A 62191-nucleotide genomic window follows, 5' to 3' on the forward strand; every position below is an offset into this window, starting at 1 on the left:
CCTTGGTCATCACCCAGGGCCTGTGTGTGAGCAACTGACTCCCTGCTGAAGGACCAAGGACTCAGAGCAGGAGCTCACATGCAGGCAACTCCTTGATCATGCCTGAACTCAACCAGAGGAATCCCAGCTCCTGTTGGTCCATGGGGAGCAGAATCCCATTTCCATTGCTGGGTTTCCATGTAGGGATGAGGTGCTTGCACTGCCTCAGCTGTATCAGTGCCCTGCCCAGGGTTAGTCCATCCCTCCCTGTCCTGGTCTGTGTGCCCTTTTTGTTTTAGCAATCACACTCTGGTAGGACTAAGTATGTCTGGAGTTGGCCACTGTCCACTGGACGTTTGGTGGTTAATTTAGAGTACAGTACAAAGATTTCAAAGTACAGTCACGGTGCTGTTGTCTTTCAGGAGCTGTTGGCCATGGAGACCCAGGGACATCTCAGGGGAGATCAGTGGGTTGGATAGAAATGGCATCATCTGCTGCTGAGCTGTGCTGGGCTCCTGGGACAGAGGGAGCTCCTACAAGTCGTCAGTGCTGCAGTGAAAGAGCTGTGCCCAGGAGCAGCTCCTGTGCAGCACACAGCAGGACTGGGAGCATGATCTGCAGGTGACAGAGAGAAGGAGCAGGAGAGCTTGCAGCCTGCATAGCATCTGAACAGGCTGAGAGTCCACTGGAGGAGCATTTCTCACAGCCCTTGACAAGGTAAGTCTCTCATTACAGGCAGTGCAGTGGCTTTTATTGCAAGGATCACTAAATTTGGGACATTCCATTGCAGATGAGGCAGCTGACACTGTTTCTTTATCAGTGAAAAGGACCCACTCTAGTTGAGGGCTTCCATGCTGCAGCATCAGAGCACAGCCCTGAGGGCTGCGTGTCCCAGGACGGCTGCAGGCTGTGCAGCCGGGGCTGCAGCCGGGTGCCCAGGGCTGTCCTGCAGAGCAGGTCCCTGCTGTGCCCCAGGGGCTGTGTGCCGGGGCAGGGACTCTGCCGCCTGCCAGGCTCAGCACTCAGCACTCAGCACTCAGCCTGCACGGGGAGCTGCCCAGGGCGCTGCAGGGAGACGTGTGGGGGGAAGCAGGGCAGGGCAGGGCAGGGGCCTTCTGCTGCCACAGCTGCTCCCTGTTGCAGGGGCTTAGAACTCCAGGGCACTTCTGAGGGCACTTTGCAAGAGGGAGAATAAAGAAGTTGTTATGCTTCAGGGTGGGCTTTCCTGAGCCTGTGCTTTCTGTTTTCTCTTCACTTGGCTTTGTGGGAATGGAGTTTGTGATTTCAGAGAAGAGACTGAGACTCCAATACTATCACACTGAGAGTTACCAGGCCTCGCAGCAAATTTCTTTATTGCCCCTGCATCCATACAAATCACCATTGCCCTGTGTCCAGTGTCACCAGGATGTGTGTGACCTGACCCTTGGCACCTGCAAACACTGAGATTCCCGTGGGCCAAGAGGGGTTGGCAGGGCAGAGCTGTGCACACAGCGTCTGTAATGTACCTGTGAGCCCCAGGTAGGGTACGTGGGGACAGAGAAGCAGCTGCAGGCAGGGACAGCTGCAGGCAGCAGAGACATGGACAGGGAGGGAGAGAAGAGTGCTGACTGCAAGGGCTGGGAGAGGAAAATGGGCACCTCACTGCCATCCCTGCAGTGCACATACCTTCCCTACAGCAACCCCCTGGCCTGTTTTCACAATCAGCCTGTGCATCCATTCCTAGTGCATGAGAACTTGATTAAGAGTTGCATTAAAGGCTCAACTCTCTGATAAATGCTGACTTTAGGGCGATGAATGAGCTGACTCTCTTTCTAGGACACCCCACGTTCTGGGCTTTTGGCTCTGCTCCTGTGGTTCCTCCTGGGCTGAAGTCAGCCCTGCAAAATATTGCAGCTCTGCCTGCCACGGCAGCTCTGTGTTCTCCAGCAGCACCATGGAGAAGATGCCTCAGTGCTAAGGCCATGGAAATGCTGCTGGACGGCAGTGTCCCAGGAGAGAAAGGGAGAGCTGAGATCTTCCTCTGGTACAGTAAGGAAGATGAGAGACTTGGAGTTCTGCACAACTAACCTTTGCTCTTACTGGCAACCAGAGTCTTGTCAGGTTAACTCCTAGAGTGTGACCATCCTCCAGTGGTGCAAACACAGAGCAGATCAGGTGGACCAATCATTTGGAAGTGCAGGGTATGCTCTTTGCCTCTCTGACATCAAAAGTGACACTGACACCTGAAGTGTCTCACAGTGATCAAGGATTTCTACCTTAAAAACACTTTTCATGAATGCTGGGGCAACTGAAGAAAATATATTGACAGAGCTCTGCTGTCCAGTTTTGAGAAATTTGTGGAAAGCTCCTTGATACCTCAGGTTTTTAATCTGAGATTACTCTATTTTTCAATTGTTTTCTTGCTGTAGAACAGAGCTGACTCATCCACAGCCTGCAGCAGAGTTCCTTGTACTCTGTGGCACCATCAGCCAGCAGCAGCCAGAGTTGAGAGGTCTTGCAGAAAGGACGGAGGCAGTGTAGGAGGTTTCAGAAGTCACTGAGTACGGTTTGCTTGGAGAAATCTGGAGTAACATTTTCCCTTTTTTCCCTCCTCAAACAGGTGACTATGCCTTGAGGCAGCAGATGCCCAACAGCAGCTCCATCAGCGAGTTCCTCCTGCTGGCGTTGGCAGACACGCGGCAGCTGCAGCTCCTGCACTTCTGGCTCTTGCTGGGCATCTACCTGGCTGCCCTCCTGGGCAACGGCCTCATCAGCACAGCCGTAGCCTGCCACCACCGCCTGCACACCCCCATGTACTTCTTCCTCCTCAACCTCGCCCTCCTCGACCTGGGCTGCATCTCCACCACTCTCCCCAAAGCCATGGCCAATGCCCTCTGGGACACCAGGCACATCTCCTACTCAGGATGTGCTGTGCAGGTCTTTTTCTTTCTGTTCTTCATCTCATCAGCGTATTGCATTCTCACCATCATGTCCTATGACCGCTACGTTGCCATCTGCAAACCCCTGCACTACGGGACCTTGATGGACAGCAGAGCTTGTGCCACCATGGCAGCAGCTGCCTGGGGCACTGGGCTTCTCTATTCCCTGCTGCACACTGCCAATACATTTTCCCTGCCTCTCTGCCAAGGCAATGCCATCAATCAGTTCTTCTGTGAAATTGCCCAGATCCTCAAGCTCTCCTGCCCTGGTTCTTACCTCAGAGAAGTTGGGCTTATCATATTTAGTGCCTTAATCTTTCTGGCTTGTTTTGTTTTCGTTGTGCTGTCCTATGTGCAGATCTTCAGGGCTGTGCTGAAGATGCCCTCTGAGCAGGGACGGCACAAAGCCTTCTCCACGTGCCTCCCTCACCTGGCCGTGGTCTCCCTGTTTCTCAGCACTGCCACGTTTTCCCATCTGAGGCCCCCATCACTTTCCTCCCCATCCCTGGACCTGGTGGTGTCATTTCTGTACTCGGTGGTGCCTCCAATGCTGAACCCCCTCATCTACAGCATGAGGAACCGGGAGCTCAAGGCTGTCCTCAGGAAGTTATTTATACATATGTTTTTTCAGCATTGATTATATCTTCATCATCTTCACATAAGTACCACAAACTCAAGAAAAGCCGGGAATGGCATCATGCAATATTTCCATTCTTTTTCCTTGATTATTTTTTAATTCTTATGATAGTTTTTACTTCACATAAATAATATTATTAACCTATATTTCCCATGTACTTTTTTTTCCCCCTACTTCTGAAATCTTTACTATTCTTCAAGCACTTGGCTGTTTGAGTAGATTTAAAAATAAATAAATAAATAAATAAAAATTAGATTATCATCTGTATCTCAGAGAGCAGCCCTGCACACAGGAGGGCTGCAGGAACCAAGGGCCCAATGCCACACGTTGCAGCAGCCCTGGTGTCTGTGGGGCTGCCCCTCACCGCCCGCTGGGCGCTCCCTCTCTGCTGCCTTGGAGTTGTGCTGCTGCTTCCCTGGAGCCACGGCCATGGGCAGCAGCAGGACGTGCACTTTTCAGTGCTGCTCTCCTTGCACCACCTTTGCACGCTGTTCTCCTTTCTCCTTGCACTTGTGTCAGCCCTCAAGTCCTGCATTACGTAGCAGACCAACAAAAAAAGGACGCTTTGCCTGCGGTGTGCCTGGAGTTGTTTTAACAGCTTGGAAGAGCATTGCCATGTCAACAGACTGAAGGCTGGACACTTGGGGAGGAGGGAATCCTGTGAAAAATGAGACAGCCTTGCTCTGCCCAAAATGTTCTCATCATTCTGTAGGAAGCTGTGACTGCAAACTTGTTTTTGATGGACTTGTTTATTGCCACCTCACTCACAACCCTGGATGGCACACCTGTAAACCTAGGAGCCACAGAAGGACGCCAGAGAGATCCTTGAGGTCCTGTTTGGAGACTTTCCTGCTTCAAAACTATGAGACAAGCACGCTTACAAGTCAAGGACCCTCCACTTCTCTCTGCTGGATCAAAGCTGGAACCAGGACCTGTGATGTCTTTCTCTGTCCCTCTTTCCTCCCTACCCCCCTACTCTGTCTCTCTCTATTCTTTCTTTTCCTCTCACAAAGTTGTCAAGTAACACAAGGCTTACTTTGATTTCTTATAACATCACAAAGTGTAGCTGCACATGGAAATAAGTGTAGAAGTACCAGTACCTTACAGATAACTGTAGTGCACAGATTCACATTAAACTGATGCCTGTGTCTGGACACTGAGTGCCAGTTTCACTGTTATCCAACCAGGGGTTGCAAATCAGCTGAGGTTCCCCATCCGCGCTCGTTGTGTAATCAGTGCAACCCACTTACTCCAAGTGGCATCAGTTGCATGATGGGTGGAGGGAACCTTTCGTTTAAACATCCAGTTCAGCACTGGCAGTCGAGGTGCCAGAGGAGCTGTGTTTCAGTACCGACCACTTCAGAAGCAGCCCGAATCCCCTCATATGCAGCTAAGATCTCCTTCTCAGTTGCAGTGTAGCACTCTTTGGACCCTCTTTATACTCGCCTCCAAAATCCCAGGCATCATCCTCGGGTCTCTCCTGAGGATCTTTACCACAAACTCCAAGTGGGACCTTTCTCTCCAGCAGCAGTGTACAGGATGTTCTTTACATCCTGTCCCAGCCATACTGGCCCTAGGGCCATGGCACGGGCTATGTCCTCTGCAATCTGTTCAAAAGCCTGCTGCTTCTGAAATGTGAAGTCATTTTTCATCCGCATCACCTGATGAAGGAAGTGCACAATAAGGCTATAGTTTGGAACATGCAGTCTCCAAAAGCCCACTACACCCAGAAAAGACTGTGTCTCTCTCTTGCTAGTGGGTGGAGACATAGCAGTGATGTTGTTGGTCACATCTGCTGGAATGTGATGACGCCCATCTTGCCACTTTATACCTAGGAACTGAATCTCCTGGGCAGGTCCATTCACTTTGCCTCGCTTAATAGCAAAACCAGCTTGCAGAAGAATTTGGATTATTCGCTCTCCTTTTGTGAAGATGACTTCTGCTGCACCTCCCCACACAACAGTATCACAAATGTAATGCAGGGATCCTTGAAATGCCCACCTCACTCTTTACTCCAAGTTCTCTCACACATTACTCTGAGTTTATTCACATTTTGTGTGTGTGTGTGTTTTACTCACACTTTCCTCAGCGTTTACTGAAACATTTCTTCAAGTTTACTCACACTTCACTCTGGGTTTACTCAAACTTTTCTCCGATTTTTACTGACACCCTGCTCCGGGTGTACTCACGCTCTACTCCTGGTCTACCCACACTTTGCTCCTGGTCTTTCTCACACTTCAAGTTTATTCACACTTTAGTCCAGCTTTATTCACACTTCTCTACGTGCTTTACCCATACTTCACTCTGGTTTTTACACACACATTTCTTTAGATTTGCTCTCAATTCACATCCAGTTTTCTCTTCCGTCCTCCCCATGGGCAAAGAACCCAGAGTTCTGTGGTGGCACCAACCTTTCTGCCACTTATTCAAAGCCTGCCATTTCCTAGACTGCTCTGCATCCCTCACCACCCCAGAAGAAGGAGAGAGAAAAATACCACTTGTGAAGCCACTCCTTCAGCCATTCGCCCCAACCCCTGAAATCCTTCTGCATAGGTCGCAGGCTTCCCTGAACAATTTCTTCACTGCTTACCTGAACTATCAAGAATGGGTAGTAATCAGAGGAGCGAACCAGACCTGGGACTTTTCTGGTGATGCTGGTGGTGCAGGGAGGCCCCAGGGAGGCCACGCACTCTGGGAGAGGTGGAAGGGCCGAGAGCTAGTAGATGGGTTTAACAAATGGATCACAACAGCAACGATCTGAGGAGGAATGGTAATTTACTAAATCCTACTGCACCAAAGTGTGCCCAAAGTGTGAGTCCCCACGATAGTACAAGGGAAGCACATGCCCTTCTCTGCTGCAAACTGAGGGGGGCCTGAGGGAGAGCCACTGTGGTGTGGTCCAGATCTCCACCTATCTTCCTCTTCACACCATGTGCTCCAGGGAATTCTGCCCCTCCCCTCCCATCAGAATGCTCAAAATGCCCATAAAAGGCAGCAAGTGGAACCAGAACACTAACTCTTTAACTCCCACTGCTTCACATGATGTTTTGGTGTGGAATACCGACATAAAAAAAAGCATGAAATCACAACAGCCAGGACCTCACCACCCTCTCTCTGAAAAGATCCTCCCAGTCTCTAATCTAAATCTCAACTCTTGTAATTTAAAACATTTGTACCTTGTGATATCTGCCCATGTTAAAAGTTGATTTCCATCGTGTTTCTGAGCTCTCGGTGAGTACTGGAAAGCTGCAATGTGTTCTCCTCCAGGCTGTTTCTTCTCCCATCTCCCTCAGCCTGTCTTTCCAGGAGAGGTCCTCCAGCCCTCTGATCACCCTCGCGGCTTTCCTCTGGACCTTCTCTAAAAGCTTTACATCATGCTCCAGATGGGGCCTTCTGAGGGCTGAGTAGAGAAGGACAGTGCCCTCCCTTGCTCTGATGACCACCTCTCTGTTGATGCAGCCCAGGGTGCAGTTGGCCTCTCAGGCTGCAAGCACACACTGCTGGCTCCTGTTCAGGTTTTCATCTACCATCTTGAAGTCCTTCCCCTCAGGGCTGCTCTCTAGGAATTCAACCCTCATGCCTGGGATTGTCCCGACACAAGTGCAAAAACTGGCATTTGATCTTGTTGAACCTCATGCTGTTTCTTTGGGCCCACTTTTCAAGCCTGGCCAGGTCCCTCTGGATGGCACCCCTTCATTCTGTCATGCCAACTGCACCACACAGCTTGGTGACATCAGCACACTTGCTGAGGGTGCTCTCTGTCTCATCATCCATGCCTCTGATAGACGTTGAACAGCTCTGGTCCCAAGGCTGACCCCTGTGGACATAACTTGTGATCAGCCTCCACCTGGTGGAGCCGATTTCCCAGAGAGCCATTTACCACAGTCCTTTGGCTGCGACCTTCCAACCAATTTCTTCTCCAGTGAACACTCTGCCCTTCAAATCCATCTCACACATCTCTCCACAGAGATAAGGAAGTGATGTGGGACCATGCCAAAGGACTTCCAAAAGTCCAGGGAGATTTCTGTACCACTCTGTGTAACTGATGTACTGACAAAGCATCCACATTATCATTCTGACCATAAAGAACCAGGACATGTATTGAACTGTGGGGAAAATACTGATTTCTCTTTTAGATCCTTGTAATATTGAGCTAAAGAAAGCATTGTAGATCCTAGGACTAAGGCTGTGTTATAGTAAACACATCTTTTTACAGCACACACGAAGAAATTGTTTATTAGATTGATTCTTTGCTTACAAGTGGCACCTGGTAGATAAGTGTGTTTCTGTAACTTAGCAACCTTCCCTTCAGTACCCAGAGAGCTGTTATTGGAATGGTCTGGAGTTCAGCAAAGGAATCATTACCAGAGCTGCAGTGACACAACAGACTGGGTCTGACAACAAGAACAGAAATAACAACTTGTACACAGGGGTAATTTGGGAAGTTATTATTAAATATTAGGGGAAAAAAGTCAGGACATGAGACAATAAAGATTAAATAGAAACATGGCATATCACTTGGATTAGAGTAAATAGGTAAGGAAGAAGAGGATGTGAAATCCTAACTAACAGTGAGCAGACATGTGTTGGAAATAATTTATATTATATAGAATAACAGAAACATGTGTTGTGGGTTAGGTGCAGTTTCAAACAATATATTAACGTGAAAGGGACGCAGAATTCAATAGCTGATCCCAAGTGTGCAGAAAAAAACAAACAAACAACAACAACAAAAAACCCTGCAGTGATATGTAGCCATTGACACACACAGTTTGTTGTCTTTGGGTTTTAAGCAAAGAAAGAATAAAACGCTTTGTGCCTCAACCCAGGAATTGCTGAGATGTGCACCCTGGCTCACCTTTTAGCTCTTTCCCCCCAATTTGGCAAACTTCCATTGCTTGTTTTGCCACAATCAACAACTTTCTATCTTGGTCTGGTGTAAGTGCAAACAGTTATGTCAAACCCAAGAACAAATCCTTGCACCTGGTGGAGGCAAAAAAGTGATTTCAGAGCTTCTGTGAAACAGGATCATTGATAAAAACAGGGCTGTTCACACACCAGTCAAAGCTAAACACAGAAGTTTTACCACGAGCACACACTGATTCCTTCTGCTAAAGTAATATATTGTTCAACCGGCTAATACACTGATCCCATTTGCTAATCAAGCCTATATCAGCTCCACGGTGCCCACTGGCATCTCATTTGCCTGCAGACGCAGAGGTGGAACATGGAGGCTGTGAGAAAGTCAGCACTGAGCCAGAGTTCCTATGGGTTCCAGGAGAAAGAGAGCACGGTGATGCCTCAGTACAAGTAGAAGGAAGCCAAACATATGTGTAGGACCATGATAACCACTAATGATAATTACACACACACACACATATATATGAACAGCAAAGAAAAATGAAGTGATAAACATAAATAAATATTATGATCAGTAAGAAACATACGTATGTTATTGTACAGAGTGAGTCACTTGCTGAGACATGTGAAGTTTAAGCCTGCTGAAATGTGACCAGGGCATCATTTTCCTCACCGCATCCTTGAGCTCCTGGTTCCTCATGCTGTAAATGAGGGGGTTCACTGCTGGAGGCACCACCGAGTACAGAAATGACACCACCAGGTCCAGGGATGGGGAGGAGATGGAGGGGGGCTTCAGGTAGGCAACCATGCCTGTGCTGACAAAGAGGGAGACCACGGCCAGGTGAGGGAGGCACGTGGAGAAGGCTTTGTGCCGTCCCTGCTCAGAGGGCATCCTCAGCACGGCCCTGAAGATCTGCACATAGGAGAAAAGAATGAAAGCAAAGCACCCAGATGATAAAGAGGCGCTGATCACAAGAAGCCAAATCTCTTTGAGGTAGGAGTGTGAGCAGGAGAGCTTGAGGATGTGGGGGATTTCACAGAAGAACTGGTCCACTGCATTGCCTTGGCAGAGAGGCAGTGAAAATGTGCTGGCAGTGTGCAGCAGAGCATGGAGAGCCCCAGCGCCACAGGCAGCTGCTGCCATGGTGGCACAAGCTCTGCTGTCCATCAAGGTCCCGTAGTGCAGGGGCTTGCAGATGGCAACGTAGCGGTCATAGGACATGATGGTGAGAATTAAATACTCTGCCAATATCAGAAAGACAAACAGGAAGGTCTGGGCAACACATCCAGCGTAGGAGATGTGCCTGGTGTCCCAGAGGGCATTGGCCATGGCTTTGGGGAGAGTGGTGGAGATGCAGCCCAGGTCGAGGAGGGCGAGGTTGAGGAGGAAGAAGTACATGGGGGTGTGCAGGCGGTGGTGGCAGGCTACGGCTGTGCTGATGAGGCCGTTGCCCAGGAGGGCAGCCAGGTAGATGCCCAGCAAGAGCCAGAAGTGCAGGAGCTGCAGCTGCCGCGTGTCTGCCAACGCCAGCAGGAGGAACTCGCTGATGGAGCTGCTGTTGGGCATCTGCAGTTCCTGGGCATGGAGTTCTGTGCAGAGTGCAGAAGATAATGTCAAGATCATTCTCAGAGGCACTCCTTGTGCTATAATTTTTTCTTTTTTTTTTCTTTCTCTCTGCACAATGTTCATTTAGCTCCATAACTTCAATTTAATTTCATGAAGTTTAGCATTCCATAAGCAGAAGACGAGTATGCAGCTTATATATTTTTCTCATTTTTTAATCTTATCCCATCTCCCTGGATATTTTCATCTCTTTCCCTGTCTTTAACCCAACTGCTTTTAAAGCACCCAGTCCCATCCTATGTGCCATTACATTTCTGTTAGAGAAAGCTGCCCGACTGCAGGTTAATTTCATTATTCATGTCTGGAGAATACGACAGTATTGTAATTTTGTTCTATCCTTCAAGAGAGGAGAGGCTGAATGCACATTGTGTGACTGTTCACAGAATGAGTGAGAATAGTGTGAATCAGGAGTCTCAGAGATGTGTTCTAAGTGAACAGCCCCATCTAGATTTCTGCCTCCAGTCCTTTCCCTTCCCCTGCCTTGTCTCTCCTCTTGCACAGCGTCCTTAGAAACATTCTGGCATGCAGTGAATCTGTGAGTCCCCTGCCCCAGGCAGAAGCTGTGGCAGCTGAAGGCCCCTGCCCTGAGGGGGGAAGCCCTCATATGGAACAAGTCATTTTCATAATAAAGAAACACAGACTCTCTGCATCCCGATCTGCAATGGGAAGTCCCTGATTTAGTGATCCCTCCAGTAAAAGCAGCAGCACTGCCTGCAGCCAGAGACTTACCGTGTCTATGTCTGTGAGCAGTGTTCCTTCAGTGAGCTCACAGCCTGCTCACACTCCACATAGACTGTAACTCTCCTTCCTCTCTCTTCTATCCTCATGTCACCTGCAGATCATGCCCCCAGCCCTGCTGTGCTGTGCAGAAGAGCTGCTCCTGGGCACAGCTGTCTCTCTGCAGCACTGCCCCCTTGTAGGAGCTTCCTGTGTCCCAGGAGCCTGGCCCAACTCAGCAACAGAGGATGTGATTTTTTTTTCCCCAGGTAATCTCCCTTGAGATGTCCCTGCAACTCCATGGCCAGCAGCTCCTGAAAAACAACCGTGTCATGACTTAGTTTGAAATCTGCTTAGTTAACCACCAAACGTCCAGTGGACAGTGACTAATTCCAGACATATGATTAGAGAGTGTTTGCTGAAACAAAACGGACACACTGAGAAGGTCAGGAAGGGTGGACTTCCCCTGGGCAGGGCACTGATCCAGCTGAGGTAGTGCAGGCATTTCATCGCTAGTTGGAAACTCTGGGGCTGAAATCAGATTCTGCTCCCCACGGACCAACAGGAGTTTCAGGGATTCCTCTGGTTCAGTTCAGATGTGCACAAGGAGTTGCCTGCATGTGAGCTCCTGCTCCGAGTCCTTGGTCCTTCAGCGGGGAGTCAGTTGCCCACACACAGGCCCTGGGTGATGACCAAGGTGCCTGGGGTGCTCCTGGATGTGTGCTAGTGCTTGGGAAGTGCGTGGGAAATCCCTGACTTAGACACCTCCTTTCCTTCCTGAGCATCAGCTGAGGGCCAGAGAGGGGATGGAGATATTCTTGGCCATCCTAAATGATATCAGACCCTTGCATTGATGGCAATTTATGGCACTTGTGTGTCTTTTTTCACTTTTCTCCACGGAGCATGCAGAGGTATGCAGCTGACTAAATGGATGAGCTCTCCAAAGAAGAGGCAGATCTTTCTCTGTTCTACATCTGCTGAATATTCTGGAGCTCAAGGCACGACAGAGCTGACACACATCTGTATTGTTCAACAGAAAACACTTCAGTTTTCTATGGGCTCTCAAGCAAACGGTGTCAGAAGCAGCCACGTCATGTCATGTCATGCCAGTTCTCCAGGCTGTCCAGCACACTCACATGCAGCTGCAAATGCAGCACAGGGCCTTCAGGAAAGACATATCCAGGAGTGTCTGTGCTGCTTAGTCAACTTGACGCCCCACAGTGGATCCAATGCCTTTGTGCCATCTTCATAAAGACCATGGATGCACTGAATCCAATGACCCATCCTGAATAGGTTGTTTTCTTCTGTGCTTTTTCACTAATGAGAACACCAGCACATGCTGGGCTAGAAAGCTTTGAAGAGTTGAAGACCCGAGGTCTTGTTTGGATCTCAGGGATGTGGTGAAATGGCTTCCAAAAGAGACAAGGAAGGGCAACTGCCCTTTCAGAGAGTGCACTGAGCTCATCTTGGGGGAGGCAGAGCAGCCAGGTCAGAGTGAATGGCAATGGCAATGGCAAACAGAGGAGACCAACGGTGTCTGTTCCTGGCTTCCTGATCAGGAAGAGCAAGTGGAAGGTGCCCTTTACGTGCAGATGGGAGCCTCGTGTTGTCAGGCCCTTGTCCCATTTGGGGGCTTCTTCCACTGCAGTGTCTGCTGCAGGGACAGCAGAGCAGGGCATGCACCATCCAGAAGAACCCTGGAGAGCACAGCTGGCAGCTTCTTGACCAAGCCATAGAGGAACCAAAGAGCAGAGGTGCTCTGCTGCATCTCATACTGCCAAGGAAGGGTTGATGGGGAATGTGAATGTGAAAGAGAAGCTGCTCTGCAGTGGCCATGGGATGGTGGAGCTGAGGAATCTGAAAGGAGAGCTCACACCTTTGGGCTTCAGGAGAGCACACCTTGGCTTCTTCAAGTGTCTGTGGTGTACAGAACAGCAGGGAAAGGCAGCGAGGGAATAGGGTCAAAAAATGTGGCAACTATCTAAGCAACTTGGCTTCCAAGCAGAATATTTCCATTCCGAGGAAGAGGAAGGCAAGTTAAGATGTCAGAAATCCTGCATTATTGTGAATTGATTGTGTTGCTCTAACCCAAACACAGAAAGGAAGCGTACAGGAAATGGAAACAAGAAGTGAGCACCTGGCAGCAATGCAGAGACTTTGTCCAGTGTTCCTGAGATGAGTATAGGAAAGTCAGAGTTCAACTGCAATTGAATGTGCCCAGGCATATCACAGACAAGAAGGGCTTGTAGAAATATGTGGTCTACAAAAGAAAGGCTAACGAGAATGTGGGCCCACAGTAGAATGGTGTAGGGAACATGGTGAGACAGGACATGGAAAAGTCTCTGATACTCATTTCCTTCCTGACCTCACGGTTTATTAGTTTGTCTGGTCTTCTTGGAATCCTAGGAGGCAGAGACAGGTGGGAATTGTTGGTGCATGGCAGATGTGTCCTTGGTGAAAAAAGAGGTGATGAGGGAATACCTAAGCAAGCAGGATTCTGAGTTGGACGAGACTGACAGGAACCACAGAATCCTTGAATGGCTTGGATCGGAAGGACCTAAAAGACCATCCAGTTTCAGCTCCCTTGCTGTGGGCAGCGCTGTCATCCAGTACATGAGGATGCTTGGGGCCCTTGACATCTTGAACTTTGCCAGGGATGGGGCATCCACCACTTCTCTGGGCTACCTGTTCCACAGCTGTTCCATGCCTCACAATCATGATCTTAGAAATGTTAAGAATTCCTTCCAAATGTTTAATGTTAGTATCTCCTGTAATCAATAACTATTCTTCCTTGTTTCAGAATTTGGAAATCTGGTAAGAAATCAAGTTTCCAGTTTTTTAATATGAAGAAGATAATGGGTGGAAGATGGAGGGAAGGCATTATCCAGAGCATTGCCTCTACAGTTCGGATCCCCAACACAAGGCTGATGAGAGCAAGACAAAGTGAGTTTGGGAAGGTTCACTCAAGGTGACTGGGGATGGAGCACTTCACATGTGAGGAGAGACTGATGGAGCTGGGCTTGTCCAGCAAGGAAAACGGAAGCCTGATGGGGATCTGTCCACACAGTGACAGAGCAGAGCTCATTAGGGGACATCCTGGGTCAATATCAGTTGCAAAGTGTTGCTTTAAATTCTTGTTTAAACTGAACAATAACTAACTAAATAAATAGACTTCATTAATGCCTGTTGTTCTCTTCCTCTTTTAGATGTCTCCAGATACCTGTCCAGTTTGCTGCACAAGTTCTGAACAGCTGAAGAAGATGACAGGAAGGCACAAGGCACAGGAGGGCTCTTCAGGTTGTAATGGGCCCCAGGGGGCATTTGCTGCTGAGTCCATCACGTCCAGTGCAGAAAGAAGATTGCACAAAGTGCTCAAGAAGACAAAGTCAGAAGGAACAGTGAAGTTTCTTGGAGTAGTAATGGGCCCCACTGAGGGCCATGGATAAGCCAGCTTCCCCAGGGACTTGTTAGAGCAGATAATTGGAAGCCATGATTGCAGGCAGACCAAGGCACTGGGATGGTGGCTGTGATGCTGAGCAAAGCCTCCTTTGTCTTCTGAAGCAGAAAGGCCAAGGCCTGAACCCCAGAGCCTTGGCAGGGAGATCGTGTCCCTCCCTCCTGCTGGCTCAGGGCCCTTCCTGGGGCAGTGGGATGGAGGTTTGTCTGATGTCAAATGAAAGACCAGGGCACAGCAGCTGCCAGACTCTGCATGGGGTGCAAGGATGCCGTGAGGCCCAAGTCCCATGTGGGCAGTGTGTCTCATGCCAGGATGTGGGATGTGAGAGGGGCCCAGTCTGAACAAGCAGTCAATCACAACAGAACTTTGAACTCCCAGGCCCAAGGTGGAGGCACCATTTCCTCACTGGTAGCATTTTGTTCTGGGGATGCCTTGTTTGATGCTCACCCACATGCAGAGCTCCTGTCTGACTGCAACACCACTGTGCTCATATCAGCTGTGACGACACAGTGGAGCTGAAATCACTGAGCTTGTCTCCCCTTTCCAGCACAGTGACTCTGACATCACTGTAATAATGATCACTGCCATAACTCAGTAATTCTGACAGCACTGCTCTCCACACTTTTGAGAGAACATCGTGACTGTGTTACTGAACTCCTACCCACAGTGACACCACAGTCATTCCAACCCACCGTGCTTGTATCCAGCTTGTCATGGAATCCTAGCACAACCCACAATGGGAAGGACCCATAGTGATCATCAGGTCCAACGTTTGGCTCCACACACCCGTCCTAAAAGCAGAGCATATGACTGAGTGTGTTGTCTTGTTACGGAGTTATCTGGATCAATGTGTGTCCGTGACAGAGGGCTGAAGGCTTGGCAGTCCCACTGGCCAAAAAATAAAATAAAATAAAATAAAATAAAATAAAATATAAAAAAAATTATAATAATAAATAAAGAAATAAAATAATAATAAAAATAATAAAAAACAGCATCAATGATTGAAGAAGGAAACTTATTTTTACTAAACATGATACTGTAATGTAAGATAACACAATGTTATAAAATAAAATTGGAATTTAGGGTAATAACTGAAATATAATGAGAGAGCAAGTGTCTGAAACCAAAAGCCTTACTTTGAACTGAAGGCGCACGGCTGGGGCGCGCAGCCACACACTGCCAGGCAGCGAGCAAGTGAGAGATCCCAGGTCTTCCTCCCACGGCTTATCTTCCCCTCTGAACTCAGAGTCCCCTGGGATATGCGGTTCTTCTTCTCTTCTGAGAACCAGGTATCCAGAAAGTTGTCCATCCACAGAACTGGAGTATTAACTCTTTAATTCCCGGTGCTTTACATGATGTTATGATGTGGAATACTGATAACAAGAATCATAAAACCATGACACCAGATGGGGCATTGGCAGCTTTGCTCAACACACACAATCTGTTAGGACAAACAATGCTTCCGAAATCAGCTTGGCTACTGGTGATTCATTCATCTGACTTCAAAGTACGTTTTGCAGAGATGACCCTGTTGTCTATCAGGAGCTGCCAGCCCTGCAGCCCCCAAGTCATCTCCAGGGAGAGCAGTGAGGAAGAGAAAATGACATCCTCTGCTGGGCTGGGCTGGGCTGGGCTCCTGGGACTCAGGGAGCTCCTACAAGTGGGCAGCACTGCAGAGAGACAGCTGTGCCCAGGAGCAGCTCTTCTGCACAGCACAGCCTGCAGGTGACAGGAGGAGAGGAGAGAAAGGGCAGAGAGCTTATAGGATGTGTATGGTTTGAGCAGGTGTTGAGCTCACTGCAGGAGCACTGCTCACAGCCTTTGACAAGGTAAGTCTCACTGCAGGCTTTGACTCTGCCGCCTGCCAGGCTCAGCACTCAGCACTCAGCACTCAGCACTCAGCACTCAGCACTCAGCACTCAGCCTGCCCGGGGAGCTGCCCAGGGCGCTGCGGGGAGACGTGTGGGGGGAAGGAGTCCCACGGCAGGGCAGGGCAGAGGTCTTCTGCTGCTACAGCTGCTGCCTGGGGCAGGGGGATAACAGCTACACTCACCACTGGGTGTTTTTTTTTCCAAGGGTGCTTTGCAGGAGGAGAGACGAGGCAGGGATTTTCCAACACCTGTTCTTAGGGAAGGAGAATGAGTTGGAGGCAGAATTCTGAAAGGAGATGTGAAATATGAACACATCTCTGAGAATCCTGAATTGTACCATTCACAATTTGCCCTTATATGAACATTCTCCTAAAGTGCTTTCAGCTGAAATTGCTATCGTTTTCTGCTGCCATGAATAATGCTCTTATCCTGAAAACAGACAGCTTTCTCTAACAGAAATTTAAGTGCAGAAAAGAGGTAGGGATGGGCACTGTGAGTGCAGACAGCATAAAGATATGAGGGATGGAAACTGATTGTAAGAGGAAATTATCTAGGAAGCTGAGATATGATTAGGAAATGAGAGGAAAGTAAGAGCTCTTTCAGCTTCTACTTCTTAAGGTACACTAAAGCTCATGCAAGTAAATTGAAGTTATGGAGTTAAATGAACATTTTTCAAAGAGAAAGAAACTGTTCTATAGTATAGCAGGAGGAGAGTGTCTGCAAGTTATCTTGACTTCTGTCATTATCTTCTGCACTCTGCACAGGACTCCCTGCCCAGGAACTGCAGATGCCCAACAGCAGCTCCATCAGCGAGTTCCTCCTGCTGGCGTTGGCAGACACGCGGCAGCTGCAGCTCCTGCACTTCTGGCTCTTGCTGGGCATCTACCTGGCTGCCCTCCTGGGCAACGGCCTCATCAGCACAGCCGTAGCCTGCCACCACCGCCTGCACACCCCCATGTACTTCTTCCTCCTCAACCTCGCCCTCCTCGACCTGGGCTGCATCTCCACCACTCTCCCCAAAGCCATGGCCAATGCCCTCTGGGACACCAGGCACATCTCCTATGCAGGATGTGTTGCCCAGACCTTCCTGTTTGTCTTTCTGATATCGACAGAGTATTTCATTCTCACCATCATGTCCTATGACCGCTACGTTGCCATCTGCAAGCCCCTGCACTACGGGACCTTGATGGACAGCAGAGCTTGTGCCACCATGGCAGCAGCTGCCTGGGGCACTGGGGTTCTCCATGCTCTGCTGCACACTGCCAGCACATTTTCACTGCCTCTCTGCCAAGGCAATGCTGTGGACCAATTCTTCTGTGAAATTCCCCAGATACTCAAGCTCTCCTGCTCAGATGCCTACCTCAGGGAAGTTATGCTTATTGTGGTTGGTATCCTTGTGTATTTTGGGTGCTTTGTATTCATTGTTGTGTCCTATGTGCAGATCTTCAGGGCTGTGCTGAGGATGCCCTCTGAGCAGGGACGGCACAAAGCCTTCTCCACGTGCCTCCCTCACCTGGCCGTGGTCTCCCTGTTTCTCAGCACTGCCATGGTTGCCTATTTGAAGCCACCCTCCATTTCCTTCCCATCCCTGGACCTGGTGGTGTCATTTCTGTACTCGGTGCTGCCTCCAGCAATGAACCCCCTCATCTACAGCATGAGGAACCAGGAGCTCAAAGATGCTCTTCGGAAACTGATGACCAAATGTGTTTCGAAAGCAGTGAACTGCCCACCTTTTCCTATCTAAGAGTTGTAATACAGATTTTAACGGAATCAAACTGTCTTACATGGTTTATGTATTAGTTTTCTAAGTGTAATTTATTGAATGTTTTATTCTGTGTTTTAGTTATTGTAATGTTTTTCACTTAAATGTCATTATCCACATCAAGTACTACTCTGTTTGTACCTGTGCAGTGTTGCCCAGTCACAGTGTACATAACGAACCGGGATCTCTGTGAAGCTTATCCAAACAACGGGAATGCAATGACTTTTTCTGTCTTACTTCCTGTGGGACATTTCTGGAGCTGCTGGGGTCAGCTGTTCTCAGCACCCCATAATCCAGCACGAAGCATACAGCTGTTAATCAAACTGTGCGGTGACTGCAGCCTGCAATAGCTGACGGGCCATCCCTTGGCGCCTGGCTGGGGTCTGTGCTTTCAGGCTCACATCTGTCAGTGCCTCTGACAGGCCAGCAGCAGCACCTGGTTTGCACGCTGCTTGTCAGATCCCCTCTTCCTCAGTCCCTGTGAGACCTTGTCTATGAAAATGTCTTGGATATGGGTTTTCATCTCAGAGGCTTAAACTTTTCCCTGAAGTCTCCCTTCAGTCTTCTTTCCATTTGCCACACAGAGGTGGGCACTGCCTCCACGATGCCCTAGGGTAGCTGAAGCACACATGAGAGCCCAGGAAAGGTTGCCCAGGACTCTCAGGAGACATTCTGGAGCATGAATTTGTAGGTAGGAAGTGCAACTGTGGGGTAGCACAGAGCTGCTGGGCAGGTGGTGCAGGTCCTCCTGCAGAGCTCTGTGTCCTTCTCCTTCCTGAGTCAGGTGCCACTTCCATCTCAGGAATGGAACAGACAACAGAGATGAGACAGAAGCTTTTCCATGAAAAGGCTCAGTGTTGCACTGAGACAGAATTCAGTGGTGTGGTTGCAGTGTTGTTGCTGACAAGAACATTACCAAGGAATGGACTGCACAGATTCCCACACTTACTCTCCCACTCATGCTAAAACCAAGCTGTCATGGTTTTGGTTTTTGCTTATTTGATTTTCAATATTCCACATCAAAACATCATGTACTGGAATTGAAGTGTTAACCCTCTAATTCTACGTACCTATCCCTATACATTACGGAAGTCACGGGATCTGACCCTTCCGGGGGGGGCGGTCTCTTACTGCCTGGCAGTGGGTGCTGGAGGTGCTTTCCTAGCCGTTCCAAGCTTTTTCAGGTTTGACTCGGTCTCGGGAACTCTCTCTCATATCTTATTTGATTTATTAGTCTCAATTTCAATTAGATTGTATTATATTGTATTATTTTGCATTCCGATATCATAGTTAGTAAAATAAGTTTACCTCCATAGATTGTTGCGACTGTTTTTTTTCCTTTTCCCCCTTCCTTCCCATTTTGTGGGCCCAGGTGGGGGGTGGGGAGGGCAGGGGCCTACTGCCCCCTGTCACGGGCATAAACTGACCTAGTTAATTCCGTGACAAACTGGAAGGAGGATCTGGGAGAAAACGGAGGCAGGGTATTGAGGCTGCATGGCAGCATGAGGAGCTCCAACCTTCAGGACTTTGGAGCAGATGATGAGAGATTGGGGAAGCCCACAGGGGTGTAGGTCACTGTGTGCATGGCATGGAGCTGGGGACCCCTCCCAGCACTTCAGGGTGGCCACTGCCGGGCAGGAACAGGTCCAAGCAGTCCCTGCTGAGCATGAGAACAAGGACACAGACACAGAGTGTAGCTTTGCTGAGGGATTTATTGATCATCAGAGGGTGTCATTAATCATCAGGGTCTTCATTGGTTGTCAGAGGGCAGCGCAGGTCATCAGAGGATGTCAGAGGGCATCAGAGGTGAGGAGAATCCTTGTCCCTGCAGGGTTTGTCTCCAAGGACTTAGGGCAAGAGAAGAAGGGCTGGCAGCAGCCAACAGGCCCAGGGCAAGATGTGGGTCCCCTTGGGACAGCAGCCACAGCTCCTGTCCCACCTGCATGGTGACCCTTGGCTATCCATAGGGCAGCCTGAGCTTGACCCTTCCAAATCCCCTCCTCTGCACTGCCCCATAGAGTGCAAGGGAAGGTATGGAGGTGACAGTGCCCAGGTCCCCCTGGAGCAGGCCAGGGACAGTCCCCTCCATACCATCCATCCCCAGCCCCGGATCCCTGGTCCTCAGGGCTACGGGACACCCAAGGTCCCCAAGTGCCCTGTGGGGTTGCAGGTGTCCCCGTGCTGCTCACCTAGACACGCAGATCCAGGACTGCGCGTTTCTCACGTGGGGGATTCTCCTCTGCTCTGCTGAGCACGACCTGGGGAGAAAGGAGGTGTAGGGACACACCGAGGGACAATGGGAAATGCTGGACCACACTGGGAACACCAAGGAAAATGGGACACATTGAGAGGCCCGGACGGCACAGGGACCCATTGTGGGCACTAGAATACCATGGCCAAGGCAAGGTCCTGTAGCCTGCTCAGCCCCAACTGCCCTCCATTGCCTCCTTCCCCTGCCCATTGTTCACCCACCGCGGGAGGGAGCCAAACAGAGGCCTTGGGGCCCAGGGGTGTCTCCAAGTCCCAGGAAAACAGAGAAGACAGCAACACATCGCACCCCTGTTCTTATCCCAGGGTCACCCCTCAACTTACAGGACCAGGAATTTCAACGACGACAGGTGGTGGTTCCTGGGGAAGAAGAGCCAAGGGGCAGCCATGAGGGAACTGTGAGATTGGGTGTCCCCACCCAAGCCCCCTGTTTGGCCCTAGGGCTGCCCCCACGCTTGTGGCTGCCAAGTTCTGTCTGCACTTCTGCCCATGGAGAAACCCAGGGTTGGGGTAGGACATAGGGACAGGACAGGAGCTTGGGGGGCCCAAAGCAAGGGGAATAGGGATGACAAAGAGATGAGACTTGGGAGTACCAAATGAAGAGGAATGAGGATCTCAAAGAGAGGTGAATGGGGGAAAATGAAAGAGAGGGGACTGGGGACCTAAACAGATGAGAATTGGGATGCCAAAGGAAGGAGATTTGTTGGTGCCAAAAGGATGGGATATGGGGACCCAAAGAGAGGGCATTTGGAGCCCCCAAGAGAAGGCATTTGGGGACCCAAAGAAAAGGGGACTAGAATGCAAATGGAAGGAATTTGGATGTTCCAAGTTGAGGGGTGGCCTCTGCCAGGCAGGGGCAGACTCCACCTGTCCCTGCGGAGCTCCCTGCAGGGCAACCCTTGGACACAATCTGTGTGGCTGCCCGGGCACTCACCACAACAACTTCCGGTGCTTGCACAAGTGGCTGTGGGGAGAGGAGTAGGAGAGGGAGTGAGAGAGACCTTGGCATCAGGGACCCCCATGGCCAATCCCCTCCAGCCCTAGCCCACATCTCCCATGGATGCTTCACCTGAGCTTCCACTGTGCAGCACAGGGCAGCGAGGAGCATCACGAGGCTGAGCGCAGCTGCCTTCATCTTCCTCTGTGCTCTGGGAGCTGGGTGAGGCTGCAGGAAGCAAGGGCTGCATTTATCCTCCCACTGTCCCTCCCACAACCCCCAAGTGCCCCTGGGTTTGGCAGGCTCCGTTGGCACAGACTGACCTGGCATGCAGCCATCCCCTGCCCCAGCCCCGGGGCACAGGAGGCAACCAGGGATCAGAGGAAGAACATTGAGTGCTGGGATCCCCATGGCATTGAGCCCAAAGCTCCCAGATACCAGCACCTAGCACACCCCAGCCTTTCTGTCCCCAGGACCACCATCCCCATATCAAGGCTTTATCCAAGGATTCATCCCTGACTTCTCTTGAGTCCTGTGATGCAAGTTGTTGGGCTGATAGTTTGGGGAACTGGGGATATAGCTTTTGGGGGAGGTGAGAGGGCAACTGGGATGTGGGCAGTGAGGAAATTAGGGAGATATTTGGAAAGCAAGGAGACATACGGATATGGGGACACGAAGATATGGGAGCATCATGGAGATATGGGGGCATCATGGGAACATAAGAATATCATGACAATATGGGGAAATCATGAAGATATGGGGACATGCAGCCAAATGGGAACTGGTTGGTGACAGGGACCTGGAAGTCTGTGGGGACAGGTGGGTGACGGGGACAAATAAGCACAGGGAGGCTGGCAGTGTCCACTCAGTGTCTTTGGGGTCATGCAGGAGGTCAGGAGTGAATAACAGGCCTGGGCTATGGCAGACACGTTTCCTCCTTACCAAACCTAAAGACCATGACTTTTAGAATCATGGAATCTGAGAATCACCGAATACCTGAACCACAGAAGTCACAGAATCATAGAATCAATGACTCATGGAGGCACAGAACCACAGAATCACAGTACCATAGAATTACAGAATCATGGAATCATTTAGGAGGGCCGAGACCCCTAAGGTCACATCAGGAGATGTGTCATGTATTTTCTGCTCTCTTAAATAGCCAGCCTCAGAAGTCCCCACGTTTCATCCAGAAATCTGTGCCGCATGTCTGACATGGCAGTAGTGCTGCCTCTGTCCATGAGGACAGATTGTCATGAGGACACCCAGGCAGGGAATCCAAGGCTGGGGGTGAAAATTGGCATTAAGTTCTGAAGTCACTGGGCTGTGTGCCTCAGCTTCAGCAGAACAAAGGTGTCCTATGGGCTTTGTGTCATCATGATACAGCCTCCTGTCACGGCTGTAAGTGAAGCTTGTTTTATCCAGATGAAAGGAAGGAAATAATAGAGCACTGATAAATGGCTTAGAACTGCAAACAGCTCAAGGATTTGTCAAGGAAAGATGATAAGCCAATGTGAAGTGCTCCATCCGACAGAACAGCCAGCTGGTCACAGCTTCACGGGGCATTTCCCATAAATAAGAGAGCTGTTGTGGGTCCTCTCTGAAAACAGCAGTTCAGTGTTTGCTTTGGAAATTGCCCAGAGAGCAGCCAGCTGGAAGAGCTTCCTTTGGGCTGATTCTGCTCTGCACAATCTTTGTCAGAGCTTAGCAGTGCTGCCTTATTCACTATATTTAAATACAGCGTGGCGTTATTCCTGCTCTGGAGTTCTTTTGGAAAGAACCAATGAACTGCCCGTGCTGCCATCACTGAGGAATATTGACTGAGGTGAGGAACGGGCTGTTTTTGTGATAGACACAAAGCAGGTGGATGACACTTGATAGCAATTCCACGTGAAAGGTTCTCCTCAGGAAAACCCCTTGGCTGGTTTGAGGACATCTACAAAGAAATACTCAGGCTTTTGTAACAGCACAACACTGAACAAGTAAAATGTATGAGGTCTGAGTTCTCAGGCTGTGATCTCCCCCTGCAGTGATCTCCCCATCATGGCATCATGGCATCATTGAGGTTAGAAATGACCTCTCCGGTCATCCAACTGTTAACTCAGCACCATCAAGTCCACCGCTAAACCCATAGCTGTGACCTGTCACCAGATCTGTGCTGTGTCACCCTGCTGGGCCCTGAGCCTGTGCTGCTGGGGAGCAGGTGAGGGACTTCCATGGCATGGCACGTCCTGGGTTGGGCTCGATGACCTTATCTTCTCCAACCTCGATGATTCTGAGAGTCTAGGACATTCACATTCTAGCATGCTAGGATTCTAGGTTTCTACATTCATAGGATTCTGTGTTTCTAGGATTCGACGCTTCTGGAATTCTAGAGTTGTAGGAGTGTAGGAATTTGAGCACGTAGGATTCTTGTCTGTAGGATTCTAAATTTCTACTTTTCTTAGGTTTGCAGGATGGTAGGATTATAGCTTTCTTAGATTTCTAGATTTCTATGAAGTAGGATTCCAGGTTTCCAGGATTAAAGAATTATAAAATTCTATGTTTCCAGGATTTAGGTTTTTTGAATGCTAAGTAGGTTTCTAAGATTCCATGATGCGAGGATTCTAGATAGGATTACAGGATTCTAGGTTCAAGGCTTTCAGGTCTCTAGAACTGTAATTTTCTAAGGTTTCTCCAGTATTCCAGGATTCTGGTTTTCTAGGGTTGCAGGATGGGCTCTCACGACGACACACTGATGGAAGGGGGTTAAATTTTACCCGCTGCCTAAGGCTCACTAAAGCCTTTTGCAAACCACAACAGGAAAAATAAGCTCTAACCTAATTTTACCCATTGTTTAAGGCACACCACAGCAAGATCGAGTCTCCATAGATAACCATAGTTAGTCAGCATGGGTTCATGGAGGGCTCTGGTGAGGCTGCACCTTGAGTACTGGGTCCAGTTTTGGGCCCCTCGCTGCAAGAAAGACATTGAGGCTCTGGAGCAGGTTCAAAGAAGGGCGACAAAGCTGGTGAGGGGTCTGGAGCACAGGCCTGATGAGGAGAGGCTGAAGGAGCTGGGATTGTTCAGTCTGGAGAAGAGGAGGCTCAGGGGAGACCTTATTGCTCTCTATAACTACCTGAAGGGAGGTTGTAGTGAGCTGGGCTAAGGCCTCTTCTCTCGTGTAACTGGTGATAGGACTAGAGGGAATGGCTTCAAGCAGTGCCAGGGGAGATTTAGGCCTGACGTTAGGAAATAGTACTATTCTGAAATAGTGGTCAGGCACTGGAATGGGCTGCCCAGGGAGGTGGTGGAGTCACCAACCCTGGAGGTGTTCAAGGAACGTTTGGATGTTGTGTTGAGAGACATGGTTTAGTGAGAACTGTTGGTGATAGATGATGGTTGGACTGGATGATCTTGAAGGTCTTATCCAACCTTGGTAATTCTGTGATTCTGTGGTTCCTCTCTTTGCCATTTCCATTCGCTCTGACCTGCCCTGCCATCCCCAGGAAGAGCTCAGTGCACTCTCACAGAGGGCAGTCGTCCTTCCTTGTCTCCTCACCCATCCACTGTAAAGACTCTGTATCCCCCCGGTGCTGCAGTCCAGTTGTGGAAGCCATATAATTGTGTCTCTGTGGTCCAAACAAGAGCTCAAGCCTGAAACTGCACAAAAATTTCCGCCTCATCATATTTGGGTGTTTTCAACAGTGCAAAACACATGCCAATTGGGAAACATCATTAGATTTAGCATGGCTGAGGAGCGCATCTATGGTATTTGTGTTCAGAAGGTGGCACACAGGCATCGGACCCATTGTGAGGCTTGGAGTTGTCCAAGCAGCACAGACACTCTGAGGGCATGGCTTTCCTAAAGGCTCTGTGCTGCATTTGCAGCTGCATGTGAGTGTGCAGGACAGCCCAGGACACTGCCATGACTTCTGAGGCCAGTCACATGAGAGCCCATAGAAAACTGAGGTTTCATCAGATGAAGAACAAAGATGTGTGTCAGCTCTGTAGTGCCTTGAGCTCCAGAACAGGCAGCAGATGGAGAACAGAGGAAGATCTGCCTCTTCTTTTGAGAGCTCATCCCTTTTGCCAGCTGCATAACTGCATGCTCCATGGAGACAAGTGAAAAAGGCACACTCAGGTGCCCTAAACAAAGGGGTCTGTTGTCGTACAAGATGGCCAAGTATATCTCCATCCCCTCTCTGGCTCTCAGCTGATGCTCAGGAAGGAGGTGTCTGTCTCAGGGATTTCCCACACACTTCCCAAGCACTAGCACACATCCAGGAGCACCCCAGGCACCTTGGTCATCACCCAGGGCCTGTGTGTGAGCAACTGACTCCCTGCTGAAGGACCAAGGACTCAGAGCAGGAGCTCACATGCAGGCAACTCCTTGATCATGCCTGAACTCAACCAGAGGAATCCCAGCTCCTGTTGGTCCATGGGGAGCAGAATCCCATTTCCATTGCTGGGTTTCCATGTAGGGATGAGGTGCTTGCACTGCCTCAGCTGTATCAGTGCCCTGCCCAGGGTTAGTCCATCCCTCCCTGTCCTGGTCTGTGTGCCCTTTTTGTTTTAGCAATCACACTCTGGTAGGACTAAGTATGTCTGGAGTTGGCCACTGTCCACTGGACGTTTGGTGGTTAATTTAGAGTACAGTACAAAGATTTCAAAGTACAGTCACGGTGCTGTTGTCTTTCAGGAGCTGTTGGCCATGGAGACCCAGGGACATCTCAGGGGAGATCAGTGGGTTGGATAGAAATGGCATCATCTGCTGCTGAGCTGTGCTGGGCTCCTGGGACAGAGGGAGCTCCTACAAGTCGTCAGTGCTGCAGTGAAAGAGCTGTGCCCAGGAGCAGCTCCTGTGCAGCACACAGCAGGACTGGGAGCATGATCTGCAGGTGACAGAGAGAAGGAGCAGGAGAGCTTGCAGCCTGCATAGCATCTGAACAGGCTGAGAGTCCACTGGAGGAGCATTTCTCACAGCCCTTGACAAGGTAAGTCTCTCATTACAGGCAGTGCAGTGGCTTTTATTGCAAGGATCACTAAATTTGGGACATTCCATTGCAGATGAGGCAGCTGACACTGTTTCTTTATCAGTGAAAAGGACCCACTCTAGTTGAGGGCTTCCATGCTGCAGCATCAGAGCACAGCCCTGAGGGCTGCGTGTCCCAGGACGGCTGCAGGCTGTGCAGCCGGGGCTGCAGCCGGGTGCCCAGGGCTGTCCTGCAGAGCAGGTCCCTGCTGTGCCCCAGGGGCTGTGTGCCGGGGCAGGGACTCTGCCGCCTGCCAGGCTCAGCACTCAGCACTCAGCACTCAGCACTCAGCACTCAGCCTGCACGGGGAGCTGCCCAGGGCGCTGCAGGGAGACGTGTGGGGGGAAGCAGGGCAGGGCAGGGCAGGGGCCTTCTGCTGCCACAGCTGCTCCCTGTTGCAGGGGCTTAGAACTCCAGGGCACTTCTGAGGGCACTTTGCAAGAGGGAGAATAAAGCAGTTGTTATGCTTCAGGGTGGGCTTTCCTGAGCCTGTGCTTTCTGTTTTCTCTTCACTTGGCCTTGTGGGAATGGAGTTTGTGATTTCAGAGAAGAGACTGAGACTCCAATACTATCACACTGAGAGTTACCAGGCCTCGCAGCAAATTTCTTTATTGCCCCTGCATCCATACAAATCACCATTGCCCTGTGTCCAGTGTCACCAGGATGTGTGTGACCTGACCCTTGGCACCTGCAAACACTGAGATTCCCGTGGGCCAAGAGGGGTTGGCAGGGCAGAGCTGTGCACACAGCGTCTGTAATGTACCTGTGAGCCCCAGGTAGGGTACGTGGGGACAGAGAAGCAGCTGCAGGCAGGGACAGCTGCAGGCAGCAGAGACATGGACAGGGAGGGAGAGAAGAGTGCTGACTGCAAGGGCTGGGAGAGGAAAATGGGCACCTCACTGCCATCCCTGCAGTGCACATACCTTCCCTACAGCAACCCCCTGGCCTGTTTTCACAATCAGCCTGTGCATCCATTCCTAGTGCATGAGAACTTGATTAAGAGTTGCATTAAAGGCTCAACTCTCTGATAAATGCTGACTTTAGGGCGATGAATGAGCTGACTCTCTTTCTAGGACACCCCACGTTCTGGGCTTTTGGCTCTGCTCCTGTGGTTCCTCCTGGGCTGAAGTCAGCCCTGCAAAATATTGCAGCTCTGCCTGCCACGGCAGCTCTGTGTTCTCCAGCAGCACCATGGAGAAGATGCCTCAGTGCTAAGGCCATGGAAATGCTGCTGGACGGCAGTGTCCCAGGAGAGAAAGGGAGAGCTGAGATCTTCCTCTGGTACAGTAAGGAAGACGAGAGACTTGGAGTTCTGCACAACTAACCTTTGCTCTTACTGGCAACCAGAGTCTTGTCAGGTTAACTCCTAGAGTGTGACCATCCTCCAGTGGTGCAAACACAGAGCAGATCAGGTGGACCAATCATTTGGAAGTGCAGGGTATGCTCTTTGCCTCTCTGACATCAAAAGTGACACTGACACCTGAAGTGTCTCACAGTGATCAAGGATTTCTACCTTAAAAACACTTTTCATGAATGCTGGGGCAACTGAAGAAAATATATTGACAGAGCTCTGCTGTCCAGTTTTGAGAAATTTGTGGAAAGCTCCTTGATACCTCAGGTTTTTAATCTGAGATTACTCTATTTTTCAATTGTTTTATTGCTGTAGAACAGAGCTGACTCATCCACAGCCTGCAGCAGAGTTCCTCGTACTCTGTGGCACCGTCAGCCAGCAGCAGCCAGAGTTGAGAGGTCTTGCAGAAAGGACGGAGGCAGTGTAGGAGGTTTCAGAAGTCACTGAGTACGGTTTGCTTGGAGAAATCTGGAGTAACATTTTCCCTTTTTTCCCTCCTCAAACAGGTGACTATGCCTTGAGGCAGCAGATGCCCAACAGCAGCTCCATCAGCGAGTTCCTCCTGCTGGCGTTGGCAGACACGCGGCAGCTGCAGCTCCTGCACTTCTGGCTCTTGCTGGGCATCTACCTGGCTGCCCTCCTGGGCAACGGCCTCATCAGCACAGCCGTAGCCTGCCACCACCGCCTGCACACCCCCATGTACTTCTTCCTCCTCAACCTCGCCCTCCTCGACCTGGGCTGCATCTCCACCACTCTCCCCAAAGCCATGGCCAATGCCCTCTGGGACACCAGGCACATCTCCTACTCAGGATGTGCTGTGCAGGTCTTTTTCTTTCTGTTCTTCATCTCATCAGAGTATTGCATTCTCACCATCATGTCCTATGACCGCTACGTTGCCATCTGCAAACCCCTGCACTACGGGACCTTGATGGACAGCAGAGCTTGTGCCACCATGGCAGCAGCTGCCTGGGGCACTGGGCTTCTCTATTCCCTGCTGCACACTGCCAATACATTTTCCCTGCCTCTCTGCCAAGGCAATGCCATCAATCAGTTCTTCTGTGAAATTGCCCAGATCCTCAAGCTCTCCTGCCCTGGTTCTTACCTCAGAGAAGTTGGGCTTATCATATTTAGTGCCTTAATCTTTCTGGCTTGTTTTGTTTTCGTTGTGCTGTCCTATGTGCAGATCTTCAGGGCTGTGCTGAAGATGCCCTCTGAGCAGGGACGGCACAAAGCCTTCTCCACGTGCCTCCCTCACCTGGCCGTGGTCTCCCTGTTTCTCAGCACTGCCACGTTTTCCCATCTGAGGCCCCCATCACTTTCCTCCCCATCCCTGGACCTGGTGGTGTCATTTCTGTACTCGGTGGTGCCTCCAATGCTGAACCCCCTCATCTACAGCATGAGGAACCGGGAGCTCAAGGCTGTCCTCAGGAAGTTATTTATACATATGTTTTTTCAGCATTGATTATATCTTCATCATCTTCACATAAGTACCACAAACTCAAGAAAAGCCGGGAATGGCATCATGCAATATTTCCATTCTTTTTCCTTGATTATTTTTTAATTCTTATGATAGTTTTTACTTCACATAAATAATATTATTAACCTATATTTCCCATGTACTTTTTTTTCCCCCTACTTCTGAAATCTTTACTATTCTTCAAGCACTTGGCTGTTTGAGTAGATTTAAAAATAAATAAATAAATAAATAAAAATTAGATTATCATCTGTATCTCAGAGAGCAGCCCTGCACACAGGAGGGCTGCAGGAACCAAGGGCCCAATGCCACACGTTGCAGCAGCCCTGGTGTCTGTGGGGCTGCCCCTCACCGCCCGCTGGGCGCTCCCTCTCTGCTGCCTTGGAGTTGTGCTGCTGCTTCCCTGGAGCCACGGCCATGGGCAGCAGCAGGACGTGCACTTTTCAGTGCTGCTCTCCTTGCACCACCTTTGCACGCTGTTCTCCTTTCTCCTTGCACTTGTGTCAGCCCTCAAGTCCTGCATTACGTAGCAGACCAACAAAAAAAGGACGCTTTGCCTGCGGTGTGCCTGGAGTTGTTTTAACAGCTTGGAAGAGCATTGCCATGTCAACAGACTGAAGGCTGGACACTTGGGGAGGAGGGAATCCTGTGAAAAATGAGACAGCCTTGCTCTGCCCAAAATGTTCTCATCATTCTGTAGGAAGCTGTGACTGCAAACTTGTTTTTGATGGACTTGTTTATTGCCACCTCACTCACAACCCTGGATGGCACACCTGTAAACCTAGGAGCCACAGAAGGACGCCAGAGAGATCCTTGAGGTCCTGTTTGGAGACTTTCCTGCTTCAAAACTATGAGACAAGCACGCTTACAAGTCAAGGACCCTCCACTTCTCTCTGCTGGATCAAAGCTGGAACCAGGACCTGTGATGTCTTTCTCTGTCCCTCTTTCCTCCCTACCCCCCTACTCTGTCTCTCTCTATTCTTTCTTTTCCTCTCACAAAGTTGTCAAGTAACACAAGGCTTACTTTGATTTCTTATAACATCACAAAGTGTAGCTGCACATGGAAATAAGTGTAGAAGTACCAGTACCTTACAGATAACTGTAGTGCACAGATTCACATTAAACTGATGCCTGTGTCTGGACACTGAGTGCCAGTTTCACTGTTATCCAACCAGGGGTTGCAAATCAGCTGAGGTTTCCCATCCGCGCTCGTTGTGTAATCAGTGCAACCCACTTACTCCAAGTGGCATCAGTTGCATGATGGGTGGAGGGAACCTTTCGTTTAAACATCCAGTTCAGCACTGGCAGTCGAGGTGCCAGAGGAGCTGTGTTTCAGTACCGACCACTTCAGAAGCAGCCCGAATCCCCTCATATGCAGCTAAGATCTCCTTCTCAGTTGCAGTGTAGCACTCTTTGGACCCTCTTTATACTCGCCTCCAAAATCCCAGGCATCATCCTCGGGTCTCTCCTGAGGATCTTTACCACAAACTCCAAGTGGGACCTTTCTCTCCAGCAGCAGTGTACAGGATGTTCTTTACATCCTGTCCCAGCCATACTGGCCCTAGGGCTATGGCACGGGCTATGTCCTCTGCAATCTGTTCAAAAGCCTGCTGCTTCTGAAATGTGAAGTCATTTTTCATCCGCATCACCTGATGAAGGAAGTGCACAATAAGGCTATAGTTTGGAACATGCAGTCTCCAAAAGCCCACTACACCCAGAAAAGACTGTGTCTCTCTCTTGCTAGTGGGTGGAGACATAGCAGTGATGTTGTTGGTCACATCTGCTGGAATGTGATGACGCCCATCTTGCCACTTTATACCTAGGAACTGAATCTCCTGGGCAGGTCCATTCACTTTGCCTCGCTTAATAGCAAAACCAGCTTGCAGAAGAATTTGGATTATTCGCTCTCCTTTTGTGAAGATGACTTCTGCTGCACCTCCCCACACAACAGTATCACAAATGTAATGCAGGGATCCTTGAAATGCCCACCTCACTCTTTACTCCAAGTTCTCTCACACATTACTCTGAGTTTATTCACATTTTGTGTGTGTGTGTGTTTTACTCACACTTTCCTCAGCGTTTACTGAAACATTTCTTCAAGTTTACTCACACTTCACTCTGGGTTTACTCAAACTTTTCTCCGATTTTTACTGACACCCTGCTCCGGGTGTACTCACGCTCTACTCCTGGTCTACCCACACTTTGCTCCTGGTCTTTCTCACACTTCAAGTTTATTCACACTTTAGTCCAGCTTTATTCACACTTCTCTACGTGCTTTACCCATACTTCACTCTGGTTTTTACACACACATTTCTTTAGATTTGCTCTCAATTCACATCCAGTTTTCTCTTCCGTCCTCCCCATGGGCAAAGAACCCAGAGTTCTGTGGTGGCACCAACCTTTCTGCCACTTATTCAAAGCCTGCCATTTCCTAGACTGCTCTGCATCCCTCACCACCCCAGAAGAAGGAGAGAGAAAAATACCACTTGTGAAGCCACTCCTTCAGCCATTCGCCCCAACCCCTGAAATCCTTTTGCATAGGTCGCAGGCTTCCCTGAACAATTTCTTCACTGCTTACCTGAACTATCAAGAATGGGTAGTAATCAGAGGAGCGAACCAGACCTGGGACTTTTCTGGTGATGCTGGTGGTGCAGGGAGGCCCCAGGGAGGCCACGCACTCTGGGAGAGGTGGAAGGGCCGAGAGCTAGTAGATGGGTTTAACAAATGGATCACAACAGCAACGATCTGAGGAGGAATGGTAATTTACTAAATCCTACTGCACCAAAGTGTGCCCAAAGTGTGAGTCCCCACGATAGTACAAGGGAAGCACATGCCCTTCTCTGCTGCAAACTGAGGGGGGCCTGAGGGAGAGCCACTGTGGTGTGGTCCAGATCTCCACCTATCTTCCTCTTCACACCATGTGCTCCAGGGAATTCTGCCCCTCCCCTCCCATCAGAATGCTCAAAATGCCCATAAAAGGCAGCAAGTGGAACCAGAACACTAACTCTTTAACTCCCACTGCTTCACATGATGTTTTGGTGTGGAATACCGACATAAAAAAAAGCATGAAATCACAACAGCCAGGACCTCACCACCCTCTCTCTGAAAAGATCCTCCCAGTCTCTAATCTAAATCTCAACTCTTGTAATTTAAAACATTTGTACCTTGTGATATCTGCCCATGTTAAAAGTTGATTTCCATCGTGTTTCTGAGCTCTCGGTGAGTACTGGAAAGCTGCAATGTGTTCTCCTCCAGGCTGTTTCTTCTCCCATCTCCCTCAGCCTGTCTTTCCAGGAGAGGTCCTCCAGCCCTCTGATCACCCTCGCGGCTTTCCTCTGGACCTTCTCTAAAAGCTTTACATCATGCTCCAGATGGGGCCTTCTGAGGGCTGAGTAGAGAAGGACAGTGCCCTCCCTTGCTCTGATGACCACCTCTCTGTTGATGCAGCCCAGGGTGCAGTTGGCCTCTCAGGCTGCAAGCACACACTGCTGGCTCCTGTTCAGGTTTTCATCTACCATCTTGAAGTCCTTCCCCTCAGGGCTGCTCTCTAGGAATTCAACCCTCATGCCTGGGATTGTCCCGACACAAGTGCAAAAACTGGCATTTGATCTTGTTGAACCTCATGCTGTTTCTTTGGGCCCACTTTTCAAGCCTGGCCAGGTCCCTCTGGATGGCACCCCTTCATTCTGTCATGCCAACTGCACCACACAGCTTGGTGACATCAGCACACTTGCTGAGGGTGCTCTCTGTCTCATCATCCATGCCTCTGATAGACGTTGAACAGCTCTGGTCCCAAGGCTGACCCCTGTGGACATAACTTGTGATCAGCCTCCACCTGGTGGAGCCGATTTCCCAGAGAGCCATTTACCACAGTCCTTTGGCTGCGACCTTCCAACCAATTTCTTCTCCAGTGAACACTCTGCCCTTCAAATCCATCTCACACTTCTCTCCACAGAGATAAGGAAGTGATGTGGGACCATGCCAAAGGACTTCCAAAAGTCCAGGGAGATTTCTGTACCACTCTGTGTAACTGATGTACTGACAAAGCATCCACATTATCATTCTGACCATAAAGAACCAGGACATGTATTGAACTGTGGGGAAAATACTGATTTCTCTTTTAGATCCTTGTAATATTGAGCTAAAGAAAGCATTGTAGATCCTAGGACTAAGGCTGTGTTATAGTAAACACATCTTTTTACAGCACACACGAAGAAATTGTTTATTAGATTGATTCTTTGCTTACAAGTGGCACCTGGTAGATAAGTGTGTTTCTGTAACTTAGCAACCTTCCCTTCAGTACCCAGAGAGCTGTTATTGGAATGGTCTGGAGTTCAGCAAAGGAATCATTACCAGAGCTGCAGTGACACAACAGACTGGGTCTGACAACAAGAACAGAAATAACAACTTGTACACAGGGGTAATTTGGGAAGTTATTATTAAATATTAGGGGAAAAAAGTCAGGACATGAGACAATAAAGATTAAATAGAAACATGGCATATCACTTGGATTAGAGTAAATAGGTAAGGAAGAAGAGGATGTGAAATCCTAACTAACAGTGAGCAGACATGTGTTGGAAATAATTTATATTATATAGAATAACAGAAACATGTGTTGTGGGTTAGGTGCAGTTTCAAACAATATATTAACGTGAAAGGGACGCAGAATTCAATAGCTGATCCCAAGTGTGCAGAAAAAAACAAACAAACAACAACAACAAAAAACCCTGCAGTGATATGTAGCCATTGACACACACAGTTTGTTGTCTTTGGGTTTTAAGCAAAGAAAGAATAAAACGCTTTGTGCCTCAACCCAGGAATTGCTGAGATGTGCACCCTGGCTCACCTTTTAGCTCTTTCCCCCCAATTTGGCAAACTTCCATTGCTTGTTTTGCCACAATCAACAACTTTCTATCTTGGTCTGGTGTAAGTGCAAACAGTTATGTCAAACCCAAGAACAAGCCCTTGCACCTGGTGGAGGCAAAAAAGTGATTTCAGAGCTTCTGTGAAACAGGATCATTGATAAAAACAGGGCTGTTCACACACCAGTCAAAGCTAAACACAGAAGTTTTACCACGAGCACACACTGATTCCTTCTGCTAAAGTAATATATTGTTCAACCGGCTAATACACTGATCCCATTTGCTAATCAAGCCTATATCAGCTCCACGGTGCCCACTGGCATCTCATTTGCCTGCAGACGCAGAGGTGGAACATGGAGGCTGTGAGAAAGTCAGCACTGAGCCAGAGTTCCTATGGGTTCCAGGAGAAAGAGAGCACGGTGATGCCTCAGTACAAGTAGAAGGAAGCCAAACATATGTGTAGGACCATGATAACCACTAATGATAATTACACACACACACACATATATATGAACAGCAAAGAAAAATGAAGTGATAAACATAAATAAATATTATGATCAGTAAGAAACATACGTATGTTATTGTACAGAGTGAGTCACTTGCTGAGACATGTGAAGTTTAAGCCTGCTGAAATGTGACCAGGGCATCATTTTCCTCACCGCATCCTTGAGCTCCTGGTTCCTCATGCTGTAAATGAGGGGGTTCACTGCTGGAGGCACCACCGAGTACAGAAATGACACCACCAGGTCCAGGGATGGGGAGGAGATGGAGGGGGGCTTCAGGTAGGCAACCATGCCTGTGCTGACAAAGAGGGAGACCACGGCCAGGTGAGGGAGGCACGTGGAGAAGGCTTTGTGCCGTCCCTGCTCAGAGGGCATCCTCAGCACGGCCCTGAAGATCTGCACATAGGAGAAAAGAATGAAAGCAAAGCACCCAGATGATAAAGAGGCGCTGATCACAAGAAGCCAAATCTCTTTGAGGTAGGAGTGTGAGCAGGAGAGCTTGAGGATGTGGGGGATTTCACAGAAGAACTGGTCCACTGCATTGCCTTGGCAGAGAGGCAGTGAAAATGTGCTGGCAGTGTGCAGCAGAGCATGGAGAGCCCCAGCGCCACAGGCAGCTGCTGCCATGGTGGCACAAGCTCTGCTGTCCATCAAGGTCCCGTAGTGCAGGGGCTTGCAGATGGCAACGTAGCGGTCATAGGACATGATGGTGAGAATTAAATACTCTGCCAATATCAGAAAGACAAACAGGAAGGTCTGGGCAACACATCCAGCGTAGGAGATGTGCCTGGTGTCCCAGAGGGCATTGGCCATGGCTTTGGGGAGAGTGGTGGAGATGCAGCCCAGGTCGAGGAGGGCGAGGTTGAGGAGGAAGAAGTACATGGGGGTGTGCAGGCGGTGGTGGCAGGCTACGGCTGTGCTGATGAGGCCGTTGCCCAGGAGGGCAGCCAGGTAGATGCCCAGCAAGAGCCAGAAGTGCAGGAGCTGCAGCTGCCGCGTGTCTGCCAACGCCAGCAGGAGGAACTCGCTGATGGAGCTGCTGTTGGGCATCTGCAGTTCCTGGGCATGGAGTTCTGTGCAGAGTGCAGAAGATAATGTCAAGATCATTCTCAGAGGCACTCCTTGTGCTATAATTTTTTCTTTTTTTTTTCTTTCTCTCTGCACAATGTTCATTTAGCTCCATAACTTCAATTTAATTTCATGAAGTTTAGCATTCCATAAGCAGAAGACGAGTATGCAGCTTATATATTTTTCTCATTTTTTAATCTTATCCCATCTCCCTGGATATTTTCATCTCTTTCCCTGTCTTTAACCCAACTGCTTTTAAAGCACCCAGTCCCATCCTATGTGCCATTACATTTCTGTTAGAGAAAGCTGCCCGACTGCAGGTTAATTTCATTATTCATGTCTGGAGAATACGACAGTATTGTAATTTTGTTCTATCCTTCAAGAGAGGAGAGGCTGAATGCACATTGTGTGACTGTTCACAGAATGAGTGAGAATAGTGTGAATCAGGAGTCTCAGAGATGTGTTCTAAGTGAACAGCCCCATCTAGATTTCTGCCTCCAGTCCTTTCCCTTCCCCTGCCTTGTCTCTCCTCTTGCACAGCGTCCTTAGAAACATTCTGGCATGCAGTGAATCTGTGAGTCCCCTGCCCCAGGCAGAAGCTGTGGCAGCTGAAGGCCCCTGCCCTGAGGGGGGAAGCCCTCATATGGAACAAGTCATTTTCATAATAAAGAAACACAGACTCTCTGCATCCCGATCTGCAATGGGAAGTCCCTGATTTAGTGATCCCTCCAGTAAAAGCAGCAGCACTGCCTGCAGCCAGAGACTTACCGTGTCTATGTCTGTGAGCAGTGTTCCTTCAGTGAGCTCACAGCCTGCTCACACTCCACATAGACTGTAACTCTCCTTCCTCTCTCTTCTATCCTCATGTCACCTGCAGATCATGCCCCCAGCCCTGCTGTGCTGTGCAGAAGAGCTGCTCCTGGGCACAGCTGTCTCTCTGCAGCACTGCCCCCTTGTAGGAGCTTCCTGTGTCCCAGGAGCCTGGCCCAACTCTGCAACAGAGGATGTGATTTTTTTTTCCCCAGGTAATCTCCCTTGAGATGTCCCTGCAACTCCATGGCCAGCAGCTCCTGAAAAACAACCGTGTCATGACTTAGTTTGAAATCTGCTTAGTTAACCACCAAACGTCCAGTGGACAGTGACTAATTCCAGACATATGATTAGAGAGTGTTTGCTGAAACAAAACGGACACACTGAGAAGGTCAGGAAGGGTGGACTTCCCCTGGGCAGGGCACTGATCCAGCTGAGGCAGTGCAGGCATTTCATCGCTAGTTGGAAACTCTGGGGCTGAAATCAGATTCTGCTCCCCATGGACCAACAGGAGTATCAGGGATTCCTCTGGTTGAGTTCAGATGTGCACAAGGAGTTGCCTGCATGTGAGCTCCTGCTCCGAGTCCTTGGTCCTTCAGCGGGGAGTCAGTTGCCCACACACAGGCCCTGGGTGATGACCAAGGTGCCTGGGGTGCTCCTGGATGTGTGCTAGTGCTTGGGAAGTGCGTGGGAAATCCCTGAGACAGACACCTCCTTTCCTTCCTGAGCATCAGCTGAGGGCCAGAGAGGGGATGGAGATATTCTTGGCCATCCTAAATGATATCAGACCCTTGCATTTATGGCAATTTATGGCACTTGTGTGTCTTTTTTCACTTTTCTCCATGGAGCATGCAGAGGTATGCAGCTGACTAAATGGATAAGCTCTCAAAAGAAGAGGCAGATCTTTCTCTGTTCTACATCTGCTGAATATTCTGGAGCTCAAGGCACGACAGAGCTAACACATCTGTATTGTTTAACAGAAAACACTACAGTTTTCTATGGGCTCTCAAGCAAACGGTGTCAGAAGCAGCCACGTCATGTCATGTCATGCCAGTTCTCCAGGCTGTCCAGCACACTCACATGCAGCTGCAAATGCAGCACAGGGCCTTCAGGAAAGACATATCCAGGAGTGTCTGTGCTGCTTAGTCAACCTGACGCCCCACAGTGGATCCAATGCCTTTGTGCCATCTTCATAAATACCATGGATGCACTGAATCCAATGACCCATCCTGAATAGGTTGTTTTCTTCTGTGCTTTTTCACTATTGAGAACACCAGCACATGCTGGGCTAGAAAGCTTTGAAGAGTTGCAGACCTGAGGTCTTGTTTGGATCTCAGGGATGTGGTGAAATGGCTTCCAAAAGAGACAAGGAAGGGCAACTGCCCTTTCAGAGAGTGCACTGAGCTCATCTTGGGGGAGGCAGAGCAGCCAGGTCAGAGTGAATGGCAATGGCAATGGCAAACAGAGGAGACCAACGGTGTCTGTTCCTGGCTTCCTGATCAGGAAGAGCAAGTGGAAGGTGCCCTTTACGTGCAGATGGGAGCCTCGTGTTGTCAGGCCCTTGTCCCATTTGGGGGCTTTTTCCACTGCAGTGTCTGCTGCAGGGACAGCACAGCAGGGCATGCACCATCCAGAAGAACCCTGGAGAGCACAGCTGGCAGCTTCTTGACCAAGCCATAGAGGAACCAAAGAGCAGAGGTGCTCTGCTGCATCTCATACTGCCAAGGAAGGGTTGATGGGGAATGTGAATGTGAAAGAGAAGCTGGTCTGCAGTGGCCATGGGATGGTGGAGCTGAGGAATCTGAAGGGAGGGCAAATGAGAAGCTCACACCTTTGGGCTTCAGGAGAGCACACCTTGGCTTCTTCAAGTGTCTGTGGTGTACAGAACAGCAGGGAAAGGCACTGAGGGAATAGGGTCAAAAAATGTGGCAACTATCTAAGCAACTTGGCTTCCAAGCAGAATATTTCCATTCCGAGGAAGAGGAAGGCAAGTTAAGATGTCAGAAATCCTGCATTATTGTGAATTGATTGTGTTGCTCTAACCCAAACACAGAAAGGAAGCGTACAGGAAATGGAAACAAGAAGTGATCACCTGGCAGCAATGCAGAGACTTTGTCCAGTGTTCCTGAGATGAGTCTAGGAAAGTCAGAGTTCAACTGCAATTGAATGTGCCCAGGCATATCACAGACAAGAAGGGCTTGTAGAAATATGTAGTCTACAAAAGAAAGGCTAGCGAGAATGTGGGCCCACAGTAGAATGGTGTAGGGAACATGGTGAGACAGGACATGGAAAAGTCTCTGATACTCATTTCCTTCCTGACCTCACGGTTTATTAGTTGGTCTGGTCTTCTTGGAATCCTAGGAGGCAGAGACAGGTGGGAATTGTTGGTGCATGGCAGATGTGTCCTTGGTGAAAGAAGAGGTGATCAGGGAATACCTAAGCAAGCAGGATTCTGAGTTGGACGAGACTGACAGGAACCACAGAATCCTTGAATGGCTTGGATCGGAAGGACCTAAAAGACCATCCAGTTTCAGCTCCCTTGCTGTGGGCAGCGCTGTCATCCAGTACATGAGGATGCTTGGGGCCCTTGTCATCTTGAACTTTGCCAGGGATGGGGCATCCACCACTTCTCTGGGCTACCTGTTCCACAGCTGTTCCATGCCTCACAATCATGATCTTAGAAATGTTAAGAATTCCTTCCAAATGTTTAATGTTAGTATCTCCTGTAATTAATAACTATTCTTCCTTGTTTCAGAATTTGGAAATCTGGTAAGAAATCAAGTTTCCAGTTTTTTAATATGAAGAAGATAATGGGTGGAAGATGGAGGGAAGGCATTACCCAGAGCATTGCCTCTACAGTTCAGATCCCCAACACAAGGCTGATGAGAGCAAGACAAAGTGAGTTTGGGAAGGTTCACTCAAGGTGACTGGGGATGGAGCACTTCACATGTGAGGAGAGACTGATGGAGCTGGGCTTGTCCAGCAAGGAAAACGGAAGCCTGATAGGGATCTGTCCACACAGTGACAGAGCAGAGCTCATTAGGGGACATCCTGGGTCAATATCAGTTGCAAAGTGTTGCTTTAAATTCTTGTTTAAACTGAACAATAACTAACTAAATAAATAGACTTCATTAATGCCTGTCGTTCTCTTCCTCTTTTAGATGTCTCCAGGTACCTGTCCAGTTTGCTGTACAAGTTCTGAACAGCTGAAGAAGATGACAGGAAGGCACAAGGCACAGGAGGGCTCTTCAGGTTGTAATGGGCCCCAGGGGGCATTTGCTGCTGAGTCCATCACCTCCAGTGCACAGAGAAGATTGCACAAAGTGCTCAAGAAGACAAAGTCAGAAGGAACAGTGAAGTTTCCTGGAGTATTAATGGGCCCCACTGAGGGCCATGGACAAGCAAGCTTCCCCAGGGACTTGTTAGAGCAGATAATTGGAAGCCATGATTGCAGGCAGACCAAGGCACTGGGATGGTGGCTGTGATGCTGAGCAAAGCCTCCTTTGTCTTCTGAAGCAGAAAGGCCAAGCCCTGATGCCCAGAGCCTTGGCAGGGAGATCGTGTCCCTCCCTCCTGCTGGCTCAGGGCCCTTCCTGGGGCAGTGGGATGGAGGTTTGTCTGATGTCAAATGGAAGACCAGGGCACAGCAGCTGCCAGACTGCATGGGGTGCAAGGATGCCGTGAGGCCCAAGTCCCATGTGGGCAGTGTGTCTCATGCCAGGATGTGGGATGTGAGAGGGGCTCAGTCTGAACAAGCAGTCAATCACAACAGAACTTTGAACTCCCAGGCCCAAGGTGGAGGCACCATTTCCTCACTGGTAGCATTTGGTTCTGGGGATGCCGTGTTTGATGCTCACCCACATGCAGAGCTCCTGTCTGACTGCAACACCACTGTGCTCATATCAGCTGTGACGACACAGTGGAGCTGAAATCACTGAGCTTGTCTCCCCTTTCCAGCACAGTGACTCTGACATCACTGTAATAATGATCACTGCCATAACTCAGTAATTCTGACATCACTGCTCTCCACACTTTTGAGAGAACATCGTGACTGTGTTACTGAACTCCTACCCACAGTGACACCACAGTCATTCCAACCCACCGTGCTTGTATCCAGCTTGTCATGGAATCCTAGGACAACCCACAATGGGAAGGACCCATAGTGATCATCAGGTCCAACGTTTGGCTCCACACACCCGTCCTAAAAGCAGAGCATATGACTGAGTGTGTTGTCTTGTTACGGAGTTATCTGGATCAGTGTGTGTCCGTGACAGAGGGCTGAAGGCTTGGCAGTTCCACTGTCCAAAAAATAAACTAAACTAAACTAAACTAAACTAAACTAACCTGAACTAAACTATAATATAATATAACATAATATAATATAATATAATATAATATAATAATAAATACAGAAATAAAATAATAATACAAATAATAAAAAATAGCATCAATGATTGAAGAAGGAAACTTATTTTTACTAAACATGATACTGGAATGTAAGATAACACAATGTTATAAAATAAAATTGGAATTTAGGGTAATAACTGAAATATAATGAAAGAGCAAGTGTCTGAAACCAAAAGCCTTACTTTGAACTGAAGGCGCACGGCTGGGGCGCGCAGCCACACACTGCCAGGCAGCGAGCAAGTGAGAGATCCCAGGTCTTCCTCCCACGGCTTATCTTCCCCTCTGAACTCAGAGTCCCCTGGGATATGCGGTTCTTCTTCTCTTCTGAGAACCAGGTATCCAGAAAGTTGTCCGTCCACAGAACTGGAGTATTAACTCTTTAATTCCCGGTGCTTTACATGATGTTATGATGTGGAATACTGATAACAAGAATCATAAAACCATGACACCAGATGGGGCATTGGCAGCTTTGCTCGGCACACACAATCTGTTAGGACAAACAATGCTTCCGAAATCAGCTTGGCTACTGGTGATTAATTCATCTGACTTCAAAGTACGTTTTGCAGAGATGACCCTGTTGTCTATCGGGAGCTGCCAGCCCTGCAGCCCCCAAGTCATCTCCAGGGAGAGCAGTGAGGAAGAGAAAATGACATCCTCTGCTGGGCTGGGCTGGGCTCCTGGGACTCAGGGAGCTCCTACAAGTGGGCAGCGCTGCAGAGAGACAGCTGTGCCCAGGAGCAGCTCTTCTGCACAGCACAGCCTGCAGGTGACAGGAGGAGAGGAGAGAAAGGGCAGAGAGCTTATAGGATGTGTATGGTTTGAGCAGGTGTTGAGTTCACTGCAGGAGCACTGCTCACAGCCTTTGACAAGGTAAGTCTCACTGCAGGCTTTGACTCTGCCGCCTGCCAGGCTCAGCACTCAGCACTCAGCACTCAGCACTCAGCACTCAGCACTCAGCACTCAGCACTCAGCCTGCCCGGGGAGCTGCCCAGGGCGCTGCGGGGAGATGTGTGGGGGGAAGGAGTCCCACGGCAGGGCAGGGCAGAGGTCTTCTGCTGCTACAGCTGCTGCCTGGGGCAGGGGGATAACAGCTACACTCACCACTGCGTGTTTTTTTTTCCAAGGGTGCTTTGCAGGAGGAGAGACAAGGCAGGGATTTTCCAACACCTGTTCTTAGGGAAGGAGAATGAGTTGGAGGCAGAATTCTGAAAGGAGATGTGAAATATGAACACATCTCTGAGAATCCTGAATTGTACCATTCACAATTTGCCCTTATATGAACATTCTCCTAAAGTGCTTTCAGCTGAAATTGCTATCGTTTTCTGCTGACATGAATAATGCTCTTATCCTGAAAACAGACAGCTTTCTCTAACAGAAATTTAAGTGCAGAAAAGAGGTAGGGATGGGCACTGTGAGTGCAGACAGCATAAAGATATGAGGGATGGAAATTGATTGTAAGAGGAAATTATCTAGGAGGCTGAGATATGATTAGGAAATGAGAGGAAAGTAAGAGCTCTTTCAGCTTCTACTTCTTAAGGTACACTAAAGCTCATGCAAGTAAATTGAAGTTATGGAGTTAAATGAACATTTTTCAAAGAGAAAGAAACATTTCTATAGTATAGCAGGAGGACAGTGTCTGCAAGTTATCTTGACTTCTGTCATTATTTTCTGCACTCTGCACAGGACTCCATGCCCGGGAACTGCAGATGCCCAACAGCAGCTCCATCAGCGAGTTCCTCCTGCTGGCGTTGGCAGACACGCGGCAGCTGCAGCTCCTGCACTTCTGGCTCTTGCTGGGCATCTACCTGGCTGCCCTCCTGGGCAACGGCCTCATCAGCACAGCCGTAGCCTGCCACCACCGCCTGCACACCCCCATGTACTTCTTCCTCCTCAACCTCGCCCTCCTCGACCTGGGCTGCATCTCCACCACTCTCCCCAAAGCCATGGCCAATGCCCTCTGGGACACCAGGCACATCTCCTACGCAGGATGTGCTGCACAGGTCTTTTGCTTTCTCTTCTTCATTTCAGCTGAATATTCTCTCCTCACTGTCATGTCCTATGACCGCTACGTTGCCATCTGCAAGCCCCTGCACTACGGGACCTTGATGGACAGCAGAGCTTGTGCCACCATGGCAGCAGCTGCCTGGGGCACTGGGGTTCTCTATTCCCTGCTGCACACTGCCAATACATTTTCCCTGCCTCTCTGCCAAGGCAATGCCATCAATCAGTTCTTCTGCGAAATCCCGCACATCCTTACGCTCTGCTGCTCACACTCCTACCTCAGGGAAGTTGGGCTTATTGTATTTTGTGTCCCTTTGGAGTTTGGGTGCTTTGTATTCATTGCTGGGTCATATATGCAGATCTTCAGGGCCGTGCTGAGGATGCCCTCTGAGCAGGGACGGCACAAAGCCTTCTCCACGTGCCTCCCTCACCTGGCCGTGGTCTCCCTGTTTCTCAGCACTGCCATGGTTGCTTATTTGAAGCCCCCCTCCATCTCCTTCCCATCCCTGGACCTGGTGGTGTCATTTCTGTACTCGGTGCTGCCTCCAGCAGTGAACCCCCTCATCTACAGCATGAGGAACCAGGAGCTCAAAGATGCTCTGCGGAAACTGATGACCAAATGGGTTTCGAAAGCAGTGAACTGCCCACCTTTTTCTATCTAAGTGTTGTAATACAGATTTTAACAGAATCAAACTGTCTTACTTGGTTTATGTATTAGTTTCCTAAGTGTAATTTATTGAATGTTTTATTCTGTATTTTGTATATTCTAATGTTTTTCACTTAAATGTCATTATGCACATCAAGTACTACTCTGTTTGTACCTGTGCAGTGTTGCCCAGTCACAGTGTACATAACGAACCGGGATCTCTGTGAAGCTTATCCAAACATCGGGAATGCAATGACTATGTCTGTCTTACTTCCTGTGGGACATTTATGGAGCTGCCAGGGTCAGCTGTTCTCAGCACCCCATAATCCAGCACGAAGCATACAGCTGTTAATCAAACTGTGCGGTGACTGCAGCCTGCAATAGCTGACGGGCCATCCCTTGGCGCCTGGCTGGGGTCTGTGCTTTCAGGCTGACATCTGTCAGTGCCTCTGACAGGCCAGCAGCAGCACCTGGTTTGCACGCTGGTTGTCAGATCCCCTCTTCCTCAGTCCCTGTGAGATCTTGTGTATGAAAATGTCTTGGATATGGGTTTTCATCTCAGAGGCTTAAACTTTTCCCTGAAGTCTCCCTTCAGTCTTCTTTCCATTTGCCACACAGAGGTGGGCACTGCCTCCACGATGCCCTAGGGTAGCTGAAGCACACATGAGAGCCAGGGAAAGATTGCCCAGGACTCTCAGGAGACATTCTGGAGCATGAATTTGTAGGTAGGAAGTGCAACTGTGGGGTAGCTCAGAGTTGCTGGGCAGGTGGTGCAGGTCCTCCTGCAGAGCTCTGTGTCCTTCTCCTTCCTGAGTCAGGTGCCACTTCCATCTCAGGAATGGAACAGCCAACAGAGGTGAGACAGAAACTTTTCAAGAAAAGGCTCAGGGTTGCACTAAGAGACAGAATTCAGTGATGTGTTGGCGGTGTGTTGAGCTGAAACTCAGCCCCATAGACCCTTAGCCTTGCAGCTCCTATGGCTTGGTGACAGTGCTGCTGTGTGGCTGCAAACACAAGCAAGGACACGCAGTGAGCACTTGTGTCACACAGTTTCCACCACAGCAAGTCCATTGATAATGGAGATCTCCTCATGGCCGTGCCTGAAGGCTCAGGGCTTCTTTAAAAGTTGCTGCCAAGAACATTCCCAAGGAATGGACTGCACAGATTCCCACACTTAATCTCCCACTCACGCTAAAACCAAGCTTTAATTGGTAGCATTAAAATATTGTATTTAACTCTAGCCTTCCCTGCAGCCCAAAACAAAACACCTATCCGTAATGCTTACCTGTACCCAGTGTTCTGAAAAATTCAGCAGAACTCCATGCCCTCTCACTAAACTTTTGCTTAATCTCTGCCCCCAAATGGTGAGTTCTAACCCCTAATCCCTATCCTGAACACCCAACACCCACAGACCCTGCTCTTGTGCTCTGCCCTCCTCACCTTCAACTCCTCCCCTAACCCTAAACTTTGGGTACTTGGCTCTTCAGGGAAGAGCAGGAATGGTGGAGTCTTAGAGTCACCATCCCTGGATGTGTTTAAAAACAGTTTGGATGTGGTGCTCAGGGACGTGATTTAGCTGAGGGATGTTAGAGTTAGGGTAGGATAGTTAGGTTGGACTCGATGATCTTGAAGGTCTTTTCCAGCCTGAGTGATTCTGTGATGCTATGGAAGGGGCCCCCTTCCCCGCTCACCCTTCAAACTGTCACCGCCCAGCAGCTCTGCAGCCAGCAGTGCGCTCCCAGCCACCTCCACAGCCACGTGCCTCCTGCGGGCCCACGAGGCTCTGAGGCAGAGCTGCTGCACCCCTGTGCATGCACACACACGTGTATCCACACACCTGCACACACCCTTTGGGCAAACGCACGCGCGTGTGCAAGGACACCTGTAATGAAGGCACTGGGGCACAGCTGCAGCCCCATCCCGAGATGCGGGTTGCTGCGGGATTCCTCGTTTGGACGCTGCGGGGTTAACCCGGAGCCGCAGTTTGATGGTCACTCCTCATGTGCTCTGCAGATGGAAGATGTGCCAGGAGCCAAGACAAGACTTTCACAGACAGCGCAGGGGTGGCGTTCCTGGGCCGGGCGGGGACATGCAGAGCAGCGCCCACTGCCCTGGGATCTGCAGCACTGCACAAGGGCTCAGGGCGCAGCACTGCGGCACAGCTCCCCGAGGACGCCGGGTTCAGCACCAGAGCCCCAGGTGGGCTATGGGGGGCCTGGGACGGTGATGGGGGTCCTGTCAGGGACTGTGGGGGGCTGTGAGATCCCTGGGGGGAGCTGGAATGGGTCAGGGGGGTCCGAGGGAGGAAATAGGGGGGTTGAAAGGGAGCCCAGTGGGGGACATGGGGTGCTGCTGGGGATTGTGGGGCTCTGTGAGGTACCAGGCAGACTTTGGGGGAGGTGTACTGGGTCTGAGAAAGTCCTTGAGGAGATCTGGGGCTCTGTGGGGTGCTATGGGGGATATAGGGACATGGGCTGGATATGAAAACACAGCCTGCAGGGGCAGAGTGCTGCTCTCAAGTAGGCAGGATGTTGGCTGCAGGTAGGACACAGGGGTATGGAGTTGTATGGGGACACGGGGGGAACGGGGGGATGTGGGGAGCTTTTTGGGGTAAAAAGGGGGAATGTGGGGCAGTGTTGGAGCGCATTTCTTTTTTTGTGAGACTGTACAGGGGGTCCCTGGACCCAAAGGTGGGGCCCTGAGCCATAACCCCACATGAGCCAGAACCCAAGAGGACCACATAACCCTGTATGTGTGTGACCCCATGGCTGCACGTGACCCACAGCCCTGTGTGAACCATACCCCCCACACCACACTGTGACTCCCTGACCCTGCCTGCCCCCATCACGCTGCAACCCCTGACATGTGGCCCCAGAACTCTGGGATCCTTGCCTCCACCTCACCTTGACTATATAACCCCATGTGGCCCATAACCCCATGTCACCCCAAATGCCCCTACCATCCCATATGACCCCATCACTGTGACCCACAATCTCATCTGACCCCATAACACTGAGCCACCCCATAACCCGACGTAACCCCATAACTCTGTGACCCTCCAGGACCCTCATGTGACCCACGACCCCGTGTCCTCACCCCATGTGGCCATAGAACCAGCTGTGTGTGGGGAAAAGGCATCTCCTCCTTCCTCAGAGTGGGGCTGCCCCAGAGTTGCCCCAAGGAAGACATGGGGCGGGTTGCAGCCATACGTCTCAGTTTGGAGAGCTGGGAACTGGACAAAGGGGCCACAAGAAGGACAGGAATGCTTTGGAGGGAAATACCTGTCACAAGGGTTGGTGGGTTGGTAGCTTCTGTTCCTCTAAGTGGACGAGAACAGAACAAACTGATCCCACTGAGACTGGGGAAGGCACTGGACCTGCAGTGCTGCGTGGCAATGAGGGAGACTTGAACCAGGAATGGAGCTGGGATGGACTGAAGCAAATCAACTCCTTCACAAGACAGTGGGAGAAGAAATCCAAGTCAGCTGCAGAACAAACAGCAGAACTCCTTACAAAAAAAAAGGTATCCAAGATTGGGGCTGTTGGAGCAGGAATGGACAAAGAACTCTGATGGCAGCGCAGCACGAGGACGAAGGAATAATGCATGGTGGTGCAGAAGGAGAAGGATGGAGAACATCAGCGGTGGGATTCCCCTTTCGCACGGTCACCCAGCACTATGGGACTCTGCAACAAGAAGCTGCACCCTGCCGTGGTCAGCATGGTGTGTGTGTCACCTGTGTGCTGCTGGAAATCATCTGAGCAATAAGAAATGAGCTTTGCTGCTGCACCGAGAACTGTGCCTAATGGAACATCAGATGAGAGCGTTTCTTGCACATCCCAAAGGCACTTGGGGGGATCTGCTGGGATGTGGGGAAGCCGTGCGGGGTTGTGGGGCAGTTAAAGGACGCCTATGGGATGGCTATAGGGGCACTCTGGGGCAGCTATGGGGCAGAGCCACACCTAGGAGCTGCCTTTACCCAACACACCGCTGTGGTGGAACTGCTGCTGGCCACGGGCCGTGGGCAGTGATGGGGCTGTTCTGGGGCTGCTCTAGGATGGCTCTGGGGCTGCTATGGGGCAGCTATGGGACACACCCACAGCTCAGTGGGGCTGATGTTCCCTCACACGCAGCTGGTGGGGAATCTGCTCTGATCATGGGACCCCCTCCATAGCCCCCCATTGTCCTTTTGACCCCCATCTTGCCCCCCAAGATGTGGGCAAGATAAGGGTCGGGGCAGATAGAGACTGCTGTTCTACAGCAGCCCCACAGCCACCCTCCAGTACCGCCTGAACAACCCAAGAACAGACCCATCACTGTCCACAGCCTCATATGGGCTGATGGTGCTCATAGGGCTATGGGTCACGTGGAGCCTTGGGGTCACGCCGAGTTCTATGGGGTTATGGGGTCATGTGGGGTTATGGATCACGTCTCCACCTTTGGGCCACAGGGAACCCCAGTCCCCTCTCAGGAAGAAATCAATACATGCACTCCAACATGGCCCACATCCCCCATTCTGACCCCAAACCTCTCCCCACGTGCCCCCAGACCCGCTACGTCCCCATGCCACCCCATGTCCCCGTGCCCACAAGTCCCACCTTTACCTCACACGTTGCCTTCTGCTGTGCAGCACTCTGCTCCTGCAGCCTGTGGCCCAGATCCCCATATCCTCCCATGTTCCTGGGCCCCCATATCTCTAATGCCCCACACGTCACTGTTACCCACATCTGTACCCTACCCCTTCTCCAGCTCCAAATTCCTCTCCTGCAGCAGGCAGCCCTGACCCATTATTGTGCGATTGTATGGGATCTGGGAGGACATGGAGGTGAGGAGAGGCCCCAGGTGGGCTACGGGATTCCTGGAATGGTGACCTGGGTCCTGTGTCAGGGACTGTGGGGGAGATCCCAGGGAGGTCCTGGAGGTGGCAAGGGAGGACAGAGGGAGGAAATAAGGGGGCTCAGTGGGAGTCCAGTAAGGGACATGGGGTGCTGCTGGGGACTGTGGAGGTCTGGGATGTTTCCAGGCAGCTATGGGGGAGGAGTACCAGGTCTGAGGAGGTCCTGAAGGGGCTATGGGGTTCTGTGGGGGCTGCGGGGTGCCTACAGGGATCTTGCTGGGGAAATGCTGAGGGGGTTATTGGCGCTCTGAGGGAATTATGGGTGGGCTGTCATGGGAAAGGAGAGGGAAAGCTTGGGGAAAACAAGGGGCAGCCAGTAGGATGGAAGGGAAACAGGAATGCAAAAGGGAATTCGGGCTGAGGCAAGGGAACAGCTAGGGGAAGAACAGTGGAACGTCCCAGGAACTGAGTTCTTCTTTTAAATCCACATCTTCTGCTTCCCAACTCAGCTGCAAAGCTGCCAGAGGAGCTGCAGTACCGCTGCCCACCTCCTGCCTGTGTCAGAAAGAGCTGCATGTTAGCAGGGTGTAGTTGCCATTAAAAAGCCGACTCCATAATTGCAGTCACAAAACCATCACCTTCAGTCTCTGCTACAGGCAGACGACCATGGCCTTGCACAGGAACCATTCCTACACAGCAAGGGAAGTCCTTCACTGCCTTAGGATGTGAGTAACACGGAGGAAGGGCCCCAAAGCCTTCAAAACATGCTATCAAGCCACCGACTGTGGAAGCTAAACACTCCTACTTCAAGAATAAGCAAGACAAACCAATGCACCTTGCTGCTGGAGAGGGCTGCGCTGCATCTCCTGCTGCCATCCTTGGGCTGTCATCGCGCCGCCCATCCACAGCGCACTTTGAAGGGCCGCAGTCTTGCGAGAAAGAACAGAGAGCAGAGAGCTCTGCCTCACATTTCCTGGAAAACACAGAGATGAGCCGCACAGCCCTTGCTCTCAGAACACACACCTCTTCTCTTACCAGCTTCTTTCATGCCTGCACACCGCTGTTCAAACCCCTCCTCCATCTCTCCCTTCACAATGCAATGCACAGCCTCTCTCCAATGATGAGCTCCGGGCTGTTTAATGCCTGTGCCATCATCAGGACCTGCAGAACAAACCTTGCAGTTAAGAGGTTGGATTAGACAAGCACTCTGTCTAGCAAAATTCACCATCTTAAACACTTCCAAAAAGACACTTCTCCAATCCAGCTGGAGGGCGAGCAAAGACGCACGGAGGTCTGACACCTTTGAACAAAAGCAGGGCCACAAACACTGAGAAATACAAACATGGGGACATTCTGCATGCACACAGATCAACTGGCATTACACACCAACACCGCTTTACCTCCTCCGCACCAACAGGCTCTGCAGTGCCCCAACGTCTGTCAGTGGCAGTCTGTGAGGAACGGCCCTGCAGAACACGCAGAGTCATGCAGGCTCTCCTCCTCCTGCTGCGTTCCTTCCTCTGGCACACAGAGCTCAGCTGCTGCTGCTGCAAGCAGTGCTTCCCGTGTCTGCCCAGCCTAAAGCCACCAGACAACGTCAGCGGATGCTCACATACAAGCAGAAGTGCTGGTGGAAAATCACCGCACAGCACAGACTGAATCGCTGGTACCTTGCAGCGAGGAAAGGCTGAGATGCACAACATCCTCACCTGCCTGCTGGTTGCAAGTGGAGGGTCAGCAGCAGCTCCACTCGTGATTAAGTCCTCCAAAACATTCCTCTTTCTTCCTGATCAGGAGACTTCATACTGAAACCTTCTCCAAAGTCCTTATTAAACAATACCTGCATCTAAGGAGAAAACACGTTTCAGATTTAAGACCACAAAATAATCATATTCTATTCCAATACAACTTCAATTCTGATTTAAGTTTCATGACCAGCATTTCATCCACCATGCTATGGAAGGGGGAAAGGGAGGGGGCAAAGGTATGGGGGCAAAGGTAGGGACAGCCTTTTAGCCCCACATCCCGTTATGGCCCACCCTATAGCCCCGTATCACCCTATGGCCCCACACAGCCCCTTTGAAATCCATATCCCCCATATAATCCCTACAGCCCCATTCTCCCTATACCCACCAATAGCCTCCCACTGCCACCCTATATCCTCCCCACAGCCTCCCTCACAACCCCTCATAGCACAACATCCCTCTCTGTAGCCCCCTGCCTCCTATCACCCCAAACCCTCTCACAGCCCACCACAAACCCTTATAACCCTATATCCCTCTATAACACCCCTTATAATTCTATATCCCCCTATAACACCCCCCCTATTGCCCCATATCTCCCTATATCCCTCCACAACCCCTGTACCTCCCCAATAGAATTGTATAGCCCCTTACAGCCCCATTTCACCCCGATAGCCCCCTGAGATCCCAACAGCCCCTTATAGAGCCCACATAGCCCTAAAACCCTCCCTACAGCCCCCCCACCCCTTATAGCCACCCACAGCCCCATATCGATCCCCCCCCCACAGTTCCCCATATCACCCCCACAGCCCCCGCTTGTTCCATATCCTCTTATACCCCTTCTATAGTCCCCCACAGCTTTCTATACCCCATATCCCCCAGAGCCCCCAACAGCCCCCATCACCCCTACATTCTGCTCAGAACTTCCTTTTTCCTCACAGCCCCCGATATCCCCCCATATCCACCCCTACAGACCCCCCACAGCCCCCAATATCCCCACATTACTCCATGCCCCCCTGTAGCCCCACAGTACCCCACATCCCCCAATACCCCCCAATATCCCCACAGCCCCTAAACTCCCACATCCCCCCGGATCTCCCCCACCGCCCCCTGCACCCACAGCCCACCTCAGCCCCGGGGGGCACCGCGAGCAGCGCTGCCGGCTCCTCTCCCCGGCCCCGGCCCGGAGCCGTTCTCCCGCGCACCTCCGGCGCCGCTGTCCTCAGCACCGCTCCCGTCGTGCCGCGGTTCCGTCTCGGTGCTGCCCGGACAGCTCCGGCGCGCAGCGGCTGTGGGACCGGCGCCGTCCGAGGGGAGAGCCGGCTGCCGACGGCCGTTCCCGCGCGCGGCGCCTCAGCCAATCGGAGCCGGCGGCGCTGCCGCTGACCAATGAGAGGCACGAATGAGCCGGAACTGCCCCTGACCAATGAGAGCTCGGGGGCGGGACAGAGCTGCACTTGACCAATGAGATGCTGCGACAAGCCGGAACTGCCCCTGACCAATGAGAGCCCGGGGGCGGGACGGAGCTTCGATGGGGGCGGGGCGCGGAGTGTTCCCTATTGCTGTAGGGGATGGGATTGGGATTGGGATCGGGATTTGGGATGAGGGATTGGGATTGACAGGTGTGAGATGGGGTTGGGATGAGGGATGGGGAATGAGATTTGGAATTGGGATTGGGATGTGGGATATAGGATGTGGGATATAGGACATGGGTTTGGGATATGGAGTTGGGATGTTGGATGTGAGGTTGGAATGTGCAGTTGGGATGCTGGATGTGGCATTGGGATGTGGGGTGCGGGAATATGGATATGGGATGGATACGGGATGGGATATCGGGAAATGGGATATATATGGGCTGGGCTCTGCATACGGGATGGACTTGGAATGGATATGGCAGCGAGCGTGGAAGCTTAGAAGCACAGAACGGCTCAGGTTGGCAGAGCAGCGCTCCGTCTGAACTCAGTGCCGTCTGTGAACGCACTGAGGGTGCACTCAGTGCCCTGCTCAAGGTCATTGATAAAGGTGTTCAGTAGGAGTGGCCCCAGTCCCCAGCCCTGGGGGACAGCACTCGTGAGCGGCCGCCAGCTGGAAAATCCTGCTCTGGGTGTACAGACTTGGCCGGGTCCCCGTCTGCAGACAAAACTGCCAGGAGCCAAACGGTGTGGGGGCGGAAGAGCCGTGACGTGGGAGGCGTCTTGATGCCTGTCTGTCCGTCTGCACGGCAGGCCCAGCCGCCCCTGCTTCCCCCCTCCATGGGAACTGCCCCTGCTGCCGCTGCCGGAGTCTCTGCTGGCCACGGTGAGCCGATGCGATTCCCCTCCATCCGCCCGTGCCCTGCCTGCTGCCCATCCCCACGGCAATTCACAGCACTGGGCAGAGCAGGCGAGCTGTGTGAAACGCCCTCTGCATCCCGCTGCACAAAGGACTGCAGGGAGAGAGGAGGGCTGGGGCTGCTGGTGGCAGCTGAGGGACACCGTGGCCATCTGTGGTGCCCCATCCTGCCCCGGAGGTGGGCGTGGGGAGCTGGGGGGCTGTGACACAGCACAAATGACTGCAGGCAGAGGGACGTAGCAAAACACAAACACAAAGCTTTTAATAACCTATCTGAGAATACAACGAGAAACAGAAACGACAGTAATCGCCGCGCTGGAATAAACATTGGAGGAAACGGCAGCCAAGGTTTGAAGAGAGAGCTTCCAGATCGTGCCAGAGATAGGATATCAGAGTGCTGAGATGTTAATTATCACTAAGGGAAAATACAGCCTGAGCCATGTGCACATCATTAGCCCAGTGAGCGCAGAATCCAACTGCTTATTGAGGTCACAAAAGAGCAGAAGGGCTCCTCCTGCTCCATCCCGTCCCTTAAAATGAGAAAAAAAGAAGAAATATCAAGCAAAAGACACCCAGCCATACCTCTCCACTCACAAGGCAGAAATAGGAATAGCAGTCCTCTCCTCGCTGAGACATGACCGGTGAAGTGTCAGAGGAAACTGAAGTTCCGAGGGCTCTCTCCGCAGGAACTTCCCCCGCTCTTGGAAAGAGCTGGCTTCACTCTTCCTCAGACTGCCTCGATCCCCAGACTCTCCTTTTGGACAGGAATCCTGCAGAAAGCACCAAGTGACAAATCTGCTCCAAGGAAGGCTCACAGCTCAGTCTGCGTGCAGCACGCTCACCAGAGCACCAGCTCTGCTCACCAGCTGTGGCACAAACGCTCCCAGCCCAGCAACCACTGTGACCTCAGCGAGTGCCCGCATGGCTTCTGTGCCTTCATCACAAGGGAAGGAAACGGACGCCTCCCAGATCCAGCTTTTGGGAAATAAACACTGGGGTCACCCAATGGGGTTATGTGCAGTAAAGTAACGGAGAAGCGAGGATGACTTTGTGCAGCCCAATAGAAACCAGGAAAGACCAATACGGCCTCGTGGTGGTCAGTGGAGTCCCAGGGAACCAGCAGCAGCACTAGGAATGCACATCTGTATGCCCCAGGGCCGGTGCTGGCCTCTGGCTGTGCCTTCAGGCCCTGGGGCTGATGTCGGCCTCCCGGGCTGTGGCTTCAGGCCCTGTGGCCAGTGTCGGCCTCGCTGGCTGTGGCTGTGGCTTTCGGTCCCTGGGCTGGTTCCAGCCTCTCGCGCTGTGTCTCTGGTCCCCAGGGCTGGTGCTGGCCTTTCTGGCTGTCGATGTGGCTTTAGGCCCCAGGGCTGCTGTCGGCCTCTGTGGCTGTAACTGTGGCTGTACAGCCCAGGGTTGGTGCTGGCCTCTCAAGCTGCGGCTGTGGCTTCAGGCCCTTGGCCTGGCTCTGGTCAGCATGCCATGACTAAACCTTCCATACTAAGACTTGTCTCTTGATAGGGATGTTCCCTTAACCTCACACCTTTAGCACAACACCTTCTGTTGAGATTCCCACCAGTGAAGAAGTATTAGTGCCACTCCTCGCTCCTTGCTGCTAGGATGGGCTGTTTGAAGACTGACGCACGTGCTGTGATCAGATCCCTCTTGCAGGAATAATGTGCTGAGAAAAAAGAATGTTTGGGCCAGGTGGCCTCAGAAACCTGGCTGTTCTGGATGATGGCTGCTGATGGAAACAGGTATTCTTGTGGCTGTTCAGCTTTTAACGTGAGTCAGGTGTGCTGTAGCAAGAACCATTGGGCTCTAAAATGCCTTTAAACACGCACACTACCTATTTCTGTCCTGCATGCCATCTTTGCTGCTTTTTGGTGCAGGAGTTTTTACTAGCATGTATTGGGCTTGTTTGCTTGCGGAAGGAACATTATGTGTAGTTTTCACAGAGAACTTCTGTTATGATTTCTTTATGCTTTTAATTCTAAATATCAGGAGTGGTGCTGCAAGAAAGGGCCCTGCCAGTGCCAGTAAGTTCCTACCCAGCTCTGTGTGACAGACCCCACTGTGGAGGGAAGCGTAAAGGATGGCAGTTCAGAATCCTCTCTTGCCAGCCTGACGTGCTGGATTTTGGGCATATGAAGTGTGCTCTGTCTACCCAAGGTGTTCCCTTCTGCTTTAAAGGAGAAGGCTGCAGGGTGATATTTCCCTTTTGTCTTGCAGATGCGCTCCTTGGCACAGACCTCTCTCGGCCTTCAGCATTGTTTCCTCGTGGCAGACTATTTTGCAGACTGTGGGTGTCCCAGATTCAGCCTTCTATTTCTCTAGTCTGACAAATATTTTATTTGGAGGAGGAAAGAAAGAATGTAGTTTAATGAGAATAACATTTGAGTGCTAACGCAGTGAGGTGAATGAGGGCCACAGAGGCAACTTGGTGCTGCTGAAGCACTGCCCAGTGACGAGGTCGGGGGTAACACCTGCTGGCAGATGAGGATAATGCTTTTGGACCGAGTGAGGAGAGAATGAAACACGATGACTGAGCTGCCTGCAGAGAGCTGCTGGGGGAAGCTTGGTGCCAACTTTGTGTTTGATCTGATAACCTCCTGTGCATGTTCTACGTTTATCCCACCCTCCATCTTTCCCACAGCCACACACGGGGCTCTGGGCAGCGGACGTTTCCGTTGCTGGGGGTCCTGCTGCCACCTCGAGGTGCTGAGCCAAACTGCCACCTTCTGTGTGAAACATGAGGAAAAAACGCAATTCTGAACCCATGGCACCTCAAAGTCCCTTCAAGAGCCCCCACCTACTGTCCTCAGCCCTCCGGTTTTCCCTGCTGTCCCTTAGAAGCCTCAGGAGTGCCAGCAGCACCTTGTGCCTCAGGAGGCCTTGTGGATTTAATGAGGATGCACTCATCTCCTGCATCCTCTATCAAAAGAGGGGTGGCCAGCTGGGACAGGGAGGTGATTGTTCCCCTCTACTCTGCTCTTGTGAGGCCCCATCTGGAGTACTGCGTCCAAGTGTGGAGCCCCCAGTACAAGAAAGACAGGGAGCTGCTGGAGAGGGTCCAGAGGAGCCACAAAGATGATCAGGGGACTGGAGCACCTCCCCTATGAGGACAAGCTGAAGGAGCTGGGCTTGTTCAGCCTGGAGAAAAGAAAGCTGCGGGGTGACCTCATTGCAGCCTTTCAGTACCTAAAGGGAGCCTACAAACAGGAGGGGAATCAACTCTTTGAAAGGGTGAGTGACAGCAGGACAAGGGGAAATGGTTTTAAGCTGAGGGAAGGGAGATTTAGGTTGGATGTCAGGGGGAAATTCTTTACAGAGAGAGTGGTGAGGTACTGGAACAGCTGCCCAGAGAGGTTGTGGATGCCCCGTCCCTGGAGGTGTTCAAGGCCAGATTGGATGGGGCCCTGGGCAGCCTGGTCTAGCATTAGGTGGGAAGGTTGGTGGCCCTGCACGTGGCAGGGGCGTTGGAGATGCATGATCCTTCAGGTCCCTTCCAACCCTGGCAATTGTGTGTGTGATTCTGAGTGATCCTGATCACGGGCAAAAATATCGAACAGTGCTGACCCAAGCTGGGGGCTCAGTGGTGACATACAGGGAAACCTGCTGTGCTGCAGTGCGAGCCTCCGGTCCTGCTGCTGGGCACTGCTGGGTGCAGCCCGGCTCCGTCCTCTCTGCACCTCCCTGCAGGGTTTGATGGCTGTGCCCGGGATCCACCGAGCCTCCTCTTCTGCAGGCTGAGCCGCCCCAGCTCTCCCAGAATCCCACCCCAACCATTCCCCATCCTTACATTCTCAGGCAGTGCTGACTGAGGAAGAGAGGGGATTTTGGAGGGGTGGAATTGGGCCGGTGAGGGCAGGCCTGGGACACGGCCCTTTGTGCTGCCCCATCCTGCCCCATAGGTGTCTGTAGGGGACCTTGGGGGGATTTGGTGCTGCATGAACAACTGCAGGTGGAGGCGTAGGAAAGTGAATGCAAAACATTTAATGATATAACGTAATGTCAAGTAAAATAATTGATCATAACTGAACAGAATCTAACAGGATTTAACATAACTTAATTTAACACAGTCCCACATCGTCCTAGTCCAAGATGACGTTTGTGGACAGCCCAGGTTTGGAGGAGTAGGGCTGGGCCAGTGCTGGTGCCCCTGGAGCACTGCTGCTGCTCTCTGTGTGCCACTGGGGCCGGCGAGGAGCCCAGGGCTACAGGTAGGCTTCTTTGTTGGCTATGGCCGTGCCTCCTGCTGCACCACGTGGGCCGGTTTCTGCGGAGGCTCCCGCTCGTGCTGAGCCCACCCAGCTTCACCTAGCGCCGGCGTTTCTGTCCTGGAGCGTCCTGGCCCAGGGGCAGCTCCCTCTTTCTGGTTGGGACGCTGCCAGTGTGCTGCTCGTGCCCTCTGCTCTTGCCTTTCCCGGTGGTGCAGGCGGGCGCTGGGCACTCGGCCGGCTCGGTGCCATCCCCGTGGGGGTCGTCTGGCACGTGGCAGGAGATGCAGCCGGGTGGCAGCGCCAGGCAGGTGAGAACCACCCGGGGCTGCCTCTGCCGCGCCTCTTCCGTCAGATGCCCAAAGGGCAGCGACTCGGAGAGCTGCCCACAGCATGCTGGCTGCCTCCAGAACAGGTCGCTGATGGGCCTGGCATCAGCCTCTGCCTCTCTGCTGAGCCCTGTGCCGGCCCAGGGAAAGTCAGGGAGCGCTGCGATGAAAGGAGCGCTGTCGAGGCTGCTGGGGACAGCTGGGCTCGGTGGCCGCGTGGCATCGATCCACCGCAGCAGCTCTGCCCTTTCCTGGACATTCAGTTCTGGCAGCAGCTCACTGTGACCGTTTTCCATAGTCTCAGTGCAATCGGTCCCCTCTGCTTGGACATCAACCAGGTCCTGGTTCTGCTGGGGGACCTCCAGAGGACTCGTCACTTCTGAAAAAGCAAGAACATCCCCCAGAATGATGATCACAGCATTCCCACAGCCACCCAATGCAGACACCCCCCGCCAGCTCTGCAGCCCCCAGACTCACCATTGTTGACCCATGCCAGGAGGTCATCCATGTCCGGGATGTCGTCCGGGATCTCTGTGCTGGATGTCACTTCTGGAAAAGGGAAGAGAATCCCCACATGGGCAATTCCAGCTTTCCCACAGCCGCTCAATGCGAACAGCTCCCTGCCAGCTCTGCTGCCCCCAAACTCACCGCTGTTCATCCACGTCAGGAGGTCGTCGATGTCCATTATGTCCTGCGAGACGTCTGCGCTCGTTGTCGCTGCTGGAAAAGCAAGAAAATCCCCAGTGGGGCAATGCCAGCTTTCCCACAACCAGCCGGTGCGGACAGCCTGCCGCCCGCTCTGCAGCCCCCAAACTCACCACCTGATTCCAGCGCTGCGGTGCTGCAGGTGAGTGGAGCCGTGGTGGGATGGGGGCACACGTTGGTGGGCGCTGGGTGCCCCTGGTCTTCCGTGAGCACCACGGCATCTCCAAAGGGCCCCACCGCCTGCTCCCAGCTGGCGGGCAGCGTGCAGGGCACGGGGAGCACCTGCTGCTGCACCGAAGGTGATGGCAGAAGGACGGGGCTGCCGGAGGCCTGCAGCGGGCAGCTGCCTGCGGGCTGCAGGGGCTCCCCATGGAACACGGCCCCAGGCCACAGCCCCATCGGCCGCTGGGGCTGCCGCGTCCCTGCCAGCAGGGGATGTCCCCAGCAGTGGGCAGGGGCCGTGGGGGGAGCCATGCCTGGGTGCTGATCCCAGAGTAGCAGCTGCAGCAGCGGTAAGTGCTGCCCCCCGGGTGGCAGCTGAACCACGGCTGGAGGCTCCCCAGGTGGGAGCTGCGCTCCCTGTCCCTGGATGCCTGGTAGCCCAGGCCAGACGGAGGCCTGAGGCGCCACGTGGGTGACACTGGGGACAGGGAGGGGTTGCGGTGACACCGGCACTGCTCCGCCGATGCTGGGCTGCATTGCAGCAGTGGCCGGTGGTGGCACAAGGGATCCAAAGAAAGCAGCGTTGGGTGTCGGAAGCACCGTCAGCGTCCCTGAAGGGATTCTCTCTGTGGGGAAATGCCCAAATGGGTACCGGGTTGAGATCTGGGGCACTGGGATCACCCGGAGGGCCGCAGTGCCAGGAGCAGAGCAGCCTGCTGCCTTACCTGCCGCAAGAGCTCAAGAGTGGCAGCGGGGGGTTCCGTGACCGCTGAGGTCAGCCCCTCTCCCCTGAGCTCACAAGGATTCTCTGTGACACTGTCACAGGCATTGCTCTCTGCCTGCCCCGTCACCAACACTCGCTGTGGCTGCTCACTGTGGCCTTCCATTGTTTCAGTGGAGATGATAAACTTGATGGAAATGAACTTTTTACGCGTCGAGATGGTGATGGGACAAAGGGGAACGGTTTTAACGTAAAGGGGGCAGATTTGGATTAGATGTCAGGGAAGTTCATCCCAGAGGCAGCCGAGGCCCTGGCACTGCTGCCCAGACAGGCCGTGGGTGCCCCAGCCCTGCAGCTGCACTCGACTCAGCTCCCATTGCAGTGAATGGAGACAAAGGGAGGGACGTGGCTGATGACGCTCAAACAAGCGGTGGCATCGCAGGGCTGCGGCGCTCTGACTCTGCAAAGCCACCAAACTTCCACCTGCTGGCCGTCTCCCTTCACACATCCGCCTGTCACAGAAGCACAGGGGCTGGAAGGGACCTCTGCAGATGAGCGCAGTACAACCTTCCCCCAGAGCAGCTTCCCTGCAGCGCTTGCACAGGAGAGGCTGCCTGGAGCTGCGGAGCCCAGAACTGACCCAGAGCTCCATACGTGCCCAGCGCTTCCTGCGGCCGTCCACAGCCTCCCAGGGCCACCAGTCCTGCCCAGTGCCCCCACTGGGGCCAACACACCCGACGCTCAGTACGTGACCATCTCCTTCCCCGGGCACAAAGCAGGGCGACGGGGGCACTGGCAGCAGCAGCGAGGAGGAGCCGCAGCTCTCGGCCCGCTGCAACCACCCCAACATCCCCCACTCCGCGCCTCCCTGCGGGGACCGACGGCCGTGCCCGGGATCCCCCCGAGCCTCCTCTTCTGCGGGCTGAGCCGCCCCGGCTCTCCCAGAATCCCAGCCCAGCCATTTCCCACGCGGTGCCGAGGACGGCAGGGGATGCGGGGGGAGCGACGGGGCCGGCGCTCGCATCCTATGACGCGGCCGTTCGCGCCGCCCCGTCCTCACCCGGCGCCGGGCGCGGGGACGGGGCGGGTTATCGGAGCCGCAGAAACGACCGCGGGCAGAAGCGCCGGGAAACGAAGCTTCGACGTTTAATCGACGAACGCGCAGAGCGATCAACGGAAACGACCGCGTTCCCGACCGGCTCCCGTCCGAACGGCGACTCCGGAGGACGGCTCGGCGCCGACGGGGGACGGACGGCCCCGCGCCGCCTTCCCCTGACCGCCCGGCGTCCCCCGGACGGGGCCGCAGCCGCGGCCGCCATTGGCGGAGAGCCCGCGCTCGGCTCGACCCCGCCGCGCTGCCATTGGTCGGGCCGCGGAACGGGGCGGGCTCTGCGCGCGGGGTCCTTTCTGTGGGCGGTCGCGCGCTTTTTTGCGTCATCACCGCGCGCGTCTCGGCTGCCCGCGGCCCGGCTGCCCGCGGCGATGCCTGTCGCCGCGCGCCCGCTCCGCTTCCACGGCCCCTGGGAGCGTGTGTATGCGCGTGTGTGCAGAACCGTGCACACGAGTGCAAAGAGGCACTCACACGCACCCCTCTGCATTCACACACGCGTGCACCGATGTGCACGCAGCGCCCACGAGCGTGCAGCCGTGTGCAAAACCACGCAGCCACGTGCAAAGACCCCGATGCTCCCAGCCGTGGTTATGCAGGCACACACGCGCGTGCAGACACGTGTGCAACGCAGCCCTTTTGCACGCTCACACGCAGATGCCGTCGAGGAAACATCCTCGTGCGCGTGCACGCGTGCAATCCCACCGCTCTGCACCGCCTTTGGCTGTCTGTCCGTCTGTCCGTCCCAGGGTACGTTTGGAGCTGACAGACAGGCTGTCTCAGGAGCAGAGGCGAGCAAACCACGCACCCAGAGCAGCACACGGCCCTGTGAGTTTCGTTCAGCACGCTCACACGGACACACACACAGGCACCCCTTGCAGGTGCTGGAAACATCCCAGTGATTTTTGTCAGGACGGGATCTCTGAGAAAAGCAGATTTTAGTCGCGATTGCAACGGCGGGCGTCCCACGGGCAGGAGCACCTCTGGACACAACACAACAGTCTGCATACCCTGTTCTTCCCCCCTTGCCTCCCGCGTTTCCCCGCTGGCTGGGTACTCCAGGTTCACAATCGTATCACAGGTTCACATTTGTTAATTACTGTTAATTTGTTTGTTATCTGGTGTCAGCCCTGAAGATGTCTCAACTCTTCTTGTTCATACTGATATGGTGATTTTCTTCAGAGTCCTTGTTAAACAAAGGGTACGGAGGGGACGTGCCCCATCTTCCTCAATACCTTCTTCAGGCACTCCCTGAGCCATGTAACAAATTGTCCTTTTAATTTGGGCAGGATACTCTTGCAGTGCGTGACATCTATTTTCAATGCTGGCTATACATAAGTTGTCACTAGCCTATCTGTATGTTTTAAATTATTTATTACCTCTAGCTTGCCTTGGATACTGTCTCCCACAACATCCTTATAACAAAGCTGAGGAAGTGTGGGACAGATGAGTGGACAGTGAGGTGGGTTGAGAACTGGCTGACTGGCAGAGCGCAGAGGGTCGTCGTTGGCGCTGCAGAGTCCGGTTGCAGACCTGTAACCAGCGGTGTTCCTCAGGGGTCGGTGCTGGGTCCGGTCTCATTCAACATCTTCATCCGTGACCTCGATGAGGGGACGGTGGCCACCCTCAGCAAGTTTGCTGATGATACGAAGTTGGGAGGATCGGCTGACACGCCTGAAGGCTGTGCTGCCATTCAGCGAGACCTGGACAGGCTGGAGAGCTGGGCAGTAAGAAACCAGATGAGGTTTAACAAAAAAAAGTGTTGAGTCTTGCATTTGGGGAGGAATAATCGCATGCACCGGTACAGGTTGGGGGATGACCTGCTGGAGAGGAGCTCTGCGGAGAGGGACCTGGGTGTCCTGGTGGATGACAGTTTGGCCATAAGCCAGCAGTGTGCACTTGTGGCCAAAAAGACCAATGGCATTCTGGGGTGCATTAAAAAGAGCATGGCAAATGGGTCGAGGGAGGCGATCCTCCCTCTCTAATCTGCCCTGGTAAGGCCTCATCTGGAGTACTGTGTCCAGTTCTGGGCTCCCCAGTACAAGAAAGACTGGGATCGCTTGGAAAGAGTCCAGCGGAGGGCCACAAAGATGGTGAAGGGCCTGGAGCATCTCCCCTATGAAGAAAGGTTGAGTGAGCTGGGTCTGTTTAGCCTTGAGAAAAGAAGACTGAGAGGGGACCTGAATCAAGTGGGGGGCAGAGTGTTGAGGCCAGACTCTTTTCAGTAGTATGTGGAGACAGGACGAGGGGAAACGGCCAGAAACTGGAGCATAGGAAGTTCCGCACCAATGTGCACAAGGACTTCTTTATGGCGAGGTGACGGAGCACTGGAACAGGCTGCCCAGGGAGGTGGTGGAGTCTCCTTCTCTGGAGATATTCAAGACCTGTCTGGACATCTACTTGTGCGACCTGGTGTAGGGAACCTGCTTTGGCAGTGGGGTTGACTCCATGATCTCTGGAGGTCCCTTCCAACCCCTACGACTCTGTGATTCTGTGACTCTGTGAAGAAGGGCTATGGAGAATTGCTCTGAGTTAGAGGATGGATGAGAAGGAACATGCTCTGCTTGCCCTCCTGCTGCAGTTTCGAGGGGGCTCTGGTCTCCTGCAGGTCCTATCGGAAAGCTGCCTGTCCCAGGCAGGACCTCTGAGGCCTCTGGAGATGGCGTGGGATGCTTGTGATCACACAGTGGGGTTTTCCTCCTTATCATTTATCCTTTAATTAATGTGTTTCCTATTAACATTTATCATTTCCTATCTACCTATGTAAAGTACTTCTCCTATTGGGAAGGTGAACCACACTGGTGGGATATGGCTGAGGAGTATGCTCTGTTTTTAGGGAAGTTGTATTGTATTTTATTGTTGCTTGATTTAAAGT

The 62191-nt window shown here is 51.7% G+C and overlaps 4 protein-coding genes and 1 long non-coding RNA gene across 9 annotated transcripts; 3 read left to right on the forward strand and 2 right to left on the reverse strand.

Moving 5' to 3' along the window:
* Window positions 1-16850: 16850 nt before the first annotated feature.
* LOC149914445 (olfactory receptor 14C36-like) lies at window positions 16851-24751 on the forward strand. The gene is made up of 2 exons (XM_090126345.1): window positions 16851-17790; window positions 24711-24751. Exons 1-2 carry the CDS (start codon window positions 16851-16853, stop codon window positions 24749-24751), a joined length of 981 nt encoding a protein of 326 aa, XP_089982471.1.
* Window positions 24752-28093: 3342 nt separating this feature from the next.
* Window positions 28094-28858, forward strand: LOC149914446 (olfactory receptor 14J1-like). The gene has a single exon (XM_090126346.1). The coding sequence runs from the start codon at window positions 28094-28096 to the stop codon at window positions 28856-28858; it is 765 nt and encodes a 254-aa protein (XP_089982472.1).
* Window positions 28859-42226: 13368 nt separating this feature from the next.
* LOC116241146 (olfactory receptor 14C36-like) lies at window positions 42227-43183 on the forward strand. The gene has a single exon (XM_031611767.2). The coding sequence runs from the start codon at window positions 42227-42229 to the stop codon at window positions 43181-43183; it is 957 nt and encodes a 318-aa protein (XP_031467627.2).
* A 2603-nt stretch (window positions 43184-45786) lies between these two features.
* LOC149914447 (uncharacterized) lies at window positions 45787-51320 on the reverse strand. Of its 4 annotated transcripts, none has more exons than XR_016460367.1 (6): window positions 50871-51320; window positions 49711-49847; window positions 49402-49579; window positions 49025-49162; window positions 48837-48930; window positions 45787-48556 (listed from the first exon to the last, which is right to left on the reverse strand). It is a non-coding gene; the product is annotated as an uncharacterized LOC149914447 (long non-coding RNA). The 4 variants fall into 4 exon arrangements; XR_016460368.1 differs by having other exon boundaries at window positions 49037-49162; window positions 50871-51319; XR_016460366.1 differs by adding an exon at window positions 48640-48690 and having other exon boundaries at window positions 48837-49162; window positions 50871-51319.
* Window positions 51321-55898: 4578 nt separating this feature from the next.
* Window positions 55899-59057, reverse strand: LOC116241457 (uncharacterized). 2 transcript variants are annotated; one of them, XM_090126625.1, is made up of 4 exons: window positions 57439-59057; window positions 57269-57340; window positions 57098-57169; window positions 55899-56999 (listed from the first exon to the last, which is right to left on the reverse strand). In XM_090126625.1, exons 1-4 carry the CDS (start codon window positions 58022-58024, stop codon window positions 56392-56394), a joined length of 1338 nt encoding a protein of 445 aa, XP_089982751.1. In that variant the 5' UTR covers window positions 58025-59057; the 3' UTR covers window positions 55899-56391. The 2 variants fall into 2 exon arrangements, with proteins under 2 accessions (XP_089982751.1, XP_089982750.1); XM_090126624.1 differs by having other exon boundaries at window positions 57098-57340.
* Window positions 59058-62191: the final 3134 nt, after the last annotated feature.

The sequence above is a fragment of the Phasianus colchicus genome, chromosome 29 (assembly GCF_987193195.1).
Source record: "Phasianus colchicus chromosome 29, bPhaCol1.hap1.1, whole genome shotgun sequence".
Classification (NCBI taxonomy): Eukaryota; Metazoa; Chordata; class Aves; order Galliformes; family Phasianidae; genus Phasianus; species Phasianus colchicus.

What these genes read in the sequence shown, in the direction of transcription:
- LOC116241457 (XM_090126624.1), bottom strand. Translation starts at nt 58,024, where the DNA reads ATGCAGCCCAGCATCGGCGGAGCAGTGCCGGTGTCACCGCAACCCCTC. An exon ending in CGCAGCGCTGGAATCAGGTG is followed by an intron (nt 57,341 to 57,438) that starts GTGAGTTTGGGG and finishes TTGCTTTTCCAG; the next exon opens with CAGCGACAACGAGCGCAGAC. An exon ending in CCTGGCATGGGTCAACAATG is followed by an intron (nt 57,000 to 57,097) that starts GTGAGTCTGGGG and finishes TTGCTTTTTCAG; the next exon opens with AAGTGACGAGTCCTCTGGAG.
- LOC149914445 (XM_090126345.1), top strand. Translation starts at nt 16,851, where the DNA reads ATGCCCAACAGCAGCTCCATCAGCGAGTTCCTCCTGCTGGCGTTGGCA. An exon ending in TTCGAAAGCAGTGAACTGCC is followed by an intron (nt 17,791 to 24,710) that starts CACCTTTTCCTA and finishes ATTTGGGTGTTT; the next exon opens with TCAACAGTGCAAAACACATG.
- LOC149914446 (XM_090126346.1), top strand. Translation starts at nt 28,094, where the DNA reads ATGTACTTCTTCCTCCTCAACCTCGCCCTCCTCGACCTGGGCTGCATC.
- LOC116241146 (XM_031611767.2), top strand. Translation starts at nt 42,227, where the DNA reads ATGCCCAACAGCAGCTCCATCAGCGAGTTCCTCCTGCTGGCGTTGGCA.